The 72,089-nt window shown below is 37.5% G+C and overlaps 1 long non-coding RNA gene across 1 annotated transcript; it reads right to left on the bottom strand.

Annotated features, from left to right (window-relative positions):
- Positions 1-58,786: 58,786 nt before the first annotated feature.
- On the bottom strand, positions 58,787-61,307 carry LOC131916311 (uncharacterized). The gene is made up of 4 exons (XR_009380531.1): positions 61,248-61,307; positions 60,318-60,424; positions 59,415-59,516; positions 58,787-59,117 (listed from the first exon to the last, which is right to left on the bottom strand). It is a non-coding gene; the product is annotated as an uncharacterized LOC131916311 (long non-coding RNA).
- Between the last annotated feature and the right edge of the window lie 10,782 nt (positions 61,308-72,089).

The raw sequence follows: 72,089 nt of genomic DNA, 5'->3' as shown, positions 1-72,089 counted from the left end.
ATCTGTTTTCCCACAGTTTCATTGCATTGAGAATCCTATGGCTTGGCTGTGTCTTCTGTTTCAAACTCTCTTGCAAGACCAAACATTCAATAATATAAGGGATATCTAAGGTCTTATTCAAGGCTTTACTGAGGAATGAACACTTTTTAGGTTGGGGAGTATTTTAGTTTGAGAAAAAGTATTTTTCTGTAGCCCAGGCTGGCCTTCAAATCAACAGGTAACTAAGTATGGCCTTAAATTTCTGGCAAACCCCTTCCTCAGCCTCATGAGGGAATTTTTAATTTTTATTTCTTCTTTAAGGGAGTATTTCATTTCCTCTTTAAGTTTCTCTATCATCTTCTTAAAGTCATTTTTAGGATTGATTTCTTCTGCTTCTTCTGCCTTGTGTTCAGATCTTGCAGGTGTAGAATCGCTAGGTTCTGATGGTGTCATGTAGGTCTTTATGTTGTTGCCTGTATTTTTGCACTGGCATCTACTCATCTCTTCCTCCGCTCAGTGCAGGCGGTGTCTGTGTCCGAAGATGCCTCTCTTGTTCTAATTGATAGTCTTGGTCCACTAGGAGTTCTTGGTCAAATCAGTGCTTTTGGGCTCTGTTTCTCCGGGAGCAGCTTAGTCCAATCAGTGTTAGTATGTTCTGTCTCAGGGAGCAGTTGTTCCCAGTTGGTGTAGGGTGGGCTTATGGCTCCAGTGGTTTTTGGGTTCATAGAGGCTGTTTTTTGTTGTTGTTTTTTTTTTTTGTTTTTTTTTTTGTTTTGTTTTGTTTTTGGTGAGGGAGCGGGAAAGGCAGCTGCCTGGTCCCTGGGGCTCTGATGGCTGGGGCCTAGGGCCTAGAGACCTGGTCTGCTGGTCTGGAGATGGGGCCTCACCTGTTCCCAGTTGGTGTAGGATGGGCTTATGACTCTGGTGATCTGGTTCTGTGGCTGGACGGTTCCTTCTCTTGAATTCTCTGGTAGCGTTTTGCTCACTTGCCAACTCCTCAGCTGATCTTGTTTCCTCAGACTGCAGGCTGCAGGCTTCTGAAACCTCTCCCGAATGGGTCTCAGCTGAAGAGGTTGATCAGTAGGGCAATCTCACCAGCACCTTCAAGTTGTTGGGCTTCGCAGGATTGGCAGCTGGGCCCTGGGTTGGCCTCGGGCAGAATGTTTGGGTCTGTTTGGAGACGGCTCCTTCCCCGAGTGCTCAGATAATTCTCCTCAGCCTCTTGAACACTGGGATTACAGGAGTGTGTCACCAAATTTATTTTCTTAGTTTAATTTCTAGTTGCTGTGACATAATACTTTGAGGAAAGCAACTTAAGGAAGAACGAGTTTATTTTCTTACAGTTCAAGGTACAGTCTATCAAAGGGGAAGGGCCAATACAGCAAAGCTTGAAGCACCTGATCATATCACATCCACAAACAGGAAAAAGCGGGGCAAATATGCTTTCCACTGCCTAGTTCCCTTTGTCCACTTACATAATGAAAGATCCCTACCAGGTATTGATACAACCCACAGTGCCTAGGTCTTCCCTCCTTAATTATACAGTCAAGGTAATCATCCATCAGAGTCCCAGGTGAGTCTAGACTCTGTCCCATTGATAGATAATGTGAACTAGCCATTACGCCCATCTAAGCCTTTAAAGCTCATTTCTGCCATGGGAAGGATTTAGTTCCTCATGGAGCACTAGACTGAGGGTCTTGGAAACTCACTAGTTGCTTGAAAGGGGCTCCCTTATTTCTCTGCCATATAAACCTCCGCATAGCCTAGCTCACAGCACTACAGCCGGCTCTACTAGTGTAAAAATGTGAGTGAACAAAAGAGTGTGTCACTAAGATGAAAGTCCTGGTCTTTTGGAACCAGCCTCAGAAATGGTATTCAATCCTGCTTGTCATATTCTGTTTATTATAGTCAAGTCACTAGGTTCAGCACATACTCATGGAGAGTTTGACACAACACACAATGGTATTACAACGGTTAGTGTCTTGCCAAAACTCATGTATTAAAATTCTGACTGTCTGGGTAATGATATTAGAAGGTAGAAGTTTGGGGAAAGCACTAATGCCTTCAACTCCTCCCTCACAAATGTCATTAAAACCTTTAAAGATGAGCCCCAAGAACCTAACTAGCCCATTCTAACATGTGAGAGTAAATCAAGGAGCTATCACCTATAAGCCACATGATAAGCCTTTGTGGAACATAATTTGCCACAACCTTAATACTGAACTTCAAAACAGCCTCCAGACCTGTGATAAATTTATTGGTTTGTCAGGTTTTTAATTTTTCATACAATATATTTTGAACATATTCCTCCTCTTCTCCCAACTCCTCCTGTAACTAGAGTTTTCCTGACTGGCCCACAGTCAGGACAAATCTCTCTCACCTGCCAGTCCCAAAGCCGCTCAAACCCGACCAAGTAAACACAGAGACTTATATTGGTTACAAACTGTATGGCCGTGGCAGGCTTCTTGTTAACTGTTCTTACCGCTTAAATTAATCCATTTCTATAAATCTATACCTTGCCACGTGGCTCGTGGCTTACTGGCATCTTCACATGCTGTTTGTCATCGTGGCAGCTGGCAGTGTCTCTGACTCAGCCTTCCTCTTCCCAGCTTTATTCTCCTCCTTGTCCCGCCTACACTTCCTGCCTAGCCACTGGCCAATCAGTGATTTATTTATTGACCAATCAGCAACACACTTGACATACAGACCATCCCACAGCATCCTCCCAAATATTCCTTTTCCTCTTTACATACCCAAATTCATAGTGTTTCTCTCTCTCTAAAAAATAAATAAAAAATAAAAAATAAATGAACCCACAGATACTATGGCAGTATACACCAGACGTGGACAAATTCAAGCCAGACAAAATTCCCATTGTTTATTTTTTTTTTTTGTTAAGAAATTTTTTGTTCATTTTACATACTAATCACATATCCTCCTCTCTTCCCTCCTCCCACCCCACCCCTCAGCCATCCTCCCCTACTCACCCCCATTCTCTTCTCATTTGGCTTATACTCTTTTGTTAGAGTAACCAGAACTGATGAACATGGGCATAAAATCCAGGAAACAGAAGAATGATGACAAGTGTCTTCCACACAATTAGTGTTTGGAAATTCTATTTCCTTGTGTGTTCAGGGCAATATTCTATAGCCAGATTGTTGCTGTCAGTGAGAGTCCCCTCAGTCACCCACTTGAGTCATCTGTTCTGACCACCACTTAGACTCGTCTGTCCTTGCCTTGGACTGCCTTTCCTGTTCTTCCTCGTCTTTACTTGCTTTGAAATTTTCAGTTGAACTAACTTTTAGTTGATTTCTATCATCACCTCATAGATTGGAGATTACATTTTTTCATTCTTTCATTGGTTTTTCTTAAACTTAAACAAAGTAAGGCAACTATGACAGACAAAGCCCACAGCCCATGTCTACTTACATTGTTTTACATGCTGCTTGAATTATTTTGCTTTTATGTCACCCCCACCTTTGGAAATAATATTTGTTCACTCGGAGCTTATTTTTCATTTGTCAACATAATTTGAGTCATCACATGTCTGAAAGATACATTTATTTTCATTTCTAAATTGATTGCAGGCACATTCCTCTAAAAACCCATCCCTGTTCTCTGTCTTTGCAGATAAGGATCTGATCACCCCATTGAACATCATAACTGAGAATCCTAGCACTGAATATCATTCCATTATAGATAAATTAGTTTTGCAATTAGTTTTATTTTTAACTTTAAAGATTTGTTTTCCTCAAGATTGAGGCCCAAATTTTACCTGAAATTTTAATATGAGTATCTGTAGATTTAAAATTTACCAAGGAACTAGTATAGCAAGAACCAAAGAGTGTGATAAAGAAATAACCATCTTCTGGGAAAATGTACAAAGACAACCAAACCAAACTAGTGGGAACTCATGAACTGTGGACCAATAGCTATGGAGCCTCCATGGGACTGGACTAGGCCCTCTGCATAAGTGAGACAGTTGTGAAGCTTGACCTGCTTAAGGGATTCCCTGGCAGTGGGATCAGGAGCCCTCCCTGGCGCATGTGCAAGTGTTTTGGAGCCTAGTGCCATCTTATACAGCCTTAGTTCAGGGGGAGGGGCTTGTACCTGTCTCAACTGAATGTACCAGGGTCTGCTGACTCCCCATGAGGCCTTGCCATGGAGGAGGTGTTAATACAGGTGGGTTGGGGAAGAAGGTGGTGGGGTGGGAGGAGGGAGGAGGGAGGAGAGGGCGATCTGTGGTTGGTATGTAAAATTAGTAGAAAATTTCTTTATTAATAAAAAAAATCTTCTCCACAAATGATAACAGCGATTCTATCAATGGCAAACCCTTGATTGACAGATAGCAGTGAAATGTCCTAAAATTACTAGAAAATGACAAATAATATATTTAATAAACTTTCATAATCTTGACCCTATTTCATGTTGTAACAAATCCCTCACTGTTTTACCTTGTTCCTTGGGTACATTTGAGCATATTGCACTTGAAGAGCAAATAAGAAAATAATTATTTATAGTTATTTCCAGTTAACTCATATGTCTCTAGTCTCTCTTTCTGTGTAAGATACCCCTCAGGGCCAGATGACACTTGCTCACACCTTTAATCCCAGTACTTGAGAGGTAGAGCCAGATGGATCTCAGATCTTTGTGAGTTCAAGGCCAGTCTGGTCTTCAGAGTGAGATCCAGGACAGGCACCAAAAAACTACACAGAGAAACCCTATCTCGAAAAACAAACAAACAAACAAAAACAAAAAAATTCCTCAGAAGTTTACCACTATCATTACTTAATTTGCCATGTATTTTTCAAGCACCTGTTTTGTACAAGCTACCTCAGAGGAAAGAATTATGTGTACATAAATAAACACGTTGAATCCAAATGGCTGGAGGGAGGAGAGGCCCTGGAAGACCATGCTATGGTGAGCCTGCAGAGGATTTTGTTTCCTTCTTGTCTTGTAGACAAAAAGTCATCACCTGAGCTGATTGTTTTCCTGGGTTTTTATTTTTCCAGTTGGGTCTGCCCTCATTGATCTGATTCTTGTTATGCAGACACCTCTGTCCAACTCCATTTTTTCTTCTTCTTTTTAAATGTATTCACTGCTTATTGGGAGATTTCTGACTGCCCAAGTCACTGGCTCAGGCTGAGTAAATTGGAAAGCTCAGCTGTGGATAGGGAGCTGTCCCAGCCTCCCTAGAAGATTATAAATGATGTTGTCTGGCTGGAGGACACTGTATTAATGGGTATTATGGATAGGCCTGCTCTACTTCACAACTGTGATTTCAAACCAATCACTTGTCTGAGACTGAGAGGATGGAGAAAGCTGAGGGAGAGGAAACAGGAGCTGCCCTTTTCAGAAAAAAATTACAAATAATACACAGACTGACAAGAAATAAGAGCAACTGTAGAGTCAAGGCATGTTTGAAAAGGAATCAAACATTTTTTTTTCATCCAAAGGTATCAAGTATCAATGTTTATTTCATTTCATTTAATAGAAAAAGTAAAAAAAAAAACACCTTTTTATGTATGACAAACTATTTCTCTTTTAGTGGACAGGAAAAGTTTAACAGTAGATGTTAAGAGTAAAGTACGTTTCAAAGTTCAGGGAGCCTAGGACAACTATGTTGAGTAAATTAAGATGTGGAATAAAGGAGTCAGGTAGATAGTTCACTGTAGCTCACTCTGTCAGGAGTGTTGGGAATAGAGACAACTGTTAGAAAGGGTAATGAAGAAACAGAGATAGTTGACACTCCCCCAAACCTAATTCATTATTTTAGTTATTACATTTTTCAAGGAAAAATTAAATATGGTAAATGAATATCTTAAATAAATCTTAATTATTGAGAATCAAGATGGGTAGAAGGTGAGGAGATGGAATACTTAGAGATTTATACTGAAGGCCATAAGACTCTTCTTACCTATGCACTTGTATAGGAATGTGACAGCAGATATTATACACTGAGGCAGAGTTTACGGATATACCTAAAGATCTGAATACAATGTGTAGCAAACTGCAAGCAGTGAGAAAAATCTGCTTCTCTCATTCATCCTTCATTTTGACCATTGTATGCATGGGAAGGGGCTGGAGAAATTGGTTAGTGGTTAAAAACATTTTCTTTGCAAACATTAGCAATTGAGCTTGCAATCTCAACACCCACAAAATAAATAAAATAAAACTGAGAGTGTGGGCCTGGAGTGATGACTCATCAGTTAAACAGTACGTTTTGCTCTTCCAGAGGATTCATGCTTGATTCCCAGCACATATATGGTAGCTACTGAAGGAATAAGGCATAAAGTAATAAATAGATGGATGGCATCTTCCTCTGCATCCTGCATGCATGCACAGATGTCCACATATGCATGCATATGTGCATATAACACACATGTATATGCCACACATATGTACCATGTACACACATACATACCAGAAAAAAATTAAATTAATTTGTTACATTAAAATAAATGTAAATTTTTTAACCATGCTGTTTCGTTTCCATTCAGTGTTTATACCTAACAGGCTTGAGACTAATAGAGTCTGTCTTTGCAGTTCTCTGCTTTTTTTGAGTATTAAGACAGTTGAGTAAATCACTATTCAAGTTAGGTCTTAGAATGTATCACAGAATTCATTAATTTATCCCCTATAATGTGAACAGAAAAATTCTGAGCCATTTACTCTGCTGCAACTGAAATGATTTGAGAAACTATATCATTTGAAGCTAATGACAGCCAGCCATGTTCTCAATTTAGAAATCGTCTCCTAAGCATCAATTACAACTCACATTTTCTGAGAGGGTAACAAATCAACCCCATCTCAAATCACTTTATGTAAGAGGGAAAGTGAGTAGATAGCTTCATGAAGTTGTCACTTTTCTTGTTTAAGTCAAGAAGGATAAAAACAAAGGATCAGAGCATGAGAGCTAACCTAATCACTGGCAGTCCTTGTGGCTCAGTAACTGGGGGTTAGTGTTAAATTCCTTAAGGATGGAGCAAGAGAAGCTCAAAGTTAAGCTATTGAAGTAGAAGAAATTTAAGCACAAGGACAGTAGGCACCTTCAGTACCCCAGGTGGTTTTATAAGGATTCTCTGAATTAGTTTCATTTCTAATTTCTTCCTCCTGCACTGGGAATAGAGTGGATTATCTTTGAAGTGATGAAGCCTCTTTATACAAAGTACTTTACTTAGGCCCAACTCAAGTCCTTACCAAGGGATTATAGTTTGTAACCACACCAGCATGTTGCTGAGGCAGCACAGTGTTTGGCAGACAGATCTTTGGAACCATGTAAGTTAAATGTTCTTCTTTCCTTAATCCTGGGGAGCACATCTAATACATAGGGCAAACCTTTGCCAGGGGACCAGGACTGGCTACTTTCTGCACATCCGCAGTTAAAGCTAAATGGATTGATATGTGGATAGAGTTCCTGAGGTGATACCATTTGGCTGCACTATGGAAACAGCAGCTATGGATGTCCTTGACATTTGCCATGGATGATTAATGTCTCACCCACCGTGACACCAAGAACAAGCAGATGACTGAAATGTGTTGTGTTATTTGACTCTTTATAAACTTTTGGCTCTGGAATCAGTGTGCTACTGCCCAACCCTCTCCCACAACATGTTAACATCTCTCACACATTCTCATAGACAAGCCCACAGAGTGTTGGCATCTTGACATAGATTGGAACCATGGTGATCCTAGCAGATGTTCCATAAAAGATATTTATGGGAATTGTATATCTCTAAGGTGATCATGGATTGCAATGAGCAGCACAGGCACAATTAAAAAACCTATGGCAGGTACACTCTTTATGAGCTGTTATCTAAGTCTTGAGCAGAAAAATTCTGAGTCTGCAGTGTTGACATGTTCACTTTTTAAATCATGGGACTCATTCATTAAGACAAGAAAGCCTTGGCACCTATTCAGTATTGGCTTTCGCTTTATTCAGTCTTCCCCTCCACCCTTTCTTTTCCTTTTCCACTTCCTGTCCATCCCCTACCATCTTCTTCATTCATTCATTCCCACCCCATTCCCAATTTGTTTTTAAATTTCAACTTACTTAGAGGCTGTGTGCGCTTTAAGCCAAGTATATAATTACAATGATAATAAATGAAAAAGTTTCAGTTACATGCAGAGTATGATGCCGAGTAACTAATGACTACAGTTAAGCCTATAAAGTTTTTACTTCTAAGAAACTACCTTAATTCATAATGTAAAACACACAAAGATACAGAGAACCACATTAAGATGGCAATGTGTGTCTAGAATGATGGGATTTTAGAAAGGAGTTCTGCTTCCCTTACACAGTGAAATCAATGGATGGAAAATAAGTGACACTTGAGCTGGACCCAGGGGAGTCAAAAAGGTCCAGATAGAAATAAACTGAGACTTGGAATATGAGACAGACAGAATAAAATAGACAAGGTGACAAAGTAACAAAACAAAAAAGAAAATCAACCTGTACATGAAGGGATGGACTCCTCAAATTTGAAACATTTTGAGTAACAGTGATGAAATGTTGGCAAATACTATTAGTAAAAAAAGAGCAGGCAATGCATGTTTTAAATAATGATAACAGTACACAGTGCATAGACTGATTTTTTTTTTTTACCAGAAATAGAAATTCAGAAATGGGTTAGAAACAATAATTGCAGCTACCAACATAAAATGTTGATTCCGCAAATGAGATATAATATTCAGAGAAGAGAGGAAACTAAAATTTTACAGCCTTATAAAGTTATACCATTTGGTGGGAAAACATGAAGGGAGAATCAAGAGAAATGAGGCAGGACCTAGAAACACACAGCTCTGGAAGGCTGGAAGAAGAAAACAAGTAGAGACTCAAGCTGAATCACAATTTAGAAAAGAAGGAGCAGAAGGAGTCCTAATTTCAGATGTGTCAGTGGATCTGATAGGATGCAGACTTAGAAAAGGCAAATGGAGCTAGATAAAGAATACATACACCTTCTGTGTATTGCCTCATCATGAACAGGTTGGGTACACAACCTATTATAATCAAATTATAATTATCAGCTGTGGTCCATGTCATACCATTATTCACTGGAATGCAATGAAGGAGGAGAATGTGACAAGGACATCACTTGTGACACACATTCCTTGCTCTGGCCATTAGCTATTACCATCAGATGGTTGGACTCTACAAACTGAGGCCGGAGTAAGGCCTAGAAAGGCAGACTCCAGTATTTTTTCTGTGTGTGACTTTGTGTTACTTCGTTTTGTTTTCTTCGTGTGTTAAATATTGCAGCATATTCATCATCTTATTGATTTACCCTGCCTAACAGTGTCAGGCAAGTTTTAAATGTTCACTGAACACTCTGGTCTCTTGAATAAATGAGCATGGAATGGGGATATTTCACATGAGTCAGAGATAGGCAGAAGAAAATGAATCTAGAATAAAAGACCCAAGGTTTCATTTCTTATTCTCTCTATAAAATTGCCCTAGCCCTGTGAAGTTTTAACCTCAATTTTCCTTTGAACTGTAGTGTTTTCATACACAAAAAGTATATTCTATAACTATTATAATTGTCTTTTCAGGTGTTCAAAATTTTGAGTGAGCTAAAGTATAGAAAATTGCAAATTAGAAAACATTAAATGCTGAATCTCATCCAAACCTTACCTTAGTCATTACTCTTGAATAACTGTAGCAATAAGATGTAACCCATAAAGATATCACTTTCAAAAATACCAATAAGATGTATTCTGGGGGAAAAACATACATTTATCTTAATCTCCAACACAGAGATTTATTTTGCTATGGGCAAAATATGATGAACAGATGGGCTTAGTTTTGCCCACATACAGTTTTTCAAATAATGTTGGAAATATTTTCAAAATGTTTAAATAGAAGATTTATTTTTATAGAAACTTATACTTGCACGCTATCATCAAGCATAAAAGAAACATCTTATAATTCAGCAACAACATTTGGAATGGCCAACTGTTTGCCTGGTAACTACTTTCAACTTTCAATAGATGGTTCTTCATAGTCAGAGGCTTTATTATTTACAGTATGTTTCTGGCTAGTTGGAAACTCAGCCTGTGGCTCCTGCCATAATATACAGTTAGCTAATATACTTTTATTATACAATAAACCCATTCTCTGCATTAACACTAAATGAAGAATCTCTATTTCCAATGAAATGCTATGGTCAATTCAAAAAGTGAGTGGATATTACTTGGAAACTGGCATAACTGTAAAATCAAAACAAATGTTACTGCCTTCTGCTTAAAAGTTTATTCATTTATTTGTACATGCCATCCCCACAAAGGCATTGATTTGGAGTATCCTAAATTTGACGTGGAGTTTTCCTCTTGTAAAACCAAAATTGTTCCACTGACTACACCCACGAGTGGGAAATTTAGGCTCTGTAATGATCAATATTGAATATGACATTGTTAAGATATTTACTTTGGTCTAAAGCAGGGGTCATTAGCCTTATTAAGAATCACTCTCCCTTAGAGAACTAAAGAATGTACAATAACCAAACAGTCTGGGACTGCATTATGGCTGCATACTTGCAGAAAGAGAGAATAATTTTTCAGTCATTTCTGACTTTGAACTTCAGTTGGTTGAGGGAAGAGACAACAAGAAGGAAGAAATTTATGAATGTAAATCCATGGATATTCAAATAAGCCTTGGTATGTATGGATGAATTAAGAAAATGTAACTGAAATACGAAACAAATCAAAAAGGTTGTGTGTCAGATAACAACATTTTTAGATTCTACATATGTTCACTGAGGACCAATGCTCCTCCATTTCTCTATTCCATTGCATCTTGGGAGCAGAGGTGCTAATCACACTTTTGATCTAACTTGGGTTTGCAAAGACTCTTTCAGAGCAACTGAGCTGAAATATAAAGATGGTAGGAGGGTTGCACACTGCTCAGTGGGGGAAAATATACCACCTTCCTACTAAGACTGCAAGCAGAAGAAAATCCTAATGGCTTAAAGTTGATAGACGAGTCAAGTTCTTAGACAAGAAAGGTTTCTTGTCATCCCGTAATTTTAATATGCCAGTTGAGAAAGGGAAAAAAATAAATGTGTGTTTACTAAGGAGTTGTTCCTTGCCCAAGAACATGGTGGACTCAGAGAAAATCAGTAGATCTTTTAAATTGTACCATCCAGATGCTCATGTGTTTGCTCAGCCCTCACATACAAGGAGTGTTTTGGGGTACAGGGCAGCTTCTTAGTCTCAGATGTTTAAACTTGAAGCCAATGAATATAAATCTGTCATACCACAAATGATTGTCTATCTCTGTTTTCCAGTGTCGCATGCCTCAGTGATTTTGATCTTGAATATCCAATGTCTACTTACTGGCTGCTTACTGTGGCATAGCAATTCATACTCTGCTTACATTAAAATACAGAAAATGTAAGATGAACAAAAGTGAAAATGAAAAGAAGCGATGGAATTTGTGTAAAGATAATGTTTAAGTTGTTCTCTGTTTATTTTGCTTATGTCAAGTTAGCAAGACTTTCTGAGATTACTGTGGACACAGAGATCTTTAAAAATTAATATGAACACAGCTGTGAAGCCCAAGAGCTGCTAATGACTCACCTAGCAAGTTATCTCTACTGGTTTTACAGTAGCGTTAATGTTATGGAGATGACCAAGAGATGTATCATTGTATTTAAGGCTCTGACCTGGTATTGTAATCCTGGCCCCAAACCAGGCTTGCAGATCTTGTTACACCCTAGGGGAGACCTTACCACTGTTGTTTGGGTAACTGGACACAGTATCAGACTGTCTTCTATAGAAAACATTAATTCAGCAACAACATTTGGAATGGCCAACTGTTTGCCTAGTAACTATTTTCAGCTTTCAATAGATGGTTCTTCATAGTCAGAGGCTTTATTATTTACAGTATGTTTCTGGCTAGTTGGAAACTCAGCCTGTGGCTCCTGCCATAATATACAGTTAGCTAATATACTTTTATTATACAATAAACCCATTCTCTGCATTAACACTGTTGTTTGGGTAACTGGACACAGTATCAAACTGTCTTCTATAGAAAACAGTAATTCAGCAACAACATTTGGAATGGCCAACTGTTTGCCTAGTAACTTCTTTCAACTTTCAATAGATGGAGTTTTCCTTTGAACTTTAGTGTTTTCATACACAAAAAATATATTTTATAACTATTATAATTGTCTTTTCAGGTGTTCAAAATTTTGAGTGAGCTAAAGTATAGAAAATTGCAAATTAGAAAACATAGACAAGTGCGGCTTTCCCTGTTCATCAGAGAAAAGTTTTACTGCAATGGATGGTTAACCCAGAGTTTCACAACTACCCGAAGTATATAGAGTCAGTGGCTATGGGACACTTGGCCTAAAAGGGACATTTGTTATCACACTTCTCACAATATTCAGCTAACACCATGAAAAGGGAGCAAAAACATTGTAAAGCTGGGTATCAGGGAGGACTGTTTTGACATAGCATCTTCAGGAGCTGGCAGGGCCACTGCACTCATGAACTCACAAAAGTTGTTAAGATCTGAACTATATAAAGCCCGTTAACGTTCCAGCATGGAAGCTAGAGCAGTTCATAAGGCCCTAATCTTAGCAGAGAGCTATTGACCATTGATGGTTATGGGGGAAAGCTGAATCAATTTTCTTCACCAGTGTGGGTTTTCCTCATAGAAGTCTCCCATGCTTCTAAGTATTGTCCTAAATTCATGTATATTTGGACAGCTCATGTTGGAATCTGTGGTTTACAAAGTAAAAAAAGAAAAAAGAAACCAAGAAGAGATTATGGGGTTGGGTGTTGAAAGAAAGTCTGGGAGAAGTTGGAAGGAGGTAGATACGATCAAAATACAATATATATAATATAAAAATATATATTTATATCTTCATGTATATATATATGTATATATATGAAATTCTCATAAATAGTTAAATGAAATTAAAATTTTAAAACTGAAATTTACCTTAAATAAAGTTTAGGTGTTTTTGAGATAAACACCACAACCAAAGCAACCCACAGAAGAAACTGTTTTGTTGAAATGAAGAAGACCAGTTTTGGATGCCGTTTTGCATACTCATTTCATCTATTCCTTCATTCATTTTAGATACTATTTCATGTGTGTATCTCCCCCTCAAAGAAAAATTTAAGTTAACTTATGTAAGGGATATTCTTCACAGATATTTTTCACTTCCTCTTTATTTCTAATCTCTTTCTTTTTTTGCCTGAAGTCTGAATGTCAAGCTTTTCCCTTTACAAAAGAGTGAGGCAGGGACATCCGGATAGCTAAGCAGAAGCCTGGCTTCAGCTGGAAGGTACTGTGGAGATCCACAGCCTGCCTGTGTTGCCCTTTGACAGCTATAGCTCTCATTGTTTCATTTCACAACACTGCTTATTATTTATTTATTTTTTGCTGAGTTAAAATGAATTAAAGTTTAATTTTCTGTTGAAAATTGTTTTGGAAATTCAGAGCTCCTTGAAGTAACTTGAGATGCTCCAGGGGCCAGAGGCTGGGGGTGGAAACCCAGTAGGAGATTCAAAGACAGAGCTGAAACATGTAATGTTGAACCCAGAACAGTTTTCCTAAGCATACTAATTCTTGCTATGGTGGACAAAATATCTGCACATGTATTAGACAAACTTTAAGGGCAGATGGTTGTCTTTCCATGGCATATTTCATTTAACATAATATCAAATTTCATCCATTTTCATAAAGAGAAGCAATGGCATGCATTTTTAATGACTGAATGCTATTCCACTATGTTTATCTACTATATTTTCTTCACCTGTGTATCAACTGAAGGACGTTTAGGTTGATTATGTTCCCTGGCTGTTATGTACACATGGGGGTACAGTTGTTTCAGTATCTTGATTTAAGACCTTTCAATACAAAATACATACTATATTCATAACTTTTAAAAGTTGTATTTATTTATTGATATTTTGTGTGTATGGGTGTTTTGCTTAAACGTAGTCTGTGTACCACATGCATATCTGGTGCCCTCAGAGGCTAACAGAGAGCATTGGATCCCTGGAACTGAAGATAGAGAAGGTTGTGAACTGTCATGTAGATGCTGGAACTTGAACCCAGGTCTTCTAGAAAGAGCAGCTGGTATTTTTACCCTCTGAGCAAACTCTTTAGCAGCCTGTCCTCAGAGCTTTAAAAACAATAGCAAATGGTCAGCCCTGCAAATATTTATACAAGTAACATTATACAAACTTAGCATGTACATATGCTTATATGTATGTAAGAACAATTAATGAAAAAAGAGGCAAGGAGGGGTATATGAGAGGACTTGAGAGGGGAAAGAGAAAGAAAAAAACAAACATAGTTATATTTTAATCTCAAAAAATAAAATAAATAATTAAATTACAAACAGAATATTCAAAGTTAAAATAATTGGGCTACATGTCATTGTATATATTGCTCTACAATTAAAATTCATATAAGAACAAAATATTGAGCTATACTCTTTTTATTATAATGTATTTTTTTCCTCTGTTAGAAAATACAATAAATACAGAGCAGAAGGTAAATGTATCTCATCATTTAACCTATGATTAACCTTATGTGTGTTTATCTATCTATACTAGCTGTTAAACCTTTACTAATTGATTTACACTAGTTTTGTTAAACATGTTACTCTTTAAAGTACCTGGTGCCAAGAACACAATAATTAATGAAACACACAAGGTTCTGGCTTTTCTAGTTCTTCCATGTTTAAAGCTGAGGTGTCTTCTAATCAAAAAAGAAAGAGGAAACAGAGTCAGAGTTTAATTGCTCACCTCCACCCAGAACAGGCAAATGAAAGAGGATGGCAACAGAAAGAGAAAGGGAACTGTAATAAATTAATACAGTCATCAATCTGAGTCTTCAACCCTATTTATTTTCTGTTCGTTTTGTAACAGGAAAGGATCACAGCCCTATATCTCCCTACACCCAGGCACATCCTGAGTGTGTTTGCTTAGGATCCCTGCACTCTGGGAAGCAACATTGTGCTTTACATCAGTGTACAGCCTAAGGTGTCTAGAACCCGACTCTGCAGCTGCCCCTGATTAGTCTTGTCTATGTAAGACAACTGGTAATGTTGATGCCCGTTGTAGGAGCTGTACAAATAAAATATATTGTGTAGTGTGTGTGTGTGTGTGTGTGTGTGTGTGTGTGTGTGTGTGTGTATGTGTGTATGTATGTGTGTTAGTGTGTATGTGTGCGCCCGCACATGTGCATGTGCACATGTGTGTGTGTATGTGTGTGTGTGTGTGTGTGTGTGTGTGTGTGTAGATGTGTACAATATGAAACTGAGTTAATTATACTCAGTTTGACCAGGGATATTCTGATTTTGATTCTCAAATCTGTAATGAAATGACTTGAAGGAGGTGGTCTCAGTTTGGTGACACAGCAAGAAAGAATTAACTATATTGTGTTTTGCTCTGAAACAAAAGGCAAAATCCTACATTTACAATCATAAGGAGATTAGCAATACTTTTTACCAAAAAGATGGGTTTTGCCTCAATGGAACAAGTGTAAATTACTTACTTCAGTCATTCAGCCAGCAGTGCCTACTTCTTTTGGAAGAGAGAATCTATTCATTTATTACTTTGTTATATTTACATATGTTTTATTACCATATATATAAATATTACCATATATCTATCATATTATTATCAATTATTGCTCTTATGAGAAGTTCTGAGAACAGTAGGCATGTTCCATGATTCTTAAAGCACACCCTTCAGTGAAAGGGAAGCAAATATAGCCACACATGACCTTAGCTGATGTCTAAGAAACAGCTAGAATGTAACTAGTGTATCAAAAGACTATCAAGACAAGGTGAATGCTATATAATCTCAGTCCTCAGGAGGAGCCAGCATGATCGAAAATCTCAGATTTAAACAACAAAGCCCATACATAATCTTTACTCCATTCAATGACGTGATGATGAGTGAAGGAGGTGAAAGTCATAGAAACAAAGTGATAGTAGGGTTTTGCTTCAATTCCATTCAACTGGAATGCCAGCTCATCATTTGAGAAAATATAGCATGGTGTCAGCTATAACAGTCTAAAATTATGCTATGACATTCTACCCAGAGTAAATATGATCATAAATATATACATGCAAAACAATGGAGCCAAATTATATCCCCTGGGAAATGCCTGAATCTTCAATGAGAATGTGTGTAGAGAAGAAGGAGCAGGTCTGTGTCAAGCTTTCTGATGTCCTTGTAGTCAGAGGATTGAAAAGGCACAGCAGGACAGTGGGAGAAAAACAGGTGAATCTATAACGTGACAGTCAAGATGACATGCTCTAGGCTAAAGATATCAGTTTTATTTGGAGGCTATGGAGTAAGAAAGGAGGAATGACTCCCACTTTGTCTCATGATAGTCATCAGTGAACTTGACAAAAGTCACCGGTACAGGATGATAATAACAGAAGCTAAAAATCTCCCAGGGAAAGACCAGAAGGTAATGTTGGTGTGGGAAACCAGAGCCTGTGGCTGTGAACTTTTCTCTGAAAACATATTGTGACACTGAATTAGAAAGTAGGACTGTAACTAGGGGATCAGTGTAAGGTCAAGGAGAGCTTACATTGATCTTTAAAGGAAATTTTCTTTTGAGGGCATGGGGGAAAGTGCCATCAAGGAGCCAAGTAGTTGTTCCAATCCAGCTGCTTGATGAAGCTTACTGTGTACTCATTTATCCGTATGTCTCTGTGGAATTCTTTATGGGGGGTAGCTTCACTATGATATGAAAGACTCATAATACAGGAATTTACAGGGAAGAAGGTGCTAATGGAGTGAAGGCCCTCAGAGGTAAGAATGAGAGATGACCCAAGCCATAGAAGAGCAAGAGGACATAACCAGTGAGTGATAACGAGAGAAAAGTTTATAATGAAAGACTCGGGGAAAACACCATGCTGAAAAGCTCACAATGTAAGTGACAGTGAACTTTATTGCAATAGATTGTAAATGCAACAACATCAATGAGCCAAAAATGAGAGTAAAATGATTAAGGCAAGACCAAATAATCTGTATTTGGAAAGTGTGCTTACCACAAGTTTATGAAATCTGGTACTACATTAAATATGATAATATATGTATAATTATTTAAACAAGCAGTCAAATATATTATCAAACATTAAGATCAATTTCTTACTGTAAAAGAACAGTATGAAATGAACTGTGTGGTAGCATACGCCTGTAATCTCAAAATGCAAGAGGCTGAGGCAAGGCCTCTCTAGTTTGAAGAGAGTCTGAACTATATAGGGAAGCTGTGAGTAAAAACCAAGCAAGCAAACAAACAAGCAAAAGAGGAAGGTAGCAATTACATTTATCAGTGACTAAAGTTAATGTTAGCTGTTGGTAATAATATACTTCCTGATAGGACAGAATTTAAGGCATTTCCTTCATCCTATTGAAATTTCCCTCCAACTCATAATTTCATTCTAATCATAACAAGACATCAGATAAATTTAAATAAAGGGTCACTGTATAAAATATATGAAGAGAGATTTTCTGACATCATGACAGCTTGAGATAGTGTCAGAAATGTCACAAATAAGACATATGACTACTTCTTGCAGCATGGTATCTTGAATCAGCAGCTGGGATAGGAAGACAATGTGATAAGAGCATGAAATCATGACTGTCAATTCAACTAGATTAAGAAACGCCTGGATTGACAAAGTACACCTGTAAAGTGTATCTCTGAGAGTTCTAATAGATGAATTAATTGGTGATTAATAAAAGGAATATGGTTTTGGGTGTGATGAAAGGTATGAGGAAGATCAAGTTGGAGAAAGTATGTAAATGGAAGCATGTTGTTAGGACCTCTGTTGCCCCTGGTTCCATTCTGTATTCCTTTTGTTTATTTGTTTGTTTTTTGGATTTTTTTTCTGTTTCTGGTCCACTATGAGATAAAGAATCTCCTTGACCATAGGCTTCCTAAAGGACACTATGATGTTCTCTCCAACTCACCTGGCCAAATGTCTATGTGCTAAGCCTGTGACACCCTGAGCCATGAGCCAAATCACATCTTCTTTGCCCTTAAGATATTTCCTTAGGTGTTTGGCTACACTCATGAAAAGCTGACTATCAATCAAATCTGTTAAAATTCAACTAATGCCTATTGGCTAATTAACACTCATAATAATTATTGCTTTTCATAACTGTATTGAGGCTATGTCATTATTAATACTAGAGGAAGCTAGGGAAAGAGATATGAAAATTCTTTGTGTTGTTATCTTTTTTTTTTTTTTTTTTTTTTTTGGTTTTTTGAGACAAGGTTTCTCTGTGTAGCTTTGTGCCTTTCCTGGAACTCACTTGGTAGCCCAGGCTGGCCTCGAACTCACAGAGATCCGCCTGCCTCTGCCTCCCGAGTGCTGGGATTAAAGGCATGCACCACCACCACCCGGCTGTGTTGTTATCTTTATACTACCTATCATACTAAATTTAACATCAGTTCAAAATATATGTTTGTAAGAGTACTTTTTTATTTTTTTCATACATAATACAATATAAACTTGGACTTTTCCAAGTTTAGTACCGTGACTAAGGGCAGGGACCCTAGAGTTAATATTCATCTATGTAATCACACACACACAAAACCCCTAATTTCTCTAACACTCAGATCAGAATAGCATCTGTTCTGGTTAGTCTTACTGTCAACTTGACAGCCACGAACCACTAGGAAGAAAGTTCTTAATGAAGAATTACCTATACCAAGTTGGACATACTTGGGAAGGGGGAAGACTGGTTTGATTGTTAATTGATATAGGAAGACTGATCTTAGATGGGGGTGGCACCATTTCATGGCCAGAGCCCCCAAACTATATAAGAGTGAAGAAAGCTAGGAGAATATCAAGTGAGCAAGCAAAGGCCCTGTACCCTCTTTGCTCTTTAGTGTGACTATGCAGTGTGACTAGTTGCCTTGGCTCCTGCTTTTATGTTTCCCAAATAATGGACTATAATTTGAAATTGTAATCCAAATAAGCCCCATCCTCCCCTGTGTGCTTTTGGTCAGGACACTTTATCTCAGCATCAGAAATATAGCTTGATTGGTAGCTAACTCAAAAGAGTATTGTCAGTATGCAATGGGATATTTACCTGGCAGCTGGTGCTGTGTTGATGCATTCTAACCACTGAGTGCAGTGCATTTTAGCTTTTACTAGTATTTCTGGGGCTATTATCATAATACTATGATTAGACTTTACTATGATTAGAGTTTGCTATTATAACAACTTAAACGTATAGGACTTCTATACTTCTGTAGGTGACAGTAAAGTGTTTGTTTCTGGGACATAAAGATATCAGGAACCTGAAAGATAATGCTTATAATATATGTCATAGTAGCAATTACAGTAGGTTGACTTTGAAGTCAATGTCAAGGAAGGAGAGGTGTGTATACAAACGGTTGTGGCCAAGAGGTCAATGCATTTAAAGACTGCTGATTTATCAGTTATTGACTTAGCAAGTCCTTCCCATTCACCTTTCTGTTGCTTAATTTCTGTTCTATCACTTAAGTAGAGAAAAGCACATTAGGTGCTCAAGGCATTCTTAGGCACTCTCAGGATTTGTGATTTCCTGGTTCCCTTCTACTTTTCTAATTTTACAGAGAAATACACGTATATTACTAACTATGCAGTTAGGTGTGGATTTGGGGGTTTGTAAGAACAGGATAAAGAAATTATAGCCATTATTTTTAAGAAAATCATGACTTTCTGCATACAATAACATCAGTACATTAAAGTATAATATCAAAGACACACCCCAAACTCTGGAGAACAAACTAGGTTCAGACAGCTTGTAGAAGTTTCAACCACCTCTTATTATACTTGTTATTATCAACCCTTTTTAAATTAAGGAAAGTTTATTTTAACAACTAAATAGGTAAATTTCTTTTAAAGTATTTTTGATAGAAGACTTTTAAAAGCCATCATCCTGGACATTGGGTTGAAGCAAAATTTAAATATTTAGTACATATAAATAAAGTATGCTAATATGAACTCTTTTACCCAGAAAAATTTTCATGGAAAGCTCTTACTGCTTGGCTGGGGAGAGGAAGCAGCCAGCAGGGCCAGATTTCTGACAACTAAAGAGTGCTTTCTTTCCAGAGGCCATATTCACAGAACAAAGACATCACCACATAAGCACAGAGTATCCTAAATCCTTGATGATTCAGATTTTTTTTTTGTCCACATTTCAGTAATGGATTTGTGCTGATTTTAGAATACAAAACACTAACACTAATGGCCAACATTACTGAGAATTTACTACATACTAGCAATTCATGATACATTTCATTGGTGGTATTCCAACAACTCCTCAAAACTATTTAGCATTCTTAGCTCTCTATTAGCATATGGAAACTAAAGTGCTGAGAGATGTGGACAAATCTATTGATATTCTCTCTCATTTTCTCCCTTGTATTCAAACTCTGAATCAACTAACTTCTCAGGAAAAAAAGCAGTTTACACAAACAAAACCTATCACTTTCCTTCATTTCATCTTCTCTGCACATAGAGATGACAATGTCACCTAGCTCTACTCAGTAAGATGTAAGCAAAAGGTATGAGGAGAGATTTCTGTGAAAACCTTAAAAAGTAAATTAAAGAATGAAATGCCTTGAATATCTTGGATTGTATATCTGGCAAGAAATTTCTGTTCTGGGTTGAAATGAACCAGAAGAAATGTGTTAACAGAGAGACTGTTACAAAAAGCATCAGGAATAGAGAAAAGGGTGGCATGAGAAGATGTATTGCTCTGACAGAGTTTGGTACCTAACACCCATGTCAGATGGCTCATAGCCACCTTTAACTCCAGCTACAAAAAATCCAACACTTTGGCCTCCACAAGCACCTGCACTCACATTCACACACCCGTACAAACACAAGCACTCATACACATATTGAAAAAGAGAGAGAGAAAGATGACAGGATAGTAGAAAGGCAAAGAAAAACAGAAAGGTGATCCAGAGTAAAGTAGGAAACATTCTATAACTTGAAGCCTTGTTTCTAAGGAGGGAGATGAACTAGACACTGAAGGTAAGCAGTTAGATGTCTTGACACCAGACTGGCAGTCCCAGCTGAAGACAAGGCCCATAGTTCACATAGGTGTCAGACACAAACACCTATGGGATTTGTTGAGGCAGTAAATTCTGTGAGGCATTAAGGAAATACAGTGTATTGCTTAGCCTACTTTCAAAGTTCTAGCCAAATGTTAGCTGAGCCAGGGATGGGGTGATATGTGCATGTGTGGGGGGAGTTGTTTGGTGCACTGTGAACCTGAAAATGTGCTAGAGAACTGAAGGCATACTGTTATAATATCTGGATGGGAGATAGCTATTGGTAGCATTCACAGAGAAAGAAAATATCTTACACAAACCCACTGAGAAATTTAAGCAAAAGTGATCCCACACTGTAGAGACCACAGCGGTGGTAGTAGTCTTACCTTTTTGTTGAGGAGACCACCTACCACCTACAGAATGTTGAAGAGGCTTAGAGTTCTGAGCCCAAGGCCAGAAGATCATTCATCTTCCAAACCTAACTCACTGCTAAGCATGCTTCAATTCTTCATAGGGTTGACAGCTCTGAACTCAAGTAATATAGATTTCTTAGTTCCCACCGGTAGTTTCCTGTAGAGTGGATTCAGGCAGCATTCAGACCAGCAGGTGGAATGCCTAGATGTATTCTATTCATAATGTATAGAATGCAGAGTAGTAGTCCATGGTCCACCTCCTACCCAGGGCAGATGGGAGACACCTCTGAGCTTGGGTATTTGCTGCAAAAACAGAGTATTCTGCTGCAAGTGGAGATGTGAGTTGCCTAAAGCTTCTTGGAACCAGAAACAACTCCCAGTTAAAAAAAAAGTGAACCATATAAAGAGAATATAACCTTGATATTGACAATATATCCTGCTCTCAGCCCCCACACAACACCAACCTTTACAGAGAGAATGAAGAAGGACCGTAAAAGGTTCTATTCACAATGAGCCTCTGCTCCCTTAGGCTTGCAGCGCTAATATTAGACATGCACAAAGGCTCTGTTTTTTGTTCTTTGAAATAAAAAAGTCCTTAGTATTGTTTTTTAATCTACTTCCAAAATGTCTTCTACATATTTTATTACTATCTCTTTTAAAATAATATTTTTATTAGTCTTTTGAGAACATCGTAAAATGTATTCCGATCCTATTCAATTCCCTTTCCCCAACTCGTCCCAGATCCACTCCCACCTCTTGCTCATGCAACTCATGTTTCTCTCTGTCTCTCTCTCTGTGTTTGTCTCTTTGTCTCTCTGTATCTGTCTGTCTGTCTTTCTCTCTCTCTCACTCATTGATTACAATTGTTGGGCTCAGTTTCATAAAATGAGCACCACTAAATGGAACTACAGCAGCACAAACAACAATTGTGAGTGACTAATACAGTCAGTGACTTTAATATCCCACTCTCATCAGTACAAAGATCACTCTAATCGAAATAGGCAAAAAAGAAACTTCAGTGTTAAATGCCTAGTACGAGCTTGAAAAGTATGATTAAACAAACAAACAAACAAACAAAAGACAGCATGGTGCAGTGGGTAAAAATACTTGCCACCAAACCTAAAACCTGAGTTTAATCCCATGGTAGAAGGAGAGTATGGATTTCCTCAAATTGTCCTCTGATTTCAATATATACAATGTCACACACACACACACACACACACACACACACACACACACAAATAAAACATAACTTAAAGAACTTGGAAAACTAAACACTCTTTGAAGCCAGTATTACCTTAATATCAAAACTGTATAAAGATAAAACTTTAAATTTACATGAATATGTCCTCTATGAAATGTGAACAAGATACCTCAGATCCAGATACCAGAAGCTTGTTTAATAATCATTGAGATTAATCAATAAGAATAATCAGTGAGAATAACTGCTACACCATAAGAATGGATAAGCAGAAGCATAATATGCTTCATTCTTAATGGTAGCGGACTATCTAACTCTATAAATTCTAGTATCTCAGGACAGTTAAGCATCTCACATGTTAAACCTCTGTGCTTACAAACTTTTTACAAACCTGTCAAAGTCTAACAGTAAATGGAAAAGTCATTAATAAAATCAGGTTCATACTCACAATAGAAATACTAAACAATTTATCCAATTTAAGTGGTTAGATGTTGCTTGGAGTCTCTATTTTGATTAGTTCAATGTATCTTAAGTTAGTGATGTCCCATTATGTAAAGACAGTTTTAGAAAGTCTCATTATTTCACAGCATGAACTTGATTTGGAATCTCAGTTATCTTAAAGTAGAATGATTTGCATGCACAACTGCTGATTAAGTTAGTATGTTGATTATTAAACAGAAATGAAGAGTCTTTATAAGCATTCAAAGAAATTGATAGTGTGCAATTTCATGAGACTCATTGTCTCTGACACTTAAGCTTATTTTTTCTGGGTTACCTAGATAATATTGGGCAAAACGAAAATACTCAGAAGGTAACAACAGTGTCCATCAAAATGTGAATTAGTTCTACAAGAAGTTACATGAGAAATGGGACCTGTTTCAGACACACTGCAAAGACAAAGTAAACTACACAGGAACAGTCCTGAGAAGATAGTTTATGGTGAAGGACAAGTAAAATAACCAGCTCCCTCCATCCATAAAGTCTATGGGTGCAGTTCTGCTAAACAACTCTATGCAGAGGACAGAGCACAGCACACTAGCCAAACAGCCATTTCTCAGGGAGTTGACAACAGAAGGGTGGTCATCGAGGACCTGAAAGAATACATGGACTATGTCCTCATTTCACACTAAAAGAAAAATATTCAGTAAAAATACTGCTAGGTATATTTAACTTGTTTTTAGAAACTTAATATTGAAAATATATGTGTATAATATAAATTCATGTCTCATGCAGAAAATTTTTTTTCTATTTTTTTTTTTTTTTTTTTGCAATACAATTCAGTTCTACATATCAGCCATGGATTCCCTTGTTCTCCCCCCTCCCGCCCCTCTCACCTTCTCCCCAGCCCACCCCCCATCCTCACCTCCTCCAGGGCAAAGCCTCCCCGCTGAGGACTGAGATCAACCTGGTAGACTCAGTCCAGGCAGGTCCAGTCCCCTCCTCCCAGGCCGAGCCAAGCGACCCTGCATAGGCCCCAGGTTTCAAACAACCAACTCATGCAATGAGCACAGGACCCGGTCCCACTGCCTGGATGCCTCCCAAACAGATCAAGCCAATCAACTGTCTCACCCATTCAGAGGGCCTGATCCAGTTGGGGACCCCTCAGCCATTGGTTCATAGTTCATGTGTTTCCATTCGTTTGGCTATTTGTCCCTGTTCTATTGTTTTTTTAAGACAAGGTTTCTCTGTGTAGCCCTGGCTGTTCTGAACTCACAAGGTAGACCAGGCTAGCCTGGAACTCAGTGACCCACATGCCTCTGCCTCCTGAGTACTGGGATTAAAGGCGTGTACCACCACCACCAGGCTTTATGTAGAACTTTTAAAAAATGCTTTTATTATAACCTTTATTAAAAAAATACAATCACTGTGATTCAGAAAACAAAAGGTACTAAAGAATTTAATATGAAAATATACTCATCACATCATTCTTCCAGTTATCTTCATGTTATTCTCATGAGTATCTTTGCAGAGATATCTGGTCACATTCAATCATGTAAGCATTATCTTCCCTACTTTTTGATTGTTTTCATTTTATTGATTTTAGTTGTTTGACAATGTGGTGCATGAATATAATATAGTCTGATTACTTCTCTATACCTTCTCTTATCTCCCTCCCATCCCTGTCATATTCCCATCCCTAACAATCCCTTTTCAAGATTCATGACTTTTGGGTTGATTTGTGAACCATTTATGTCTATTGGAGCTATGTCTGTTGGATTTGAACTATTTGTAAGGACCCAATGAGATCATCAGTGGATACACAACTGAAGGCAATCATCTCCCTCAGAACCTACTGGTACTAAGTAATTCAGCAGTGAAGAGCGTCTTTCTTACCCATGCCTGACTGTGCTCAGGTTCATCCTTGTGTAGACCCCCTGCAGGCATTTGCAACTACTGTGAGTGCCCAATTGTAATTCCTAGACTTGCTAAGAAGATGGCATTTTGCAGACATTCTCTCTATTTTATGGCTCTCATTTTCTTTTCTTCAGCAATTTTGCAACGTGTTCTGAGTATTAGATAAAATAGTATAAATTACTTGTTTAGGACTGAGTACTCATCCATCACTTATTATCAGCACCTTTTGCACTGATTAATCTCTGCATTTACCACTGTCCACTGCAAAGAGAGGTATTTTTTATTAAGGCTGAATTTAGCATTTACCTCTGGGTATAAAGGTAAAAATTTACTATACTGCTTGGTGCTATGCCAATTCAGATAAACAACACTATTCAGTTTCTCCCTAGGATCTTTGATCTCATCTGCTATGAATTTTTTATCAGGTTTGTAGTACCAGGCATGTATTTCCTGCTGTGGAGCAGATCTCATACCCAATTAGAGAGAAATTGGTTACCCCATAACAGTAGTGCCACTATTGTGCAGATATGCACATCTTGCTTATGGTCTCTTTGATGTCAGGATTCATATTTAAATAAGACTATTGATGACTTTTCTACATCAGGAGGGACTATCAAAGCTAGCTGGTGGGAGAGGAAGCTTCCAGCTCAGTTCCAACTTGATTTTTTTTTTCTACCATGCATCAAAGGTGTGGTCTCTGCAGAAAAAGGGTCTTGTCATCTAGTTCTGGTGGGTGACCAAAAGGAATATCAAAAGCCTATACTGTCTAGGGGACTTCTTAAGCCACTCCAACACCTCATGAGGAAGTATCTGACATCTGTTAGAGGTTTTTGTTTAATAACATGGCTTCTGAGGATAGTTTTTTTTTTTTCAGTCATGTAACATGATTTCTTTCAAACTCTGGATGTTATAAAATTATATTTTAATTTATTTATAGTACAGCAAGTTTCCAGTTGTTTTTTTTCATACTCCACCATTTTTGTTAGCCTTCCCTGTTACCCCTTCATCTCTCCTATGCCCTTGCCTCTTCCATGTGTGAACCTCTCCACTCCTAATCATGCTCCTCATTACCTTCATATCACCATGTCCTACTATGCCTTACATCCCTCTCCCAATGACTTGGTTTTAGTTTCCTGCCTCCTACTGGTACTCCAAGTAGAACAAGCACAGAAATTCCAAGTTAGGACCCACACAAGAACAAGAACAGGTGACATTTGTTTTTCTGTTTTCTTTTTATTTGTTATTTGTTTTCTTGGTTGGTGTTTTTTGTACATGAGTTTTTAAATTCAAAATAATTTTCCACTTACCTGAAAAATTCATATTTCAGTTTTTGCTTCCTTGATTGAGTTTAATCTGGCCTTTTTGTTTGTTAGGGTTGTGTTTTTTTTTTATCGTGAATGAGATTGTTTTTTCTAATCTTTCGAAGTGCATATAGTTATATGTGCAAATGTGAAGAAATCTCTATGATACATTATTACACATTAAAAGAAAAATACGTTCCTTAGGACTCCCAACTCCCTACACAGATATACATATATATGTGTGCACATATATGTGTATATATACATACATATACACACACACACATATATATATATATTCTTTTCTGAAAGTGTTAATTATCATGACACTTATAAAGGGATAGGTCATCTTTGAAGGAGATATATTGTGTTAGTTTTTCATATTGCTTGTGTTTTGTGTTTTTGCAATAAGCCACAGCCATTTGGTTAAAATGTAAGGTGTGGGTTTTGATATGAGTTTTTAGCTAGCCCACTGTCTTAGTTATGTTTTTATTGCTTGAAGAGACACCATGACCTTGGCAACTCTTATGAAGGAATCATTTAATTGGGGTGAAGCTTACAGTTTCAGAGATTCAGTCCATTATTATCATGGTGGGAAGTATGGCAGTGTGCAGGCAGACTTGGTACTGGAGAGGTAACTGGGATTCGACTGAGACCCACACCTAATAGTGGCACTCTCTATGAGATTATGGGGGCCAATTACATTCAAACTACCACTGCCACCAATCTGACATCTGGAGGTTAGTTGGTGGGCTGGACATTAGAGTAATCCCAAAGAGACAGAACTGAGGAGAGTGAGTCTCACACCAGGGCCTCGTGGGTGGCTGGTGACTGGTGTAAGGTTGAGGAACATCTGGGAAGTTTATAAGAGTACCAACGGATATAAGAGAGAGGAACAGGTCTCTTTATCAAGGAGCAGGGATAATTGGAGAGTATAGCATCTCAAGATCAGGTAGTCGCCTGGTCAGCTTGAGAAGGTCAGCAGGGGTGGCATAGATGAGAACAGCTCCCTCAGTGGGGCAGGTCACATTGGTTGAGTTCTTGGAGAGGGTGCCTAGTAGGAGAGGGAAAAGTGAAGAGTGAAGTGAGGTTGGGTCTTTGGGGGAAAGGTGGTCTCCTGGGCTGGGAGACACCTGGAGAAATTGCCTTGTTTGGCAGGAGGTACTGCTGAAGATGGACAGAATTTGTGTGGTCTAAGGAAGAAAGAGAATAGACACCCTGGCAGCATGGTAGCCATGTGGTCCTAGCAAGGTGGACTAGGGGCCAGGAAAGAGAGGGGTTAAACTGGCAGTGAGGATGGAGGAAAGGCCCTGAAGAACTGGGTAAGGAGTTAGGTGGCCTAAGGGACACTTTCTTTTTAAATAAGTAATAATATATTGTGGAGATTTCCCCACATTTTCACACAGTCTGTCATTTTTATCTATTTATTACTTGCAATTTACAGAATAGATAGATGAAATTAATATATGACTATGTAGCCTCAAGAACAGAATGCTGGCACTTACCTCCGTGCTTTAGAGTAGTACACTTCAGTGATACCTGTCTCCTTCCTGAAGCCCTCAAAGGGAATCCTTGACTTTTTCTGGTTATTTTATTTTATTTTTTTTTGCTTATAGGTGAAGTTACTGGATGAAGACTGGTGGAGTGAAAACAATCTTAGGAGATGCCACGACAAGGTCATGAACAAAAGAACCAGAGTCTGGGCGTGACAGTAAAGGAAGGTGGAACATACATTAGACATCTTGTAGATACTCCATCCAAGGAAGAGAGATGTTGAATGGTTTCTAACCCACTGTGTCATACTCAAGCTCCCAGGAGTACTCATGGCACATTACCTTACAGTGAAATGAATGGCATAAACAATTCAGGCTGCCAACTACTGAACAGGAGTTCAGGAACTTCATGGCCCCACTCTCGATAGGACAAGTCTTTTCCAGGGGCTACTGTTTTCTGTGCCTTGAGAGGACTCTGTCATTCACAGGTCTCTATTTAGAGATTATAGACTTTTTTTTTGGCTTAGTTGTTTGTTTTGGTCCCTGCTATATATGTTGTCTGCTAGGCAGATCCTTGGATCTTGTGACTGTAATTTTCTCTCTCTTCTCATCCCTTTATATTTATGTCTTTACAATAATGAATGCCTGTATGGTGATTTTATTCAGTATTTGGCTGGCAGAAGGTTAAATGAGATCATTTAAGCAGAGGGCTTTATGAAGAGGCCAGCATTTATTTTAAGTAATGATAACAGTGCTCTAAACACATCAATACAAATTCAATCTATATATCATAGACCACAAAAGTTAATAGCATTAATCAAATGAAGCAAGTTAATGTTAAAGACAAACACACAGTGGTCATATTTGAAGGTATTTATTTTTCATCTGTGTCCAGTTTTTACTTTCCTTTCTTTGCTCTTTTTAAATATCTGTTTATTCTGATGGGTGATGTTGCTCTGTATGCTGTGAATGTATTACTCTGATTGGTTGATAAATAAAATGCTAATTGACAAGTAGCCAGTCAGGAAGTATAGGCGGGATAAGCAGACACGGAGAATTCTCGGAAGAGGAAGGATGAGTCAGGAGATGCCAGCCAGCCGCCCAAGGAGCAACATGTAATGGGATGCAGGTAAAGCCATGGAACTTGTTGCGATATATGGATTAAGAGTTATGGGCTAATTTAAGATATAAAAGCTAGCTAGCAAGAAGCTTGAGCCATAGGCCATCCAGTTTGTAATTAATATAAGCCTTTGTGTGTTTACTTGGGGGACGCGAGTAGGAGAGATTTGTTCTGACCGCCAGCTGGTCAGGACACAGGAAACCTTCCAGCTACACTATTTATTTACTTATTTGTGTGTATGTGTGTGCATTTGTGAGTTTGGGTGTACTATATGCATGTGAATACCCACATAAGCCAGAAAAGCATGTCAGATTCTCTACAGCTGCACTTTATAGGCAGTGAGTTGTAAGCCTCCTGATGTGGTTGCTGGGAATAGAATTCAGGTCCTCTGCAAGAGTAGTAAGTGCTCTTAACCATTGAGTCATCTCTTCAGCCCTCTCTATTGCTCATTCTTATGGAAAGGTGGTATTTTAATTGTATTGGGATTATGGAATTGTAGCTTCTTTGGGAAAAATTATGAGCAAAAAAACAAAACTTCAAGGACTTTGGCTACAATGACAAATTTCAAAATTTTCCATAGCTAATTCTTTTGAAGCCAAATACCAACCCTAAAATTCTAGTATCATATTTCACTATGATTCCATAGTAGTTATCTCTTGAAGTTAGCTCCCTGGCTTACACCTCTCTTCCCTGGCCCACATCTCTCTTCCATGAAGTGTTTCATAACTTTCATGCCAAGTATGAAGAAGTGAACTTTCTTATGAGCATTCTGACCATGAGGATGCATTTCTCAAAGCCCTTCAGTGTTCATAAAACTAGGAATTGAAACCCACCTCTCAATTCCTGAAATTACATGTTGTCAATTGGATGATTGGGTTAAAGAACATGTCAACACAATGTCTGAATTTGTGGAACACCTGAGCCATGCAACACCACTGGCCAAAGAATACTATACTATGGAACTGGAGAGATGGCTCAGAGGTTGAGAGTCCTTTCTGCTCTTGCACAGGACTCAGATTTGGTTCTTAGTATCCACTTCAGGAAGCAAACAATTGCATTTACCTCCAGATTCAGGTCATCTGATGTCCTCTTCTGGGCCTCTCATAGGTACACACACACACACACACACACACACACACACACACACACACACACACACAAATAAATCTAAAAAATAGTAACATGGCAAGAGAGTATGAAAGTATGGTTAACCTCCTTGAGTCAGTTTAATGGATTGAACATAATAGAATACAAGAATTGTAATAATTAGAAGAATGTTATTACTACAAATGTCAATAAGTAGTTAGAAATTATGTTTATGATTAGAGAGCTAGAACAATAATATATTGATATCCAAAGAGAAGAATTTACAGTGTAAGGTGATCGATATACCAGAGAGCATCAAGGAAGATCATTTGATTATTTATTTTGAAAAGTGAAGTTTTACTCTGGGTCTGAAACAGCTACAACACAACTTATGAATAACAAACAAGAGAGAAAACATTGGTAAAGCTGCTATCCCCAAGTCATTCCATGCATTTTAAACACGTTGCAGTTGAGCAAAGTAATAAAACTGTGACCTATTTGGAAAGCACTTCTTATTCTTGTAAACATGACTATGCAGATGGATATTTAATGTGTTTTAAAAATGAACATAAAATTATTAAACATCATTTTACATAAAACTACCCTGTAATATGCACATAGAGGTGATGACTAACTGCAGACTCAATTCTTGCTAGTAGTTTTAATAGACTGCCAAGAGGGTCTTACTTATTAAATGATCTCAGGGAGAACAGATGACTTAAGTAATTAGGTTTCCTGAGTACCTTAAAGTGAGCAAGCTCCTTTCAAATATTTGAGGTCAAGTCAGAGTTAAAATTGGATTTAAGATTGCTGTCAAGAATGGACTGGGGCAGAGACAAGAATTTACACACTGTAATAGAAAACCTGTATTATATCCATTAAGAGTCTTTGATTGGCAACATCAGAAATGGTCTCTGCAGTTTTAAGTAATGTTTGTTAACAGGGTAATGAGATGAGTCATAGACTCAAAGTGAAGTCAGAGTACCTTGTGGAAGAGTGAGAATGAGGTTAGCTTTGAGGAACTCAGCTGTGAAGCTCAAAAACCATCTTTCCTGAGTCTGCTTTACAATGACTTTACCCAACACCCTCACATCTCTTATTATCATGTAAGACTCCATTAACTCCAAAGAGAGGAAACAGAGTTGGATAAGCCTGTATCAGGTGTATTTCTCTACCTGAGAAATGAATACATCCAGAGGATGTATCACAGTGATTCAGAATATTTGTGAGTTGTGCATTTATTTCTATTTGTGTGCCCTATTTGAAATAGCATATATGACTCTTTTATTTCTTTCAAATTGTTTCATATGCTATGTTTTATTCATCCTAGTACATGGTCTGACCCAAAACCTTCAATGTGCCTCAAAAACAACATGAAGGAGCTGAAGAGACGGCTCAGTTGCTAAGAGCATTTGCTGCTCTTAGGACCTAATTTCAGTTACCAGCACTCTTACTAGGCTTGGCTCACATTCATCTATAACTCCAGCTCTAGGGGATCTGACAACCTCAGCTGGCTTCTGTCCTCCATGGGGCATACACTTGCATATATACACACAGATAATTAAAAATAAAAGTAAATCATATAGAGGACATACCAATATTTATGAGATGTTTATGAGAACTTTCTACTCTTAAAATATTTTTAATAGACTATCTCATGTGAAACAATTATCATTTTCATTGCATAGGCAAGAGGAGTGAGATATGAAATACATCTTTCTCAATTTCTCAGTAACAGTATAGTAAAGTTAGGATTTTAACTAAACTCCTTATTGAAAAATTATTGCTCTTGATGATAATATCATATCTGCTTCAATAAATGTTTGTTAAACGATCTTATTTTTAAAAAGTCAAAACTTTTTTTTTCTCTCAAATTCTAAATGTTATTGATGAGAAATAGGTTAAAAGTTGCCCACAAGTACATATAAACAAAATTAGACATTATTTGTTCTTTCTGAAGATGTACCTCCGGCCATGAATGTTTCACCATCAATTCTACATGCTTTTGTATTCTTAATCTGCACATATTTTGGTAGCTTTTTAAAAATATTTTGTAACATTTGAACAGCTTTGAATACCATTTTAAGTCATCTTTGTTCAGGTGATACCATAAAGTTAACTAGCATAAACTTAGCCCACTAGCCCATAATCTCCTACTCAACTTTCTACCTCCTTGCTCCATTTGGATGACTCACCACATATTTCTTCTTCCACTGCTTCTATTAACAAATGTTGGCAAAATAAAACAACAATAACAAGAAAGCTGCTTTTCTAGTCAGGGATACCCAAACCATTGGTTCGTGTTTAATGTTGGTGAGAAATAAATCCAGATGGCCCGGAAGGCTCATTTTCTTTCAACTTCTGGGAATTCAGCAGACAGCTAGATAAATTTGCTGGAATTCAAGAGAAGTCTGTTGGCTGATGTTGTGATTCCTAGGATGCAAACTGTGTTCCTGTGCTTTTAGTATGCAAATCTTGGTCCTAGACATATACAACTTACTATTATTCTTGACCATAATTTTACTTAGAGAAGCTATGCAGGTCCTGTCCTGTGTGTGTGTGTGTGTGTGTGTGTGTGTGTGTGTGTGTGTGTGTATACATGTGGAGTGCAAGTATGAGTGTGTATGTTTGACATGCAAAACTTGGTCCTAGACAGACACATCTTACCTACCATTATTGCTGACCAGAATTTTACTTAGATAAACTATGCAGGTTGTGTCTGTGTGTATGTGTGTGTATGCATGTAGAGTGCAAGTGTGAGTGTGTGTGCATGTTTGTTTGTATATGCTACATATGTATGTATGCATATGATTATGAGTTCTACTTCCACTGGAAACTTGTACATATATGGCATGTTTGCTTGACTTGTATGATTGAACAACTAGGGTTCAGGGCATGACAGCTATTTTAATAGTTTTCTTCTTGTAACATGATTTCCCATAAGCTGTGGGTTATAACTCTATGTGTCGCTAGTGATATGTGTGTCAGCACCCTTCATGAATGATGGAAATATTCATTTTTCTCACTCTTCTCATGTAGTCTGTCAGAAAATCAAATCAGCTCTGCCTTCAACATATACATAAAATATGACCACTTCTTATTACTTCCCCTACTACTGTCTGATCTAAGATACCATCATATCTCAAGTTACATGATTTATATCCCTACACATTTCCCCCACTCTTTCCACTTTTCCCCATACAGCTTATAAGATACAGCAGCCACAGAGACCCATTGGAAACCAAAGGGAAAGCCTGGTGTCTATGTAGAAGTTTTGAGTGACTCTCCATGTTACTCAGCACAGAACAAAAGGATTTGGTAGACCGTGACTGACAAGGACTTGCTTGGTACTGAACTTTGTCAGTCATCAGCTGTCATTCTTGCTTTATCTGTTTTACTCTATTAGTTTTCTAGGGTGACCATAACAAAGTACCATCCATCAGATGACTTAAAGAGGACTCGATTTCCTCATAGTTGTGTAAGCCAGAAGTCTCAAGGCAATTTCTCACCAAGATGCTGTGTTCTGAGGCTCCTCTCCTGGGCTTGTTGATGCCCATCTTCCTTGGCATTCACAAGGTCTCTCCTATCTGTAACTATGTCCGATTTCCTCTTTTTGAAAGAACAACAGTCATGTAGAATGAAAACTCACCCCAAAAACTTCATTTTTAACTCAATTACCTCCTCATTCTGATACACTAAATACAATGGCATTTCTAGACATTAGTGTTTAAAGCATTAATGTGTGAATTTTGGAGGCAAATAATTCAGCCAATGGCATCCATTCTACCCAGTCTTACTGTGATCTGTGAAGGTCCGAAAGCTTAAGCCTCATTGTCCAGTGCTTACACATGGCTATTGCCTCTTGCGTGGGTAGATAGAGCTCCATGGATGGATTCCTCACCTCACTAGCCCTTCACAAATATTCCATCTTGCCATCACAGATTTGTCTGTGAGATATATTTAAAAATACAACTATTGAGACCAACACTTTTCTCCTTTTGTTGCTTGAATAACTTGTCTTGTTTGTTGCCTAACTCTCCCAATTAGAAAACTACAAGGATCTTAGAAAGTACTGAATCTCAAAAAGTGTATAATAAGGCCTAGCATATAGTCAGCATTTAGTAAATATCTGTTGAAATCTTGATTCATTACTGTCTGAATTAATTGGCTTCTAAATATGACCTAGAAATATAAAAACGATTCATCTCCAAATCCAATTAGAATTAAGTTACTAATGCAAAGTTCAATTTCACATGGAAATACAAAGTGCTAATAAATGGCAAATGTGTTTATTCGTAAAAAATAGGTAGTATAAAATAAAATAGTGAACGGAAATTTCCATTATGATTTGGAGGTAAGTGATCAACTTTTTGTAAGATTATGAGTAAAGATAAAATCACTTTATTAATTTTATTTTTATGTAGGTGTGGACAAGTACATACATACATGGTGTGTGTGTGTGTGTGTGTGTGTGTGTGTGTGTGTGTGTGTGTGTGTGTAAATGGGTACATATAAGTGACTGGAAGCATGCATGCTCAATGATTTGTATAGAGACTTGACAATGTCAGGGGTTATCCTCAAAAATACCATCTATTTCCTCCGAGGCAGGTTCTCTCACTGGCTTGGAGCTACCAATTAAGTTAGTCTGGTTAGTGAGTAAGCCCATGGGATCCTCCTGTCTCCATCTTTCCAGCACTGAGATAATAAGCATGCTCCACCATGTACAGCTTTTTATGTGGGTGCTGGGAATTGAACTCAGGCCATTGTTCTTGCACAAGTACTTCACAAATTGAGCTATCTCTACGATCTTTATGATTTCTAACCAAAAGTATTCTCTTTCCAAATGGACAAGGCTATATAATGCCTTTGAAAACAAGCAAGTGCTATTTCCCAGGCATCAAAGCAGGAGTGGGAATCCCATACCAGGTCCCCAAGGCATTTCCATGAACCAGTGAGAAGGGGCTGCCAGAATAGACATAGCCCAGAGCTACACCACAGGCAAGCACAGAAGCACTTTCCCTCTTGAGGTCTGTCTTGCCTTGCGCTTCTTGGAGCAGAGTGTGATTGTTAATACATCACAAAGACTGAAGACTACAGAAAGGAGGAAGAGCTGGAGCACTGCTCAGTAAATACTTTAAAGTGCTGGGGGGCTCGAGGGATGCGTCTAGAGGGAGTGTGGCTGTTTACCAAACAAAGCTAATATTATCACATTTCATATTTTGCCTGATCCTGACTATGTGAGTGACATCAAAATGTACTCAACTGTGGCAGTCCCCTGCTCCAATGGCTTTAATTAAGCTTGCTTTGTGCTTAGGAAATTAGCAAGCTGTTTGCAGTCGAGGGGAGAAAAACATAGATTATTCACATGGGTAGATTTTTTTTTCCTTTTTAACTCCCAGGAATCAGCTGCCTTGTCATATTCACGTACTCTCTGGTGGCTACAGCACAGTGCCAAAACCCATTAGCAGAGTCTGCTCACCATGCCTATGGAATGGAATTGCCACCTAAGTCTAAGGCACATGATGGATAGCACCAAAGAAGGAGGTCACTGGATTAGGGCCCTTATCAGAGATCTGTCACTCTGAAAAACAGACTGGGCAGCAATGAGCAGCAAAGAATGAATCTCATTGTTGGGCTAACAGCTGCAATAGTATAGGGATTGTCTGGCCTTCCCAGCTCCATCTCTGTTACATGTGAAAGTGGCTAGCAGGTGCTGGAGATTTGAGCCTATAGCAAGCTATCTACTACTTATGACAAAGAAATGGTGTTGTTTGCTAAATCTTCAGGCATGCAAAATTAAAACTTCAGTGGCCGCAGCAATTCAGTAGTTCTGCTGAGAAGTGAGGCAGCTCTCAGAGTGAAATGTAAACAGAACCAGTAATTGCAACACAATTTCATGTAGTTTAAGGGAGAAACACAGTGCTGACTTAAAAGTGATTAAGGCCTATAACATATTTGGCTCTACAGCAGTAATCTATAACCTCAGTAGCCATAAACCAAAAATGACTTGTTGATATATTGTGCCCATAATTAGAGCTCGAACACTGGCTCTAGGGAGGGCCCAACAGACTTGCTGCAGTGAAGACCCAAGGAAGGATATGGGGCAGGGAAGTGGCAATAATAGCATGGTCTCACTGGGAAGAACAGCGCTCCAGTGACCCAAGGGCCATCTGCTGTCTGTATCCTTATGGCTGTCTCACCTTACTATATGAGAGAAAATCAAAGGCAATGGTTAAGAGATTTCCATGGCAGAAGTCTAGATAGTCTTGGTCTAGCTATGGCTGTTTAATCATTGCATTGAGCCATTATCATGGAATCCATCACACATGTCTTTGCTGCTATCATGAAATTGGATATTGTGTAAGGAGGTGTGCTGGATACTTTTACATCAACTTAATGTAAGTTAAGGTCATCTGAGAGGAGGCAACTTCAATTGAGAACATGCCGCCACAAGATCTGCTTGTAGGCAAGCCTATAAGGCATTTTTTCAATTGGTGATTGATGGGGGAGAGCCCAACCCATTGTGGATGGTGTCACTCCTATGTAAGTGGTCCTGGGTTTTATAAGAAAATAGGCTGAGCAAGCCATGGGAGCAAGCTAGTAAGCAGTACCCCTCCATGGCATCAGCTTCAGATTCTGGCCTGCTTCATGTTCCTGTCCTTTGTGTTATAACTAATAATTACTTCCTCAAAATGGCATTCTCTAATCACTGAGTGAAAACTGAAACCCATATCTCATCCTTATATGTCTTCCTCATTGTCATTTTGAGGGCTTCTACTTGCTTATTTCTGTATATTTTCATGGGCAAAGCCCTGCTTGTTTGGTTGGGTGCTGTATCCCTGCATCTATTGTAGTAGTTCCTCATGTCAACAAAGAAGTGTTGTTGGGTTATTAAATTTAGAGAATAAAATGTATTTTTAAAAAATGTCACCTCCTAGAGTTGAATACACAGCAATGCAAAGCAACATAAACATTTTCTCCAAGAGTAGGTTATGAAAGAGAGAAAGAGATATCTCTAAACATAGGGGAAGCAAGAATCAGATATGCAATAGTCAAAGTGACTATATTTACCTATGCAATGCCTGCAGGCAAATGATTGTGTCCCCAAGCCAAGCTTACTTATCTCTTAACTAGTGGTGTTTTAATAATAACATTAGCTAATGAGTGTGGTATCAGTAATTATTCAGATACTTCTTTTCTTTGTTTGTTGACCACAAATTCTCAAAAGTGGTGAAGTCTAAGTAATCAGCCCAGAAAGACTTGTATTGGGCATCTCAGAAACACAGAAGGCCTCAAAAACACAGCCAAGTTGCAAAACAAGTGTCCTTCTCTCTTTGGTTGCCTGAAGTCAATATATAAGAGGTCTCTTGTTGAAGGTGAAGAGTCAAGAGTATCACGACTAATAGGGAAATCCATCATGGAAAATGGTTAAAGCTGATACCAAAACAGAAAGAGTTTTGTAAAAGTAAGGGCATTGAAAGTTGGGCCATAAAACCTTGAAAAGATGAAAAGGAAAGAAAGCTCGAATCCAAAGTCAGGCAAGTGACAAAGAAGTATAGAGCAACAATCGATCAGAATGGCAGTCAGAAGGCAATCGGCTTCTAAAGCATTTTTGTGCTGCAGGGAAGTTGTCTGCATTCTAAGTCTTGGTGTCACTGGTAAAATGACAAGTGGCCTGTCCCGTACTTAATTCAGTTGGCCACCTCTTTATTTGCAATGTCTCAAAACCTGAACGTTAATTCTTCATATTGGGACCAAATATTAGGATAAATAACTAGCAAAACTAATAAATGATTCTCAATATCTGTTCTCTCTCATGTCTCTTTAAATTACATACCTAATGCTCATTCTTTTAGGTTGGACTTAAGCTATGCCTTTCCATATAATTTTATGTTCTCACAAATGATTCATAGCTATACTATACAAAATAGGGCCATATTTTACTGGTGAGAAAGGAACAACAGAAGTCCAACTTTGTAACTTATAATGAAGCTTTGCACTACAGCTTCATTAAGTGATTGATTTTTTTTCCTGTATCTTTTGTGCAGCAACTTTAAGAATCTACAAACCATCCTGTTCTATCATGCAACCAGCCAAGAGCTAGTCAGTAGATTTCTCCAAAAATCTCATTGTGTCTCTTAACATTGTTAAAATTGACATTTCTTCCTGTGTTGGGAGAAACTATATTCTTCTGTTTGAGAAATTTAGAATAATTAGTGAAAATGTATGTGATTTAAATATGGTATATAGCATAAGTGAAATGTGCTCTTTCTAGATGAATAGAGTGCTATAATTTATTTTTATTTTTTAATTTGCAATTTGTATAATTTATACTAGAAAGCCACACTAGAAAATGAAAAGAGAAAATTCAATACCAGAAGCATAGATCATAATGTAGGTCATATTTGCTGCAAATCTAACATTAACAGTCCTGACTTGACTGTAAAAAGCTTTCTGAAGGAGACTGGGGAGATGGCTCAGTCAGTAACAGTTTGCCTTGCAATCACAAGAACTCAAATAAAAGAACTGGACATGATGGCCCAGATTTGTAAGCCAGGTGGTAAAGGAGAAGGGTGGGCCTCAGGGCTTCCTGGCTAGCCTCTAGACTTCTTGACCAGCCCCAGACCAATGAGAGATTCTGACTCAAAAATCAACATAGAAGGTACCTAATGAATGACAGTCGAGGCTTCCTTTTGGTCTCCTCTTGCATATACACCACATGCGCACACACACACACACACACACACACACACACACACTCACACGGAAACGAGAGAGAGGTAGATTTTTAAGGTCATGTTTCTATTGAAGGTGTTTTCTTCCAGTTTCCTTGTTTATATTTTCTTTCAAATCCTATCTTCTGACAAGTTTCTTCCTCTCATCCACAGGCCTCATTCATACTACCAACCTTTATGTAACAATTCATGAAATAAATAAATCAGAAGATAAAATGAATTTTTAAAACTATAGTACTTTCCTGTTTACCAAATTCCGTACACAGTTTTTTAATTTTATTTTCTTTCGTTCCTGTCTTTTTACTCTCAAGCCACATTATTTCTCCACTTTGTGCAGATGTGAGTGTGTGCTCATATGTGGGTAAGTACAAGTACACATATGCCATGGAAGAGGTGGAGATAAAAGGACAGTCTTAAGTGTATGTCTTTGTTTTGGACTTTATTTCAGCCATGGCCTCTTCTTCATGATTGCATGCACCACAAACGTTAGCCCATCGCTTTCCAGGGATATGTTGTCTCCACATACCACCTCACCATAAGAATCCTGGGATCACAGAATTTCCTATTCTACCCAGCTTTCCACATGGGTGCTGAGAATCCAAACTCAGATCCTCACAGTTTGCATGTCAGGTGCTTTGCTTCAGTGAGCTGTCTCCCCAGCGCTCTCTCTCTCTCTCTCTCTCTCTCTCTCTCTCTCTCTCTCTCTCTCTCTCTTCATACTTCTGTAGTGACTGGAATTGTGAAACTTATGCCCTAGGTTTTCCAAAGTATATTATGTTCTTTCCTAAATCAGTAAAATTTCTAATTGTATTCTAAATACTTTATCTGAATACCTACAGGCAAATGTAGATCTCAACTCTCATCAAAGCAGTTACTTTTTGCATCAGGAGATTATTTCAGAAAGCCACAACTAGGCAAAATTCACAAAACAATGGACCATGGAGTGCTTTACCTCATTTGATATGTCTACAGTACAACTCCTGCAATCAAAGTTCAGAGAACAATGAGGATGAGATGATAGAAGGATTGTAAGAGACAGGGACCAGGAACTCTCCAGTGATATTGTGACTTTTAGCTATGGGAAGCTACACCCAAGAAATCTCAACAACAGCTGTCTTAACCAAACCTGAAACATTTCAACAACAGTTGACACCTTAAATTAGATCAAGGAAATCTCACACAACCCCAGCCTTAAATGAGGAGCTATAGGCAATTAATAACTACAGGGAGAGGGAGAATTAGTCTTCCCAAGGGATGAGTCCCCAAATTAATTATCTTCTGTGGAACAATCTTTGTACACTGTAAATATGTATTATTCTCCTTGATTAATAAAGAGTTGACTGCCCTAAAACTGGGCAGGAATACATTGGGTGGGAGAACCAGACTAAGAGGAGGCTGAGAAGAAAAAGGGCAGACAGAGTCTCAAGAGTTGCCAGCCAGATACAGAGGAAGCAGGACATGTAGAAAATGATGTAATGAGTCATGAGCCATGTGGTAGAACTTAGATAAGAAATATGGGTTAATGTTAGTTGTAAGAGTTAGTTAATAATAAGCTTGAGCTATTGGCCGAGCATTTATAATAAATATTGAGTCTCCATGTCAGTTATTTGGGAACTAGCAGGCAGGAAAGAAAAGTCTGCCTACAATTACCCAATACCGAGTACTCAATTCTAGAAAGATATCCATGCAGTCATCTATGAACTGAATCAGCAGGTTGTAATTGTATGCTGATTGTTCAGAGGCGTATTTAACAACAATGGTTAAAGAAAGGAAGTGGTGAATTTGGAAAGAGGAGGAGCAGACACAGCAGGAACAGGAGGAAGGCAAGGGAAGGGGGAAGTGTTATATTTTAAAGAAAATTCAAAGATCCAGCACACATATGTAATTGATGATTACCTTCATGGTCCAGGCTGGCATAACAACTATTTGTCATATATTTAAATTATGACCAAGGTACTCTGAGGAATTGAGAGTAGATAATTATGAAATGGAATGTAGCCTTTTCCCTTGTTTCCCTTAGGATCCTTTTTATTTATTTACTATCCATTTGTTTGTTTGTTTGTTTGTTTATTATAATTCTGGACAGTGTCTCTTGTAGCTAAGATGTCTTGAATTTGCTCTAACTTGTGATTCTCCTGCCTCCATTTTCCAAGTGCTAGTCTTCAAAGCATGCAACACTGTGCTCAATTTATGGTGTTCTGGGTTCCCAACCTAGTGCTTCATGCATGATGGACAAGGCACCCTACAAACAGAGCTACACTCATCAAAGAAATGCATGTGTAAACATGTAAATATACTTTCACAAACAAAAGCATCACCTAGAATGATCAGCAAATTAATGATCAATATTTTGTAAAACCCATTGACAGTATTTGGAGACATTTGTTCTTTATCATCCAGGTATAGAGCAAGCCTTTCACATGTTTTCTATGCATTGTCACACTAGGTAAAACTCATGATATCCAGAAACTAACTGTTAGGGTTTATACTACTTAACCATGAAAATCAGGAGAATTACTTAGACAGCATGCAAAGGATAATTGGTATATGACAGAACTAGGCTTTCCAAATCCAGCATATCAGTCCCCTTTCACTCTGCCATGTGGTTTCCATTATCATTTGAAACTTGACCATTGCAGGATCACATAAGCTGCCCTTGTGATTTTTGAACTCAGAACAACTAATAAGTATGAAACTAAAAGCAAGGAGAGAGAGAGAGAGAGGGAAGTGAAGGAAAAAAATAAAAAATACTCATCCAAAGGAAAATCATTGCACATTAATTCTGCACATTTTCATAATCTTTAATGACTATTTTAAATCACTGTGTGCTCAGGACATTAGGAAATAAAGCACACATACCTCAGCATTCCTTAATGTGCTTGTAGCTCATACCTGGAACTTCATTCCAGTATGATTTGTTCCCATTTTCATTAAATCTAGGGCTTTTAAAATTTTTTATTTCCTTCTCCTGTAGATTCACCCATAAAATATGTTGAGGGATCATATCTTCTCTTGAGACTGCTTTTTTTCCCCAGGTACTATATATTTCAAAATGATAGCCCAGAGGTGGAATAGAAATTAAGTGGTGGAAGATGCATGGAGAGGGAGGCTGCTTCTGTGGTTAGGAGAATAAAGCAAGGAAAGATTTGAAGAGGAAATAGGCTCTTGGCTTAAAGTATTGCCCTCTCTTAATGCGGGTGAGGGCTTGCACTTTCCAGCAGAGATGTATTTCCATGAAACTCTATAGTTATTCACAGATCTTAAAGCTTAGAAAGTAAAGACTCAGCTAGAAAGTTTGAAAGCTTGTTAAAATTCAGATACCTCTAGAAACCTTCTAGATTGAGTACACACCTAAGATTAGGGAAGGTTTAGCCAGTATTTCTGTGGCTGTGCGAAGTGTTAGGACAGTCACTTATGAGATTAGACAGAACACATGCTTTGAAAACAACTGTGCCTGGTTACAGAGGATGGAAAGAGAAACCCATGAATACTAAACACCACTGACTGAGAGGGAGTCAGTGAGGAACGTGTCTTCTAACTCTCACTACTACTGATAATTGTTCACTAAAATAATGAAGTATCCAAAGAAAAACACAAAGTGCCTTGTGGTTTAAGTAAACATCTAAGCAATACAATCAAGACAAATAAAATCACTATCATCAGGGGCCAGAGACATAGGAAACTGAATAAAGAGTCTTGCCACCAAGTCTTTTTTTTTTTTAAAGATTTTATTATTTATTTATATATATGAGTGCTTTATTGGCATGTACAACTTTATACCAGAAGAGGGCATCAGAGCCCACTAGAGATGGTTGTGAGCCACCATATGGTTGCTGGGAGTTGAACTCAGGACCTACTGAAGAGCAGGCAGTGCTCTTAACCACTAAGCCATCTCTCCAGCCCCCACAGCTGCAGCCACTAAGAGCACTCCTGTGCACATTCCCTGCTTTCAGTTATAAAAGGTGGGCCTTCTCCTCCTCTCATCTTGTTCTCTTCCTTCACTCTTGCCCAGGGACCAGTCTCTGCCCCCTTCACTGCCCTTCCCCCAATAAACCTCCCATGTGAACCCAGTTGTATGGCATGACTTTTTCCTGCCACTTTTAAATTACCCCAAGTTCAATACTTAGAACTCACATAGTGTAAGGAAAGAACTGTGCCACCACATCTTTTCACTAATCTCTAACCATATTCATGGCATAGAAGCCCCACCCCCCACAAGACAAATAATAAAACATGATCCCTTTTTATAAATTGATGGATTCGCTAAACCGTAAGCTACTTCAAGCCTTGAAACGTGCTCCCTTTGTGTGTCTCCCCCACATGGTTTGATACCTTCACATATGATTTGTCTTGATAAACTCCTTACTTGTGTTATAGCCACTAGACTAGGAAATCATTTCTCTAGTGTCAGGACTTAAAGAAAGGATCTAAAGGTGTGAATTCAAACTATGTGGCTTTGGCTGTTTCTCTCTTATAAACTCCGTGACTTTTGAAAAGCAATTTCTAATGCAGATTAGTGATAACAAAGAGGAATAGAGCTTTAAATGTTTAATCCTCTGATGTAGAGATAAATGATGTGAGCTGGCCTTTGGTAACTTGGATATTTATATTATTCTCACCAATAACATGGACACCATTCTAATGATTCTATAATAGTTTAAAATAGCAATGTCCAATTTGCAGCACATGGGTCACAGGTATTTCAAGTGTGTGGCCCAACACATTTGTAGATGAAAACACATTATGTTGCAATATCAAAAGCTGTTCAACTGTGGTTTGAACTAAAGCATAGGATGTTACTTTATCAAACACTATTCTGGATTCCAAAAGAGATGTACTTCAATGCAAGCCAAACGTGTGACATTGAATTTATTTCTTAGTCAGAAGGCTGAGCTGTCCTTAATATAACATATTTACATGGCTGTCAAGGGCTGCCGAGTGCTAATAAGACAGTAATTCATTCACTTTATTATGAATAGGTAGGTATCTGCTCTTTCCCCAGCTTTTGCAAGACAGGCCCTTGTCTCAGGTTGTATTGCCCCAGATGCAAACCTGAAGCTGAGACATTGAGGAAAACAAGTGATTTATAAAGCAAATGATATCACAAGAAACTAGTAAGGGAGCGAGAGAGAAACTAAACAGAGAAAAATAAGCCAAGCATGGGTACAATTTGAGAGTAAGCCCCAGCCCTCAGGGAGTTGTGAAGTGTACATTGCATCTCAAAAACTGTAGCTATACAGCAACTCTGAAGACACAATGGCCAGGATAGTTGGAGGGAGCATATAGACATCATTACCCACACCCTGACCCTGATAACTCTGCCTTCAGAATGCCTCTGGAAATGTCTTTTTAGAAGTAGACCTAAGGTGCCCTGAGCTTATTTATTAGCAGCTGGCTTCAGGGCAGTCCTGTCCCAAACCTTATTCCAGTGGCTGTGCTCAGAGTCTTCTGTAAATTTCCCTGCTTTCTGCATGTCTAGAGGTTTATACTATGGTGTGGCTGCCTTGTGAATGGCTGACCAAGAACCCACCCTGTGTGGTGAATGGCTGTTTTTTGTAGGATGGCATATGGTACTTTCCAGATCCCAGCCATGCCCCAGGACTCTGTAATGCTTCATGCTAACAGTTTCTAGGAGGCTTGAAAATGAGGGTAGGGTGTTCTCTTGGTAGAGCCAAAAACTGGGAAATGCACAGTTTGGCTCAAGAGTTGAGATTTTTAGTCCATCAGTGCAGCCAAGGGCAGTTTGCTTGCTGTTCTTCAGGATTCAAGGGAGCATTTGTCAATCATTGGCTCTTGGCAGAAAACCTCAACAGAGGCTGGGAAGCATGACTCAGTAGGAGGCTAGTAGGCTCAGTTGGTTATTCAGTTTGTCTGTCATTCAGTTGGTTATGTCTGTCTGAGTCTAAGCTCATCTACTCACAATGAGTCATGAATACCTCAAGAGAAAGAAATTTGTTAATCTGGTAATGTCATACAACAGAACAATGTTGGTCCCTGGTCACCACAGTTCCTGAGGATAGAACTTAGGTCAAAGAGAGCAGAGAAAGCTTTGGTCATCTTTCCCTTTCTTCACTGCCTATTTTCCTTTTTTCTACATTTGCTTTTGCTTCTGTGTGTGTGTGTGTGTGTGTGTGTGTGTGTGTGTGTGTGTGTGTGGTGTATGTGTGCAAATGCCACAGTGTACTTGTCAAACTCAGAGAGCCCATTGCAATATTCAGTTCTTTCCATCCTTGTAGGTTCCAGGGATCAAACTCAAGTATTTGGCTTGACTGCCATCACCTTTACCCACTGAACAATTGTGTTGGCCTTGCCTATGTTTCTTTCTACAGAGCCCTCTTATTTTTTTCTTCTGCTGCTCAACACCCTACAGAACTTCCAAAATATTAGCTCAGTTCCTTTGTTTTCCTGAACTTTAAAACTTAAGACATATGACAACAACAACAACACTCAGAGTTTCTGACTCTGGGGTTCAAAAGTTGCAAGACAGAATCCTATGGGGATGACCAAAGAGCAATCTATTACCATAAGCTATCATTGGAGAGCTGAAATTTATCATAACAAAACTTGCTGGGAATAATAGCCCATCCTTGAGAACTCAGAGACAATCAATGCAGGCTGAAAAGGGAGGACAAAAGTATTTCTTCTGTACTCCCCAAAACAGTTCTCCAGTGCATAGAAAGGTGCATGTAGGAAGCAATAATAGTGTTTACCTTAAATGTATTGGGATGGAAGAAAATCAAATTATGAGATCTGTTGCTAACATCTTAATTACCTCCTATTATACTGTGTCAGTATGAACTGGAAACACAGAAATGAATAAAGAAGCATCCTTGGAAGTTGCCTAACTAGTATGTTTGCCCTAAGATAACTGAGTTTCATGCATAGTTTTAGACCGTAAATTAGTAGAATCTTCAAGGAGGAAATTTGGTAATAAGCACAGGGCCTATAAAATTGTCAATTCCTCTTGACCCAGTAATTCTACTTAAGAGAAACAATCACAAAGCATTTAAAATATCTGGAAAAGTTTTATGTATTACATGTGCATCACAGAAGTATTTACAAAGAAAAAGTGAAGATAAATTAAATATGCCACAGAGAGGAGAGTAATTAAAGTCACAAGAATAGGTTTTAGTCATTAGAGTTTTGGTCATGAAATGCTTATGTATTCTTAAGTGGAATCAACATGTAATACTGGAAGGAAGCCGTGAAAATGAATGAGGAAACTCTTATCCTAAGACAAGAGTCAAAATGGTGAAATTACATATCCTTTCTCTCTATATTCTGAGCTGTTTACAATATGAACTCTCATTACTTTCAGAAAAAGAAAATTTGCACAATTGTTGGCATGTTATTGTTACTTTTTAAGGGGGATAGTTCATATTCCCTGTAGCTATTTCTTTCTACTCTTCAATAGGCTACCAGCTCTCTTGAAACCTGCTACTTCTGGAAAGGATTTTATAAGTTAAATACTGTATCACTGAAGGCTTAGAAACTGCTGAGATGAAAATAGAAAAGCCAGCTTAAGCAACTACAGTGAAGAACATTTAGAAAGGTCTTAGAAAAGTTGCTTTAAGGGAAAAAAAATCTAGTAGAGGTGGAAAGAAACTCTAAACCTGAGAAGTGTCTAAAACTGTAGCTGTCAAAGATAAAGCATGGTTGTGCTAGAAGGCTGGGCAGCCCTCCGTACATATCTCTTATAGCATTGGAGACATTATACAAGAGAGAGTGATTAACACATGCTCAAGTCATCATCAGCCTCATAGATTGTCTTTTCCAGTTGACCATTTTAGCCTGATTCTCCTGCCTATTTATGAGGGACTAAAGTATTATAAAATCACCAGGCAGAAGTTTAAAAAAATTCTCTGAATAAGTAAAAGGAGGCTTTCTCATTGAAACTGTTTTAGGAAGACAGTATTACCACTGGATAGCATGAAAGGTGATCTAAATAATAAAGTCACCATCATGTCATGGGTTACAGGACACTACAGGATACTTTCTAAAGTTTGCTCTGCATGTACCAGTCCCCAAAGACGCCCCAGTAAATAAAGCATTTTGGCTGAGAAACATATTACATACATGCCCTCTTTAAATAATGGGGTATTCCCTTAAAATACCATAGTACTGGAAACCATTTGCTCATCATTTCCCAAACTCATGAGCCTTGTATTCACCCATGCCTTCAGTGCAATGACTATTGTCCTGGAGCAAAGTGAAACAGTTTTTAAATAGTGTTGACAGAGTTCAGAAGTCATTCGCCCTATGTTCTGGTGAATTTCCAATGCATACTAACCACAGGAGTCTGAATTAGTTGAGTTGGCTTTTTCAGACAATGATCTTTAAGTGGTTCCAGCCAATCTCAAATGAAATCATAAATACATAGGAATTCTTTAGGAATGAATATCCTTAATGAATGAATATGTGGTGTCTCTCACTCTTCAAGAAACAAGTTTTAATTTGACTGTCATTCCTGTGTATGTTATACCTACACTTAATATTTGTCTCATCCTCCCATGCCATCTTTACTAATCTTGATAACATGTATAGGTCTTTCCAGAGATTAAAGAGCCTATACAAAAAATGAGGAAGACTAGCAAAGGCCTTCATAGATCATTATCACTTAATAACTGTACAGTAGCCAAAACCCCAAAGAGAAGTGATCTTCATGCTATAGTGTATCATTAGAATCATGTGGCATGACTTTTTGGAGCTGTAAAATATGTCTTTCTAAACTTGGATGCCACCAAAAAGCAAATGAAGAATTCAACACTGAAAAGATGACTCAGTGGTGTGTAATAGAGTTCTTTCAAAGTCCTCAGTTCAGTTTATAGCACTCTAATCAGACAACTCAGAATAAACCACCCTTAAATCCAGCTCCAATGGGATCCAATGTCTCCTTCTAGCATCTGTGGGCACCTATATACCTTACAAAAATAAAAAAAAAAATTCATGTTCATCTGGATAAGTTAAACGAGTTTATTAGAAGTTATTTTCAGGGGCAAGCATTACTGTAAGCAGCTGTAGTTTCCTAAAGTCACCAAGCTCAGTTTCCAAGCTTCCATCTTACCTAGCATTCAGCTACAGAAGAACTGATGCAAACTTATCTTCAAAGAACTACACCGAACAATGACAAAAGACAAGTGAATATAGGCTAAGATAACATAAGGTACAAACAGATCTAGAGTCTAGGGAAGTGTCATATTTGTGTGCACTCTGTCCTTTCCTTTGGAAGCGTTCTGCTGGCTTTAGCAAACACTATCTAGCAGTAGATGATAGAGTCTTCATCACAATCTGGCAGATAAAACAACCAAAATGAGGCAACCTTAACATCCTGTTTGATGTAAATGAGTAATGCATAATCGAGTCCCAAATTACAATTCAGGCAATGAAGGGAGAATTTACTACTGGAAAAATAATAATATTAACTCTCCTATAGCAGAAATAAATTTCTGTATTTTTAATATCCTTTTTTTCTCATGCCAAACCATGGTGAACTTTTCTTGTATCATTTATTCATCTTTGCTGTCAGTTTATGCAATTCTATTACAATCTTCCATTTTGAACCTTTTAAAAAAAATTCATGTGCATGTGAGTGGGCCTGTGTATTTGTATGTACACCATATGAATGAAGTACCTTCAGAAGCCAGAACAGCAGATCCCTTGGAACTTGAGTTGCAGGCACATAACCACGGATCTTCGCAATAGTAGTAAGTGCTCCTAACCACTGAACCAGCTGTACAACCCTATATTTTAGCTGATGTACCTTGTTATTAAATCACTTGCCCAGCTTCTTTTAAATACAACTTAGGACCATCTTCACAGGGATAGCACTGATCACAGTGGGCTGGACCTTCTCATAGCAATCGCCAATCCAGAAAATGTGCTGCAGACTTGGCTATTGGCAAATCTGATGGATGCAATTTCTCATTTGAAGATTCCTCTTCCAGGTGACCCCAGCTTGTATCAAGTGAACAGAATACTCACCATCAAGGCACCATCTGGCATATAACAGTCAGACCCTATTGTTGAAGACAGAACATGCTTGAATCAGAGCACATGGAAAAATCAAGTACCAACTTGGAAGTCTAATTTCTACTGGCTAGCTTCCATAGGTGCTAAAAAGTGTTATGCATACTACCAGAATGGGATTAAAATAAACATCGGCCCTATCTATCTGTGACCACAGAAACACCAGCTTGGCAAGACGTGGCCATTGGTACAACAGTGTCATGGGAGTCACCAACTAATTTCAAATTGGATTCTTATATTTCCACAGGAGCCATTCCTGACACTGCTACCAGGTCCAAGAACCTATAGCTAGACTGAATGGTTGCGGGCTCTGGGAAAGAACTTGATATTAAGTATTAAGCTGATTTCTCATAACTTACCATTACACCCAAAATTTAGTGCATTCCCAAACCTCATCAGAGAACCTTATTTTTCTAGTAGACAGAGATTACCAGAGACTCATAGCTAGTTAACATGAAGAGGACAAGAATGATTATAACTATGTTCAAATAACTCAAAGAAGACATGAATATACTCAAAGAGAACAGAATCAAAGATCAAATAAGAAAGTAAATACAAGATATGATAATCAATTAAATAATGATACAGAAATACTGGAGAAAAAATAAAAATATTTTTGATGAAAAGCAATTCAACAGATAGTAATTGTCATCAATGCTTCACTTTCACTAATGCACAGATCATCTCTACAAAATCAAAACACATAAGCACTGTAGGTAAATCATATATCAGTGGACCTAACAGACATCTCAGAACATTCTACCCAAAGAGTAAAAGTACGCATTCTTCTCAGCTACCCATAGAACTTTCTCCAAAGGGAAAAAAAATTATCAGAAATACTTATAATATAGATGTCTTGTACATTTATTTTTATAAATGGAAGAAATATAGTTATATGACATATAAATCTAAATTAATTACCTAGTTATACAAAACTCATTAAAAAATATGTAAATGATGCAATTTTTAATCACAGTCTCTCACATTGCAACCTTTGGAAAGACTCTGTATGGAAACATGATTCTGAGATTTATTCTTACATGCAATCAAATGACTTTCAATATAAAAAAGATCAATACTATATTATTAACTGTTCTACTAACACAGGGTAAAAATGTTTGCAAACTGAATAAGCTACTATAGAAAATATTTTTGTAATTACTGGTGAGAAAAGTATTTAATATAATTTTCAGGTTTTCTTCCTATCTACAAATACATATTGGTAATTTCTTATGCTTACATTATAAATACTTGGCCCTAATTTTGAAAGAAATGCTGTGTGGCATAAAAGATTCATTATGTGTGAGAAATCTATTTAAAAATGATGATCTCTTTAAAATAGTTAATAAGATATTTGCATTTACATTTGAAAAAGCCAGATATTCTCACTGAAATATGTAACATCAAAGCACTACACAGATCAGAGGGTATGATTCCTTCTATCATCAGTTGAGCTATTGAACCTAAGTATCCAAGGAATTCTTAAGAAAAAATAAAATTTCAGCATTTTCACACTTGCAAATTGTTTCTGAAACTTCATGATAATGCTGACACTAAAATTCAATTACAGAGCTTCTAATTTAAGAATCTTGTACTGTCTACTGAATAAAAGCATATGAACAGTGTTGTTGCTATTATCAAAACCCCAAATACTTTATTTTTTCTAGCAAACACGTATGGTTTTCAAAATGTTTGTTTCTGTTTATTCAAAACTAATCTACTTTGTTACCTGCAGTTGGGATAGGTTCATGTAAGAAAAAAAAGTGAACAATTATAAAGTAACATGGCTAGTCCTGATGGGGAACTGGAACACTGTCCGGGACCCGTCCTTGACCTGAAACTTGTTCTAGACAGCCCTTTATAATAGCCATCACGTGCTTTCCACCCCAGAATACTCCCATTAAACTCAATGAGCTGTTTTCTCCCAATTTTCTGTGTTCTGTCTTGACCATATAGAGTTGTTCTTTCTAGTGAAGCCAGTCCTTATGCAGAAAGAGGCAGAGCTAACCTCATGGCCAGTGGATATGATATAGCCAAGATGCTAGAAGAGGATCAATCCAAGTAAAGATAAAGATACTAACATAGACCCATGAGCAACAGAAGAAATGAAAGATATGTCAGGTACTATGCTTTCTGGGAGAGGAGCATTTGACTGAAAATATTTTATATGTGCCACTTAGTAAAATAATTGCAAATTATGTTGCCCATATACTCCCAGCTGTGTGGCCACCCACTGGAGTCTGGTCCACCCACAAGGAATAAACACTCTTAGTGATGACTGAGTCTTCCATTCCCAGCAGTTATCAATTGGCAATAGATCCTCAGCTAGGGTTGGGACTTTGTGACCACTTCCCTGTCCCAATGCTGGCATTTTGTGGGGCTTGAGCTTCTGAGGGATTTAGTCATGATGTCACATGTAATCACTATAGGTACATATGTATAACTGTTGTGTCTAGAAAACACTAAGACAAAATAGCTACCATTAACTCCAATTTTTCCTCAGGTAAAGAAACTGAGCCTCAGTTTAATGTAGATTTTATTTCATACATGCCTGCCTGTAGAACTGTATAGTATTTATTCTTCTTAGTTTATTACCTTAAGTTTTGTGATTGCTCACTTGAGAGTTTTATGTGTTTTTATCTTGCTAAGAAATTGTTTCCAATTATATTCTGTCCACGGATACCTTCAGTAGATGTGATAAAGAGGTATTCCCTGGCATCATCTTGAAGAGTAGTATTACTTATGATAACAATTATTACACATTAACATTTGATGAAGACAAGCTCTGTGTCCCTGAGTTCCTAATATAAATGGAGCAACGTAAGTAACTAACCCCAGCAATTTTAGTGGGGCCTCTGAAGGTGTTTGCTGTTGAGTAACATCAAGGAGACATTAAATGTATAACTCATTTCCATTTTTAGAGAGCTTTTCCCAAATCTCTCCCACCTCCTTCATCTGGCAAATCACATCTCTTTCTTGAAGTCTTTCTCCATTGAAGTCTCCTGTCCTAATTTTATGCCCTCCTTGCTCAAATGGCTCCCACACATGTGAAAAGTACATGTACAGTATATAACAAGTGATAGTTATCAATGGATGTTCCAGGTCCTGTTGTCTTGCAAGGCTAGGACCCACATCCAGGACCTTGCCTTTACTAAACCACAAGCCTTTATGATATTCAGAATGTAGCTATTCTCTTCACCGCTATCTCTGGTCTCCCAGATGCAGACCCACACTTACCATTGGTGTAAGAAGTACATTTGAAACAGAAGTACAAAGGAACCCTTCATATCTGTTTAGAAGTGAGCAAACTGCTATATCAAATATGTTCAGTGTGACTAGTAACAAGAATAAGATCTCACTCACCTTTAGTGCTATAACATATTCTTTCCTCAGTCCTTCTTTTGTGGTTAGTAATTTTCTTTTCTTTCTTTTTTTTTTTTTTTTTTTTTTTTTTGGTTTTTTGAGACAGGGTTTCTCTGTGTAGCTTTGCGCCTTTCCTGGAACTCACTTGGGAGTCCAGGCCGGCCTCGAACTCACAGAGATCCGCCTGGCTCTGCCTCCCGAGTGCTGGGATTAAAGGCGTGCGCCACCACCGCCCGGCCTAGTAATTGTAACCTTGATTACAACTCAGACTTATTCTTAATATTAGACAAGAAATAAAGTATGTAGTTATATTTAAAGTGAAAAATACTTGATATATTTTACTAAAATGTAAGCTAAACTCCACAGAACTATCCTGACATTGGGAAGGAATGGATGAGCAATGCTTTATTATGTGACAGGATGGATTAAGAACTTATGCAACTTAACAATAAGGGAATTTAAATGAGCATAAGATGTAAACATTAAACTATTTTCATATACACATTTAAAATTTTTTATCTAAATGTTCAAGTATATTAAAATTCAAAACAAAAATATAAGCTGCATTACTAGAAATATAGTTTGCATATTATTCCTCATTATAATACAAGCTAATTGATTTTAGCACCATGATAAAGTAGAGTAAGATAAATTTGCTCATTCATTCATTATGAGGGTTTGTGTATGTGTGTGTGTACATGTGCACTTGTGTTTGTGAGTGAGCTAATCTTTGCATGTACATATAGATGAAAGTGGTCAATGTCCGGTGTCTTCCTCAGACATTCTCTACCTCGTTATTTTTGAGACAGGGTGTCTCACTGAACCCAAAGCTTGATTTTTGAGCTAGACTGGATGGATATCAAGTATATAGTATTTACCTGCCCAATCCATCCTTAATGCTAACATTTACAGGCCCATGATGCTGCACCAATCTTTTATGTAACTGCCAGGGATCAAAACATATGTTTTCATATTTGCCCAGAAAGCACTTTTCCTATCGAACTGTGTCTCCTTCCCAACTATTCATCAGCTCAGGTATTTCAGATAACTAAAACAATAACTGTAGCTTTCAGTGTCTACCTAGTTATAACTATAAATGTAGTTGATCTTCATTATTTGTAGAATTTGGGTGTACATACTGCTCTGATCATTAACGTTTCTTTCTGACCCTGTAAACAATCCAGCAATACTCTGAGATGTGCATGCTCAAAACTACACGTTTGGGCTGTTGAAAGTACCAGCCAAGGTTAAAGACGGCAAATTTGTTACTTTTTTCAGCCACCATATCATAAACAGGTAGCCTTTTACAACATAAAGCATGACTCGTGTATGTGTGTGTGTTTAGTCAGTGATTTTTCTATTTAAAATGGTTTGTAAGCAGTGTGTTTAAACACTGTCTCACCTTAAACAAAAGAAGGCCAAGGTGTGCCTTTGTAGTTCCAATTAGAAAAATATATGTGTATCCTACAAAGATTCCTTCAGGCATGAATTATGATGCTTTTGTTGGCTGTGAGCTTAGTTTTAATGAGCAAAGGCTATATATTGAATAAGATGTCTTTAACCACAAACACACATTTTAAAGGTTATATATTGATTGACTAGTAAATATGCTGGGACTAGAGGCACTTGGGAATCTATCCCCTGTATTTTGTACAGGAAAAATTATGCTCTATTGGATAATTCAGTGTATAAGGCAGCTTTATGGAACATAAACTGTAATTTGAATCACATGTAAGACACAATGCCAAGACCTGCAGATCTACAAATTTAAAGTAATTTGGGAGAATTTAATATTGCCCTGTGTGCCTCAGCCACTATGTGGAACCATTGCTAATGCCACATTAAGTGTTTAGTATTTCTGGAACCAGGAATCAAAGTGTGGACAGAAGTGTGAAAACAGATAACCATGCAGAAAAATCACTTTTTTTTTTTAACAGACTGTAGCATGCATGCAATGGGAATGGAAGGAATTGAGGAGCTGGTGGCTTATCTTTGCCTTTGCTTAACATGTATGCCCAGCGCTTCCTTGAACTTAAAAGCAATAACCATCTTTGAATAAAGTAATGGCCTTGTTAAATTTTTTGATAATACTCCAAAAGAGTTTGATAATGAGTTTGATAATGTAAAGGGAAAGATTGGAAATGTTTTCCTGAATTTTAAGAGGTATTTATCAAAATAACTGAATAGGTGTGTATTTTTAAATACTATTTTAAACTTTACTATATAAAAATAGTTCAAATAGAAAAAGCCACATACCAAAGTTAACTGGACCCAAAGACTATACAAGTCAATGAACTTCAATATTTCTAGAGAAGTCATTTGGGACTGAAGCTGTGGAGCTTCTCATTGGATTTTATGCTTTCACATTTAAAAATACTTTTATGCACATATCCTCCACCAAACTTGAAGACTCTGTGGCCAAGTTAGAACCAGATAAGCAATTAGCTTTTTATCATCTTTCATAACTCATATTGATTATCTGCATCAGTCCCTCTTCACCCCCTACTATTTAGCCTTTCTTGTTCTTTTTCTCTGCATGTTATACCACACACCCATATGTACATTAGTTTATATAGATACAGTGCTGGCTTGATTCTGCATATGAGGGAAAACATGTATTTTTGTTTGTTTGTTTCTTAGGTTGTGTGACCTCATTTAATATTATAAATTCTAAGTTTATTCTTTTTTTTACAAACTTTGTGATTACATTTTCTTTTATAGCTGGTAATTATTTGTGTGTGTGTGTGTGTGTGTGTGTGTGTGTGTGTGTGTATCACTTTTCATTATCCACTCATCTGTTGGTGGAAAATTAGGTTGGTTCCAATATATTGCTACAGTTAATAAAGCAACAATAAACATGAAGGTGCAAGTATCTCTACAGTAAGGTAAGGAGTTTGCTGGATATATTCCCAGAAGTGAAATGTCAGGGTCATATAATAGTTCTATTTTTAATATTTAGAAAAATAGCCAAACTGATTCCCACAATGACTGTAGTAAGTTGCATCCCCCAACAAACCATGAAAATGGGTTCCTTTCTCTCCACATCCTCTCCCACATTTGTAGTCAGATTTATTGATGGTAGCCGTTCTGACTGGAATAAATTAGTATTTCCAAATATTTTTAACTTATCAGCTAGGGATATCGCACAACTTTTATAGTTTTTTGGGCCATTTGTGTTTCTTTTTTTTCCATATCTTATTTTTTGTTTGTTTGTTTAAACTACATGTTCAGTTCATTTGCCTATTTGTTCATTGGTATTTTCATTGTTTACTTAATTTCTGCACTTCTTTGATTCTGGATATTAGCCCCTTGTCTGAAGTGTGTGGCTCAAAAAGAATTTCTCCTATTATGCAGGTTGTTTGTTCTGCTGAGTGTTTCCTTTTCAATAAAGATGTTTTTGTTGTTGTTTCCTTGTTTGTTTAATTTTCCTGTCGTTTCATCTGAACCCCAGGTGATCTAGTCCATGTTCTTTCATAACCCAATATCTTGAAGAATATCCCCTATTTTTTCTTCTAGAAGTTTCATTTCTTACATTAAGGTCTCTGATCCATTTTGAATGTTTTTTGTTTTTAACAAAAAGAAAGACTTGAATATAATTGCATTATTCTGAAAGCATAAATCCAGTTTTGGCAGCACTGTTTCCCGAATATGTTATCTTTTTCCAGTGTATTTTTGCCTCTTTTATCAAAAGTAAAGTAGGCATAGCTTTGTTTCATTAGTTCTAGAATATCTATTCTATTCCATTAATCTTCCTGTCTATTTTTATGTCAGTATCAGACTGACTTTATCACTATCACCCTATGGTATAATTTGAAGTTCGGTATTGTAATGCCACCCAGAATGTTCTTACTCAATAGAAATTCTTTGACTATCTATGGTCTTTTCTTAGTTTTATATGAATTAGTGTATTGGCTTTTCTAAACCTGTGAAATATGATACAGTAGTTTTGATAAATATTGTATTAAATCTATGAATTAATTTTGGTAGTTGCCATTTTACTATATTAATCCTGCTAATCAAGGAGCATGGACTGTATTTCCACAGCCTAGTACCTTTTATTTACTTTTACAGTAACTTGAAGTTTTCATTGTAGAGTTTTTTCATTTCTTTCATTAGATATAATCCTACTTACTTTATTTTGATGAAGTATTTCTTCACTTATTTATCTAAGACTACACTGATTTATAAGATAAGATACATACGTACCTATATAATATATAAAAAAATTCTGAAACTTTACTGTGTTTATTAGGTCAAATAGATTTTATTTGACTTGATTGGGTGTAGTCGAATTTCTAAGCAGTCTTATTAAGTGAAAAAAAACAGAGCCAAATGTAGGGATGAAAGCCTTAGAGATCAGGGAAATAGTGAGAGCCACCAACCAACTTTACCTCACCAGCTCTGCAGCTTCCCAAATCCCACTACTTCCTGTCTACCCAGGCTTTTATTGCCTTGCTGTTCTGCCCTCTCATGGCTCTTAGCCCAGCTACCTCACTTCCTTGTCACTGCCTGCCTGTACAGACCTCCAGGTCTCTATGGTTGGTACTGGGATTAAAGGGGTGTGTCACCACGCTTGGCTCTGTTCCCTAGTGTGGCCTTGAACACACAGAGACCCTGCCTGCCAAGTGATAGGATTAAGGGTGTGTGCTACCACTGCCTGACTTTTGTGTTTACTTAAAAGGGCTTGCTATTTCCTCCGATCTTCAGACAAACTTTATTTAATAACATACAAATAAAATATCACCACATTTCAGCACAAAAATATCGCCACAGTTGGGTTTCTTAATTAAAGAATTATGTCATCTACAAATAAGAAGAGTTTGATTTATTCCCTTTCTATTGTTATATGTTCTATGTCTTTCTCTTGTCAAAGTGCTATAGGCAGTTTGATAGTAGTATGATAGGAGAGGAGAGAATGGGCATCCTTGTCTTATTTTAGAGAAAATGCTCTCAATTTCTCTTTGTTTAGTAAAGTTTTGTCTATAGGTTTGTTTTATATCGCCATTATTATTATGAACTATGGTCTATCTATTTCTCTTTTTCTCATGAAGCCTTGTCAAATGCCTTTTCAACATTGATTGTAATGAGTATGTGATTTCTGTCCTTAGACATTTACATCTTATGACACAAGTTCATGCTGGCAGTACTCTAATACAGTCTTTGAGATAAGAGATGAAAATTGAGAGAAATTTCTGAACCACAGAAAAGGGGCTTCTTACACAGGTGTAAACATGGTAATACCTATAAGTTTCAGAAAGTGTTCATCCTCAGAAATAAGTCTCCCAAGCGGCCTTCTATTCCCCATCCACCCCTGAATCTTGGAGGAGATAGTTTCCTGGCTGTATGGCTGTGAAGAGGAGTTCAGAAACTCGGGCTTGAAATCTTCTTCTTTCTACCCTGGGGACAGCCCCGCAGATCTGTGTTGCTGATGCTTGCCCTTACTGATGTCTGCAGCTTCAGTTTGCATTTCACAGCGATAGAGTCTGGGATCCCAGTTTTCAAGACTTCTTCAAGTCCCAGTAGAATTGGGCAACTAGTGTGACTGCTACATCAGTTTGTCTGTCTGTTCATTCTAATCTTCATGTTCTTTATGCTTCTGTTTCTATTTTCTTCTGCTTTTGTCTTTTGCACTTTTAAATACCCGAATTCAGATGAAATGCAACTATTATGGATTTTGTAAGTAATGGGTACTTTTCTTTTTTTATTCCTGGGAAGTAGTTACTTCACATCTATCAGCTCACACTGAAGCTTGTTTACAACTGTGCTAGAATAGTTTAAGAGGAACTCTTCGTCTAAGGCAAATCTGACTCATGACTAAACAGTGGTTGGGAGATTCAGTCATAAGTCATTTTCACTATGGGTGATGAGAACAGGAAGTATTCCCAGCCCTGAGCAACTTACATGAGGACCTTGGTGCTCAGACAAAAATTCAAGTAATTCCTTGTTTGTGTCTCCAAAGGCCTTTCTCTCAATCTTTCAATCTCTCTCTCTCTCTCTCTCTCTCTCTCTCTCTCTCTCTCTCTCTCTCTCTCTCTCCAAAGTTCTCTACTGCTCTTTCTCTTTCTCTAGTTCTTCTGACTTGGGATCTTTGTATAGAAAATCCCATTTTTCAAACCCTAGAAATACGAACAGACTCTGCAAGCTTTACATACCCAAGCCCCATAGCTTCATTATGCATTGGAAAATTCCAGGTGGTGGGTTGGGACAATCACAAAGAGTACTTTCTTTGCATCCTTTTCTCAGGGACCTAAGTCTTGATATGGTTGCTATCCTGACAGAAAAAAAAATCATGAATTTTGATCAGTTTTCTAATTGTTTGAGCAGGCAGGGTGCATTCAAACCCTTACTCTGTCATAGCCGGAAGAGGAACTTGAACCTCACTTCTAATTGTAGAGTAAACCTTAATTTTCTTCAGAAATTGAATTTCAGGTCTCTATAGGAAGATGAGGGAAATAACATTTGCTTTATGGTTATTAGTCTCCCCTCAGTGGGTTTTTCTACTTCCATATAAATGAAAGCTGACTTTGCCTTCCCACAGGGCGCTCCTTCTGCCCATGTCCCTACAGTTACGGTGACACTGCATAAGGATCACTCATCATATTACTTGGTGGCTTTCTGAAGCTCAAAAAAAAAAAAAAACCTCACAGTTTTGAATGAAACACTGAAATAAACGTTGCGATTTTTTTCTTGCATAATATTTGGTCATTGCTGTTCTTCACGAGGGTAAATTAAAATCCCCAATAGAGTAGACTTAGAGAAGCCAGCCATGCTCTCCAGACTGAATAGTCTGTTTCAGAAGGACTGCACAGTTCAAGTTCCCATAAGCCAAACACAGTGTACACCATGAAATCTCTTCATAATGTCCTGGGTGTCTTTGGGGTGGTCTATTGCTGTCTTTCTGTTTCAGAACTCTCTTTGAGTAGGATTTCCATATAGTCATCACCAAGGTCCGGTATTAGAGTTGTGTCAGACTTTTTCTGAGGACTCTTGAACCAAGTTTTACTCACTCTAGATAGAGAAGCAATGAGAGACTAAATTAATGATTTTACAAAAGTCCAATTTGGCTAATCAATAAAATCATTGGGGTTTTATATACAGGAGCAAGGGTGAAGGGTTACTTACAGGAACGTGGATGACTCATATGACCCCACTTTCTAAGGAAATGGCATCACACTTCCCTATCGTCTTAGCTGAGTGCTTCAATACCAATACTGGCCAATGCTGATATTGCTGCATGTATCCATGGCCATTGCAAAAAGGCACCCTCCACATACCACAGGGGGAAGACAGCCGTACCAGGATTACCTCTGCAGAGATTTTATCTTCAGACAGTTCAGCTCAGTCTCATCACATATTTTCGGGTCATGGAATTGTTTCCCCCATATTCATGCTTGATTATGTTGTTCCCTGTTTAAGAATCAATTGTTCTGTGAGACTTTTTCTGGTAAGATGTAAAAAAAAAAAAAATCTACTCTCACCAGACAAGGAACCAACAACAGACCAAAGTAATGATTTCACCAAAGTCCAATTTGGCAAACCAATGACTTTGTTATGGTAGCTTATAGGCATTTAAGTGACAGTTTTTTTTTTCATTTGTTTTTTTGTTTGTTTTAAACAGGAACAAGGATGCTTCAAAGGCACCTGTATCATCAAAGAGCCCACCCCACATCAGACTAGGTGACTACTCCTGAAAGCAGCATCCCTGGAGATCTCTGAAAGACTTGCAAGAAGATTTACAGGCCATATTTTTCTCTATCTGGAATTATTTCCGGCCCAATAATCCTGTGGAAGAGCTTTGTGAAACTTTCTAGTTTGAGGATCTTCTTAAGACTTGTAAGTAGTTTACTCCCTGAGTCTCAAGGACTGCCTCCCACACCACAAGGGAAATTTTCAATTTAGGGTCATTTTCAATACAAAGATTAGTGACCAAATAATCATACCATATATTCTTAAAGATCGCTGAATGCTTTTAGTGATACTTTACATTTGAGATTTTTAGTTCTTTTTTTTTTAAGGGAAAGCCTATTGTAGAAGATTTCTAATTCATCCTTTTTTATTTGAATAGTGAGCAACACATATTTTCCAGGGCATATCAGGTAAGATATTTTGTTCATGAAAGTCTAGGTTGACAACAAAATAAATAAGATTTATCCACTCTAAAATCTAAACAACAAAAAGATTATATATTTGTATTTGGTGACATCTCACCTAAGTAATGAAAATGGTATAAATTCATTCATGTATTTGCTGCATGGCAGGTACTTTGCTTTCTGGTACAAGTCAAGATTTGCAAGAAGCCTAGTTCTTATAGAAATCTAACAAATCGAACAAGACAATGATTGGTAAAAGCCAATAATTTGATAAAAAACACCATTTTATCAGTAGAAACAAAACCTTTCAGATGTCTTCTCTGAGTGAATAATCTTCTACAACATATTGAATGTGAATTAATGCATTTCAGCAACAAACTAAAGTGTCGTACTGTCTAACTACAGCAGTGAAATCAGCAGCCCCACAGGTGTTCTTTCCAGATCTACATTACTTCTCAGACACGGAGTTTGATTTTATACAGCCTCTGAGATGTCAGAAAAATGCTTTGCAATTACAGTTTTGAATTGCTCAACTTTTGTGGTCATAATAGGAAGATAAAGGGAGATGCCCACTTAAAACTTTGAAATTATATTACTCTCTGTGAAATAATAGGCAGTGTGCAGAGAGAAATGTATGTCAACACAACTTAAACAGACAAAAGTGTTCTCAAGCCAGAAAATCTTCAGTAATCTCCTGGATTGCATTCAGATGAAGAATTATGTTGGGAAAACCTGCTGAACTTACCTATTATACTAGTCCATACAATTTTATATTCATAATGCAAACACAAGGAAAGTATGATTTTTTTCTTTTTCTTCCAATAATATACCTTCATCCTCCAGTTAAGTCAGACACAAGAATTAAATACAAGAAATAAAAATGCAGTGAACACAAACCTATTTACAATTAAAGAAACATTTTTAGGAGTGAGTTAGCACATTTTGGTGTCAAACATTGTAATGTTTGAGAGTTAATTAACCATCTGGTGAACATCATATTGTCCTCATGGTTGTTCATCAAGTGACATTCTGAGTTAATGACAAGTACCTTCCTTGGGCTTTGCAAGTATTTGACCAACTGGTTGTTTTTCTTCTCTCCTTTCTAAAGTAAAGCACAAAGAAACATGTAAATTTTAAGTTGCATTCATTTCACAGAGTACATATTTTCTGGAGAACAATCTGTAGATTCTTGAAAAAGAGATCTTAAGAATAGTTTGCCTATAAGAAAAATGTCTTATTACTATAGATTAATATATTGTCAATTAATTAGATTCATTAAATAAGCTACCAAATGTATTTAGAATAGTCAGCTCCCTAGCAATACTTCAGTGAGTGTGAGATGATTTTTAAACCTGAAGTTATGTTGAATATCTAATTTTCTTCAGTTTCTCAAATGTTACTTCACGATACCTTACATTCCTGTATGTAGTAAATGAGACAAATGTTTAACTTCATATTACTGATCATCCTGTGCTGTGGATGCTTTAATGACTGTGGATTTACAGAAAAGTTGAATGTGTTGAAGTTATTTTCCCTATTACTAGTGGTGCTTATGCTCATTTGTGTTTGGTATCCACGACCAGTGACACTCTCCATCACTTTACCATCAGTAAAGACATAGTAGGCTAGCGTTCAGATCTATGACTTCTGATTCCAGATTCTACCCTCTCATTCATTTGATGAGTCATTGTTGGCTAATGCTACACAACCTTCTAAAACTCAATCTGAGATGGTTCACTTATATTTCTCAGGTCGATATGCATGTCTTATTAAGGAAAAATCTTTAATTTTGAATCAGACAACTTCAAAGTTCAAATATGAAAGAGGAAAAGCTCTAGTGAATTAAATACCATAAATTTTTATTATGTGTGTATGATAAGTGGTATTTTTCATAAAGTTAAGAAACATACATAAATCACCATACATTTTCTTTTGTCAAAAGAGCTCTTCCCCCTATCTTTTTTTTTTTTTTTTTTTTTTTTTTTTTTTTTTTTTGAGAAAGGGGTTCTCTGTGTAGTTTTGTGCCTGTCCTGGATTTCACTCTGTAGACCAGGCTGGCCTCGAACTCACAGAGATCCATCTGACTCTGCCTCCTGAGTGCTGGAATTAAAGGCTTGCACCACCACTGTCTGGCTTCTTTCTCCATCTTAACACACTAGCAATGGCTGAATATTTCACAGCCCACAATTTTAATATATTTAGTTCACGAGCATTTTCAAAAGGTTATGTATTTCATGAATAGGAAGATGGCTAATGGCTTTCTCTTGACTTATTATGGTACAATTGAGAAGGATTTTTGTACTCAGACCTTTTCATCAAGACCACTGACTCCCAAGTAATGACATGGAGACCTATTATTAATTATAAAAGCTTAACTGATAGCTTAGGCTTGTTACTAACTAGCTCTTACAACTTAATTTAGCCCATTTTTATTAATCTACTTTTATTTCATGGCATTATTACCTTTAGTCTGTACTGCCCATGTTGATTGCTCTCCATCTGGCAACTCTCCCCTTCTTCTTCCCAGTACCCTGTGTGCCTGAAAATTCTGCCTAGCCATCGGCCACTCAACATTTTATTAAAGCAATCAAAACGACACATCTTCACTGTGTATAAAAGATGATTCCACAAAATTTCCCCTTTTTGTCTATATAAAAAGGAAAGGTTTTTAATTCTAACATAATAAAACTACAAACAATAAGAACAATTATCAGGTATAAAATTATATTTACCATGTCTAGTCCTTTTTTTATTTTGGAATTTGGGAGAAAATACTATTATTTATCCTATCTTGGTGATTCCAAAGTTCTGTACCCAACTTGCCTTATATCTTAACTAAAAAACAAAACAAAACTATAAGTATCTAGTCTTCAACTCCACCAAAGACCCCAAGAGGATATAATATTACTTGAGTAAACAGGAAGTGGAGTGCAAGCTACTTCCAAAATGACGGAGACATCTCCCTTTTTGGACAGTCACCCAATGTTTCTCTGCAATGTTAGGGCATCTATCTTTGGCCTACAAGCCAAGAATATTTGACAAACTTTTCTGTGAAGCATGAATTTTTAAATGACTGTCTTACCTTGTCTTGGCAAATTTTGACAGTCATTTTCTTTTGTGGCCTGATGGTCCAGTTTAGACAGCATACTATCAGTAGTAAAGGCAAGGGCAGGTTCTTGCTCAAATGACTAGCTTTTGCCATAAAAAAGTATACTCTTTATGAAGATTCTTTGATACCCATCATCTGTCTTTGAAGTAGATTGGAGTTACAAGAAACAGACATGTCTCACTGTCAAGAAAAGCTTTATATTATTATTATTTTTTTATTTTTTTTAAAGATTTATTTATTTATTATGTATACAGTGTTCTGTTTGCATGTGTCCCTGCAGGCCAGAAGAGGGAGCCGGATCTCATTACAGATGGTTTTGTGCCACCATGTGGATGCTGGGAATTGAACTCAGGACCTCTGGAAGAACAGCCAGTGTTCTTAACCTCTGAGCCATCTCTCCAGCCCCTTTATATTATTAAAATATTTTAAATGTCATATTCTGTAAGTTTTGAAGTATTTGAAGACAATCTATGTGTCTAAAACATATTTCTGTATGACTTTGAAAACATACCTAACATGACTGTAAGTTTGATTGTTATAGATGACTGACTTCTAACCTGTATTTTTAAAAATATCCTAAATAGCTTTTAAAGACTAGAACTTTACATTGTATTTAAATGAGCTTAGAAGATACAATATATTAAACAAGAATAGAAATATATATATATATGTATATATATATACAGCATAACAAAAATAACATTAAATTTGTATCAATATACAAAAGTCCATACCCATGTAAAATATTCGAGATTAGTAGTTTTCTTAGTTTGAAAGCAGATACAATAATCTACCCATTTATCCTATTATTTCTATATTGTACACCCCTTTTCTCTTCAGAAAGAGATAAATCTAATATCCTTTGTTCAGTTTTTCCTGACCATTACTTGCTTTCTTTTTCCCAGCATCCTCTGTTTCTGGCTGTACCACCTATATCTTCTGCCTAACTAAGGGCTATTTAACTTTCTATTAAGTCCATCACAATGACATTTCTTCACAGTGTACAAAAAGATTATTCCACAACATTTCCCCCTTTTTATCTAATAGTCTTTTTGTACACTGTGAAGATGTGCCATGCTGATTGGCATTACCAAAAATTTGTAACTAATCTTCCTAAATGATGACAAACATCATAACCAACCAATGACCAAAAATCACCTAGTCAATCTCTTGGTAATGTCACTGTTGTCTTCTCTAGACTGCTTCCTGTTGTCAGGGGCACTGTCATCTTTAAGGGACCTTGAAAAAATTAAGAGAATGATCAAGTCCCAGAGGAGCTAGCTGTTGTCCAGTGTTGGTATGATGGAGTAATGCAAGGCTTATCTAAAGTTCTGGCTGGCAATTCCCTTTCCTCTTCTTGCTAGTGTCCTGTGTACCTGAAAATCCTGCCTAGTTATTGGCCATTCAGCTTTTATTAAACTAATCAGCATGGCACATCTTCACAGTGTACAAAAAGACTATTAGATAAAAAGGAGGAAATGTTGTGGAATAATCTTTTTGTACACTGTGAAGAAATGTCATTGTGATGGATTTAATAGAAAGTTAAATAGTCCTTAGTTAGGCAGAAGATATAAGTGGTACAGCCAGAAACAGAAGATGTTGGGAAAAAGAAAGCAGGATTGTCAGGGAATGCAGGAAGAGCAAGACGTGCTGGAAGACAGGTAAGCTGAGACATGTGGCAATACAATTGATTAATAGAAATGGGTTAAGTTGTAAGAGCTAGTTAGTAACAAGCCTAAGCTATGGCCGATCTTTCATAATTAATAACAAGTCTCTGTGCGTTTATTAGGGAGCTAGCATATGGGACAAAGAAAGCCTAGTACATGCCGCAGTTAAAATATTCTTAGTTAGACATTGCATTGGGCCTATAGGTTTTTAATCTGCAGAGATGATTAATACTGCTGGTTTCTTTAAAAATCAATAAGTTTTTTTTTACAGACTTGACTAAAATCCATCATTTTGAATGTTTCTTTTTCAGAATAAAAGGTATTAAGTCTTAAATGTTCAAAAAATAGAAAAAAAAAAACAGACTTCTTCATATGTTAACATTTGAAATTTTAGGAAAACAAAGAAAGGCAAAGAAACATGGTCTCTAATCCCACTATATTTCTGATCCAGGGATGAAAACAAACTATTGGTGGAGAGAGAATCCATCATCAGTCATATCAATGGAATATCCAAAGACATGAAAAGCTAGTATTGGGGGATTTTAAAGGATTGAGAAAGGATGGAAACTCTATGTGATACATAGAATTTTTTATTTAGGGATTTTCAGCAGCTCTTTTTTTCTTACTTGTATATAACAGCAACATTGAAGTGGTTTTCTTTCACCCTACTTCCTCATACTTCTCAGAATAAATCTACAATCCCATTTTCAGAGCAGGATAATCTATTGTCAAGTTTGGTTATTTTATCAGACATTGCATTTTTAAAATATTCACAAAAACAGGTTTCCTCTGTAAATAGCTAAATAAGATCAAATGACCTAAAATATTAAAATACGATGAGAATTGTAATAAAGCACTAGAAGTATAGGGGTTGATAAAAAAGTAATCATAAAAGAACACAATGTAAACTTCTGTGGCCTTCCTTGTGCAATGTATTTAATTACAGAGAACTTCACACCCACCAGGAAGTTCTAAAATAGTAAATTCTGTGGGTCCTCACCTTGGGTTTCATCCTGAGTTTTCATTGGATGGCACTCTAGCTGAACTTTGAAGTATTCTATAGCCACTTCTCTGAAAACTTTGTGTGGTTCTGTGGGTGTGTGGGTTGATAAATCTTCTTAAAGAGTTAGTCTATATTTCAATGGCATACTCACTCCAGCTTTCACTACTCATATACTCATGGGTGTGGTGCCATCCACTGGAGAGTGGTTCATCTACCAGGATCCACATCATTAAAGAAAGTAGATTCTTTCTCTTCAGTAGCCATCAACAGTCAACAGTCCCTCAACTAGGAGTGAGGCCTAAAGAATCCCTTTCCACTCTTTGATGGGCTGGTGACTGAATAGCTCTTGTACATGTCTTGTACAGAAATAAAGAATCCAAATTTTGGGTGGGTGGTGTGATTATTTTGGAGGAATTAGGAATGAGTACGGTGTGTGAACAAGATCAAAATTTATTGTATGCATGCATGAAATCTTCAAACAATGAATAAAATATTACATTATGAAAATTTTTCTACTTATCAAAGTGCTCCATTTTTTAAGACAGATATATAAGAAGTTACCTATAAATAAGCACATAAACTAAACGCCTTCATGTGGTAGAACAACTTGCCATAGACTACTTTTACATCCTTTTTTCAACTTGTGGGATATGGCACTTTCATGTGCACCAAATGGCTCCTAGATATGACCACTTTCAGATTGTTTGAATCTCTTTACTTGAACTCCTGACCATATAACAGTGGTATGAACTCCTATTATAGCTCCAGTTCATGGCCATAATCAACAACTGCCCTGGCGAGCGGGGTGTCAATGGGAGCGACCCACCTGTGGGAGAGAATGAGAGGGATGGGGGAGACATGAGAGAAGACAGCAAGACAGTGTGTTCTGATCAAGCTGCAAATTTTATTCTCCTCAGCAAGGCTTATATAGCATGGGAGGGGGAGGGAAGGAGGGAAGGGGTGCACGATGTGCCATAAGTGCAGGTGAAGGGGGACATACAGGTGAAGGGCCAAGTGCAAGTCATGCAAGTCGTGAGGCAGCTAGGTGGTAAGGTCACTGGTCAAGGCCCATTGTTCTGTTGCTATGCTACCTGACCTGCCTGACCTCTTCTTTATCTTTGGTTTAGGGTAGGGGCTTGTTCTCTGGCTTAGCTAGTACTTTTCCATGGTCCATGTTTGGTCTCTGACAAACAACTCAATGCATTATAGGGATTAAGCACATAGTAATTAGTTTAGATTTGTAACAAATTAAAAAGTGTTTATTGTCCCCACAAGAGATGGATATTCATTAATATAAAGGAACATACTGTGTACCCTCTATCTGGTTCAGTGCAAGAAAATGCAGATTCATCTTATGAATTCTATTATCTTCATATACTCACCTCTGCTTTTTAGAACTCTTACTTATCTATTTGGGGAGTTCAGAAAGATGCTTCAGTGGTTAAGAGCACTGGTTTCTCCTTCAGAGGACCCAAGTTCATTTCCTGGCACACATGGATGCTAACAACCATCTATAACTCTAGTTCCAAAGGATCCAAGACCATCTTCTGGTCTCCACAGTCATCAGGCATACATGTGGTACATTGACATGCAGGAAAGACACCAATACTCATCAAGGAATTTAAAACATAAAAATGGACTTTAAAAATCTATTTGGAGAGAAGGAAATGAAGTTAGCCTTGTGCCATGTTGTCTAGAAGTTAGAACTAGAAGCAATTAGATAATTACTCACAGATTTTGAGTTAATGAGCATTTGAACTCCTTAACACTTAGCATTGCCTGAACATGTAGTAGATCTCCAACTCAACATGTTTTATCATAGTCAAGAGTAATATTCAATCCCATGCCTGTCACTGAATTTTGCCTTATACCTTATGGAAATAGAGAAGAAAATTAAATCAAACTGTTTGCTGAAGTCAGATTTTTTATTTCTGATTTTTTTTAGGCATAAGTAGACATATATTCCCATTATCTGTAATCTACAAAAATGCCCATCAATAAATGAAGTTATGAGGACCTTGTAGAAGCCCGAAAGTATTCTGAAGAGGAGCTTGGGAGTTCACAGAGACTCAGCCCCTTGCAAAGCTCCTTCACAATAGCAGAGAAGCAGACAGCCAAGTACCCAATGTCTTTTTGTTCTGATATCAAAGATATTTTCCAAGTTCTTGTCTGTCCTACTTAAAGTATGTGCATTATTCACTTCACTTCCTTAAAACAAAATTTCTTAGGAAGCATCCTCACAAGAGGCCTTTGGCTCATTCTGCTTTAACTATGAATAAAACTGACTCTTTCCCCTTCAGATCTTTGGCTGCTCCCCCTGAAAATGTTGCCACAGCTGGTCCTTACTTTCCTCTGCAACTTCAGATTCTGTTTTGGACTACTTTGGTATTTTATCCCTTTGGAATTTTTCCCCATCATATTTTTCATAAAAGCAATGAAAGGAAAATCATGAGAAAGAAGAAAGAGATGGAAGAAAATTGAGCTAACCTCTGGTTTTTATAGAGTTCTTTGTATCACGAAACCCAAATCTGGTGGTAGTTGCATAATACTTTTCATTAGATATGCAAAGTGAGGATTCCAAGTTAGTATCTGTGTTTACAAATGAATAATTCTGTATTTCACATCTATTACTAAATGAATGGCTTACTCAGACATGAATCAGTTGGTTTTCAACAGTTGCCACACTGAAAGGTATGATATAATCATTTATTCAATCAACAAATTATTACTGACCTCCTTATGTCCACGATTCAGGTGTTAAGCATGCAGAAGTGACAAAAGTTCCTGACACAATGAGCATTTTTCCCCTTTTCCTAGTAGTCAGACACACTAAATATGTTATATCACACACAAAATCTGTGTTGAAGTAACAGGACAGAAAAAAGGCATAATGTAATTCTTGGTTTTGTAACATTAAATTACACATGACCAGTTGCCTTATTCCAAAATGGATAACACCTTTCAGTCTAGTCCCCAAGTTTTGTGCTCACTTGTTCTCAGCCTGTAAAGAGATCATGGACTGGGGTTGGACAGAAAGATGAGCTGGTATTGAGTAAAGTCAAGTTTGGTTTTATTTCTAGTGTTAACTGAATTCATATCACTCTATTTCCCTCTTCCTTCAAGTAAGAATTGTAAACAATTCATATATTTTTAAAATTCTTTTTATATTTGAGATTGTAATATAACTAAAACTTTTCTTCTGTTCCTTTTCTCCCTCTAAGGCTTTGAGTCTAAGCCTTCCCATATATCCTCCCTACACTCCTTCACATCCATGGCCTCCTTTTTCATTAGTTGTTATTGCATACATATATGTATATGTTATACACACATATTCCTACATATAGCCTACTCTGTGTGTATGGTGTTGTACTTATGTATACTTTCAGCATTGGCCATTTGGCACTGGACAAACAATTGGTGAGCTTTTCCCTGGGGAAACAACCTCTCTTGCTCCCAGCTTTTCTCCTATTTCCTTGTCTCCCTTTTGCCGTCTATACCAATGCTTTCTATTTCTTCAACCTCTCTCCCACATGGACCCTTAGTAATTTCCTGACCTCAATGGTATCACAAATGAAAAACATCTGGAGATTCAACACTAGCAACCACAGATGAGAGGAAATGTTTGATGTTTGTCTTCCTTGTTGTGGGTTACCTCACTCAGAATGATTGTTCCCAGTAACATCCATTTACCTTTGGATTCCATAATTTCTTTTTATTAATAGGTTAATAACATCCTATTGTATAAATATACAACATTTTCAATTATTCATTCTTCAATGGATGGACATCTAGGCTGTTTCTGTCTCTAGGTTACTGTGAATACAACAACAATGAACACGGGTGAGTAGGTATCTCTAGTACAGGATATGGATTCCTATCCTCAGGAGTATATACTCAGGAGTGTTATAGCTGGATAACATGCTGTATCTCTTTTTAAATGTTTTGTGGAACCTTCATGCTGACCTCCATAGGGGCTGCATCAGTTTGCATTCCTACTAATAATGAGTTCCTTATTGCGTTAATTTGTTTTCTTCCAATTTTCAACCCTGAAAGGCTCTTCATGGATGAAGTGCTTATGTTTGCCAATATACTATCATCACTGTGGGTGGGGACTGTTAGGTGGGTGAAAGAGTACACCCCTCAGAACAGAGTAGATTAGATGCAGGCATGGCAGAAAAAGTCTGTTGACAAATCAAAGGGAAATTGTCCTTGGTGTAAGCCTTGAGAGCATTCCTAAACAGGAAATGTATATAACATGATGGGCTGAGGCCTCTTCATTGGAGCAGTTAGAGTAAGCCACTATCCATGAGATTGTAAATGATCATAAATCTGGTCAGTTCAAGTACAGGCTGACTTTTCAGGCTAAACTTGGCAGTGATATTCAGTTGTTCTGTTACAGAGTTACCCATTATTATTTTTTCTCTTTGAGGATGTGTTCTCGACCAGACTTATATTTGAGCATAGGATCTCCTTTTGATCACCCAAAAAAGGATTTCCTTCAACACAGGGTTTAATAATTACTGAGAGGGCATGCAAGGCTGTTTCATAATGCTGGTAACGTTCTTTCTTAAGCTGGATGATGGCTACATAAGTGTATCAAATTTGTGGCTATTTACCACGTTTCACCCCTACAATCCATGTGTGTTTTTGCACAAATAGTATTTCAATAAATATAAGTATGGAGGCTGGTAAGATGGCACAGCAGGTAAAGGAGCTTGACAGCAAGCCTTATAATGAGTTCAATGCCCAGAGAACCCACATGACAGAAAGAGATAATGGGCTCCCTCAAGTTGTCCTCTGATCTCCATGTGTGCACTGTTGTACACACACACACACACACACACACACACACACACACACACACACACATACACATACAAATATATGTGATTTAAAACATTTTTAAAATGTGTATATTATGTAGATTTAAAAGGAACAAACTGATTCTGAAACTTAATCATGTGTCTTTAAAGAAACAGAATATCCTTGCTACTTCTCATAAAGCATAGAATAAGTACTGAAAAAGAAAAGACAAGGATTCAGTGGTAGATGGACTAGGGACCTTCAGAAGTATTTAAACATGTTTTCTACAAAAGGTTTCCTGTTTTCTTCTAATGAAAATTATCATGGTGTAGCAGATGATCAGTGCTGAAATATTTAGAAGGCAATTACAGTGAAGAAAATCCCAACTAACACTATTTGAAATCCATCTGAAGATCTCTTTCTGAAGAGCAGAAAGAAAAGGACAATGGATGGCAATCTGTGCGAGACCATGCTCAAGCTTGTTAGTGGGTCAGCTTGTCTTTATGCAGAAGGGTTTAAAGATGATAACGCACTCAGTTAACTCCTTGATATCAGTGAGTGGAAAAAGCCCATGCCATGGCAGAGCATGGCTCTATATTGGGAAAGTGTAGATGAGTATATCTTCATTAAGATGCATTCTGGGCAGGAAAGGGAGCCTGTTCAAACAACAATGCATATTATATTGTGATATAATAAATATGCCCTCTCATTACTCCCTAGTTCCTGATCAGAATGTTCAAAATCCTTATACTTTCTGAAGTGATAACAGGGAAATTGTAGCAGGAATCTTAAAAGATCTTATTAATAAAGACAAACCTGGAGCCAGGTATTGGGTTAAAGGGGAAAGATCAGAGAAGCAGAACAAGCCACAGCTACCTCACCTCACCAGTTCCACAGCTGATCCTGTTTCCTCAGACTGGAATCTTCTGTGTCCTCATCCAAATGTATCTCAGCTGAACTGCTTCTCAAAAGCCTGAAAGCTTAACCAGCCTAGTTCCTGGTCCTCACTCCTTATATACCTTTCTGCTTTCTGCCATCACTTCCTGGGATTAAAGGCGTGAGTCACCATGCTTGCATGTTTCCAGTGTGGCTTTGAACTCACAGAGATCCGAATGGATCTCTGCCTCTCAAGTGATAGGATTAAAGGTGTGTGTGCCACCATTTTCTGGCCTCTATGTCTATCTAGTGGCTGTTATGTCCTCTGACCCCAGACAAGTTTATTAGGATGCACAATATATTGGGGGACACAATATATCACCACAGGAAATAGGATGTTTTTGTTTCTCATAAGAAGGTCCCTCAGGTCCT

This window comes from Peromyscus eremicus, chromosome 8a (assembly GCF_949786415.1).
Source record: "Peromyscus eremicus chromosome 8a, PerEre_H2_v1, whole genome shotgun sequence".
Lineage (NCBI taxonomy): Eukaryota > Metazoa > Chordata > Mammalia > Rodentia > Cricetidae > Peromyscus > Peromyscus eremicus.
Note: the sequence above shows the minus strand (reverse complement) of the source record. Positions and strands in the feature narration are given on the sequence as shown.